Raw genomic sequence first — 72,089 nt, forward strand, 5'->3', positions numbered from 1 at the left:
TAAGATTTTGAAAATAGTATTTTTAAATTGATTAATGCAAAATATATCACTTCTTAGTTGGACCATATAGTCGAGGTAAATACTAATAAAAAATAATAATAACAATGATAAAAATGAAACTTATAAAGGCGTCAAATGAGAAATACTAACTAAACAACTGGCAAAAAAAATCATAAAATGCAAAGACTGAGTGTCAAAACGAGCTCCCTTATAACTTTATTCCCTCCCTTTTCTTAAAAAGTGAGGTAAATGATTGTTTATTTAAAAAAAATGAAACATGGCGCTCTCAGTACCTATCACTCTAGATGTTAAAACTTTGAAAATAATCTTGTAAATGGTCCTGCAGCAGTAGGCTTCATACCCATCCAACCCATGGGATTTCAAATCACCAATACCTTTTAGAGCTAAGACAATCTCATGTTCAGTGACTGGAGCAATCAACATCTCTCTATGATTATTTTTCAGCTGGGGGCCACCTCTCATGGCATTTATGTCAATACCATCCGACATATTACATATTATCACTTTTGCCCATCAGATCAGTGTAGAAATACATCACTTCCTTATGAATATCATCCTTTGCAGTCAAAAGAGTGTCATCGTCCTTCTGCGGAGTGTTTATACTTTTCATCTCGTGTTTATACTTCCCATCCCCAAGCTTCATCCAGTCCAACTTAGCCTTTTGATTGAGCACCTTTTCCTCCATCTCCTGCCAATTAGTAAAATCTTCAGTGTGTTTCTTTACCAGGTCAATTTTGTCAATATTCATCCTGTCATTCAAAGCTCTAGTTGGGCAGTTTGCAGGTTAGCTCTAGCTTTGACAATGTTCTACTTAACATCAGTAAAAGGCTTACTCATATTCCTTAGAATAGGTTGAAGCCTTTGTAATTTCTTCCAAAGAATATACATTGGCCTACCATGAATAGGGATCTTCCAGTTACTCTCAACAACATTTAAAAAACCCTCTAGGTCAGCAGTACTATTAATAAACTTGATCAGATACACTATGATGCATAACAGTGAGATTATAGTCACTATGGTCCTGCAGCCACTCCATGTTCCCAAAACTCTGTCAATTCTGGAATAGATGGCACAATCACTTTGTTTGTTTGACCAAGTATAATAGTCTCCACTGCTGTCCATGTCATACAAACCAAAATTTTCCATCATTCTTCTCAGATCAATATATTCCTTGTTAGTAACCAAATTCCCCCCAATTATGTCTTGAGATTTCAAGACATTGTTGAAATCTCCCATTAAGAACCAAGGTCCAGTTTGATGGCAGCGGAGCTCCTCAATGTCTTTCCCTAGTTTCTTTCGCTGATCTAACCGATTCAAGGGATAAATTGTAGCCATCAAATACCTCAAATCCCCACTTAACTCAAAGATCCCACAATATATCATTTGGCCAGTGCTCTTAATCATCTTGATTCTTATGTTGTTGTCCTTCCAAAGCACATATATCCTACCATTGTCATGCTTCATGTAGTTATCAATGTAGTTACCTCTCAAGTTTAGCTTGCCTCTAATAACTTCAACCTTGATCTTTTTTTCACTCTAGTCTCAATGAGTATAGCAATTTCAAGATTAAGATCTAGGAGACGGTAGCTAATCTCCCTAATCTTACCTGATTTATTGAGCCCCCTCACATTCCAAGCTATGATCATGGAACATGTTCCGGAAACACCATGGACTTTCCCAACCCTAGAGCTTCAAAACCATTCCCAAAGTTGATTTGGTCATTTGAAATATGTTTTCCCCATATCTCTTCCGCTTTTGCCAACTTTGGTCCACTCTACCTGTTCCGCTTAAGTGTCTGTCGGAGTCCCAATGATCTGAGTTGTGCTAGAAGTAACTAAATCTGCAGTTTCTTTTGGAGTCTCCTTAGCCATCGTTGTTGAGTGTTCTTTGGGACCCATTGTCTAGTTGTTGGTTTTTGTTTTTGAACTCCACAATTGTGTCCAACTTTTTGACATTGCTCATAATATGGGGGTTTCCATTCGTATTCAATCAGTTGCTTCATCTTCGACCTTCTGCATCTTTGATTGTGATTTCATTTCCAGTTTTTGGGTGATGTCTACCTTCACTAAAATTCTAGCATACGAGATTCTAAATTTGTTTGTCGTGCATTCATCAATTAGCAAAGGATTCCCCAAAGCACTCCCTATCTTGCTAAGACTTTGTGCGTCCCATAGATGGAGAGGGAGTTGTGGCAGTTTCACCTATATTGGAAGGGTTCGCAACATATCATTCTTGAGGTTGAATCTGGTTTCCATTCCCTCGACGATGTTAGCATATTCCTGATGGTATACAGTCCTTTCATCATCACTGAATCCCTATCAAGATAGGAGTGAAACCTCAAAATGAAGTAATCTTCGGAGTTACAAACTCTACTGTCATCCTTTTTTCCAGGATTTCGATTCCCACTCAACACCTCCACCCATAACTTTCGCAGTTCAGAGACTTTTTTTTTATTGTTCTAGGGTTTGTAAAATAGTCACGTCTGCTTTCTTTTCCTTCGTGGATTCCCCTTTATCTTCACTTGATGCATCAATTGTCGTCATAGTTTCTTCATTTCGATGACTAATTTCCGGAACAATGGTTGGGTTTGCCGGTGACGGCGGCACCGATTTTTTTCGCCCCCGTCCTCGCATCTTTATTATGACTAGATGTGAGATTTATTAAAAGAATTTAAAAGATACTTTAAGAGTTTGGAATTTGGATATACCTTTATTTTGATTATCGAATTTGCATTATTTTCAAGTTTTGTTAATCTTATGTTTGAGGTCTAAAATTGGTCTTGCATTCATAGTCGTCAATAGATTCAGCAGGCTCTCGGATGCACTAGTACGCAAACTCAAGCACTGAAAGATGCGGATGTTTTTTAAAAAATTCTGAGTTGTAGAATGTTTTTCACGTCCATGCATAGATCTGTAGAGTTCTGTCCAAGAAAGCGCCATTATTATTATTGTAGCGGCTCCAAAAACATTTTGTTGTTATTTATGGACCGTAAATAACCATCTATACTAAACACACTAGTCGCCTCTTTGTAAATATATGGCGGAGATTGATATACATCTAGGCCATCAATATAAATGCAGAAGAAAGCCATTAGCTAGGAGAATAAGGGAGACATCCAGATATCACTTGATTTCTTAAATAAAGAAACCAGCTCTCATGTCCAGCCATGAAAGGCCAAAAAGAAAATGACAAGAAAAGATTGCAGCTGAAAGGCATAATTGTATATGCAATCCACAAACTCTTTACAAATAAGAGACTGGCCTTTAACTTGTACAGTTTTAGAACATCACAAAATTTATACAACCAAAAACAATTGAGTAGGAATTAAAAAAGCCGCACTCATATGTGTCCGGATATCACACAATCATGATTCACAACAATATGAGAAAACACATCAGCTCGGAAAATTGAGAGAAAAATAGGAAAACACATCGGCTAGGTACAATTGTACCACCAGAGTTACACTTGTTACAAACTAATATACTAGATTTCCTTTATATCTAAATTGATTTCTTTACAAATGTAAATAAATCTTCAATTGTAAATAAATTCATTTACTTCAACAGTGCGGGAGGTGTACCAATCATAGGAAAGGGTCGCCACTTGCAGGCGCTGTAGTTGGATTTGGAATATTAGTCTCTGAAACCTCTGCTACTGGTGATGGGGCTTCAGGAGGTGCTGGATCGCTTGTAGGCTCTGCCTGAACAGTTTCCCCATTAATATTTGGATTTTTGTCACTCACTGATGCTGCGATAGGAACTCCATTATCTACAGAGGTTTCTCCAGAAATTGATTCAGGTGGAGCAGCCTCAGGAGTTGGCGTGGAGTCTGATGGAGGTGGATCACTAACTGGTGCAGGTGTAGGCGTAGGTGCAGGTGCAGGTGCAGATTCGGGCTGCTGCGCAGAACTGTCTGGCGCTGCTGTGGTTGTAGGAGGTGCTTCCAGTGCTAACGGCTTGCCTGGTTGTGGTTGGGAATTCTGAGTAGCAGAAGCTGGTTTTTTCTGAATGGAGATAGGGGCATTAAGTGACATCATCCCCGGAGGTAGGATTTCAATAGGTGGCTTCTTCCCTGCTTCTGCCAAACTCGTAAGCTTAGGCTCCTCAAGAGAAGCTAGAAATGCAGATGTAGCATCTGTTTTTTGTGACGGAGTAGGCTCAACCTCTCTCTGTAGAATTTGGTTCCAGGTCTGAACCAAATTCTTCAGAGTTGGCCGTCCATGTGCCTGAAAACAACAAGGTCAGACTTACTAATGCTAAATAGAGTGATAAACTAGTTGTATATAACTAATCATACGTGGGCATGAAGCACAGCCTCTGCCAGCATTCCAGTATCCTGCCATGCTTTCTCCATTAGAGCATTGTCACCCAAAACAGCAGCAGAAAATGCAGCTTCCCGTCCCAAGCCAAGCGTGATTAGGTTGTTTATCAGACCCTGTGGTGCATAACATAATTCTTTGTTTTAATTAAAACAAAAACTTCAAAACTGAAAAGCTAAAGAATAATTGATCTCAAAAGGACGTATATTAAAAGACACTATCAAACAGTCATTTTATTTAAAAAATTGTGTATTAAGTTAAATAAAAAATTGAACATTTTTGTCCAAAAAAAATTGTGTATTAAGTTTAATAATAAATTCTTTAATCTAAATAATCACAAACTCTTCTCTCTCACACACACTCACACAAACAGATGTTAACATGCACACACTTCTCCAAGTATATAACGATAAGAATAAACACTTCTATAATTCCAGGGTATTGTTTTTTGTTTCCTACCATCTCGATCTCAGTTCTTGGGATTGGGCTTTACTTGAATAAAATTATATTCTATTAATTATGATCCAGCTCTATTAGATTGTTATGCCAAATTGCCAACATGCACCAAACAGACAGAAAGCAGTGGGTTGGAAGAGCAAATATTAAGAAAGGTTGCCTACACTTAGCCGAGTCAACTCTCCATGATTTGCAAGGCGCAATGCTAATCCCCTCAGCTCATGACCTTGTAAAGCACCTTTCACTGATCCAGCGGCAGCTAACCTCTTCAGAGCTTCACGGGCAATTTCACCCTGTGCTGTAGCATCTGCAGCATCGATAAGTTCCAAAAACTCTTTTGCGAATTTCACTATGCCCTGAACACCTTCAACTACATCTTGTTTTTTATCTGTTAAATTAAGAATGTCATTCAAACCAAGCCCAGTACCATCATGACCTATATCCCGGCTGTTACTCATGGTAAGAAGACAATGAAGAGCTCTCTTCAAATCATTGCTCTTCATTGCCAAATCAAACTCCAACCTGCAAAACGTAAACAGTCACCATAAGGAGTAAAGAAATTTTGCCCAAATGTCAATTGCAAGCTCTTAACTGTAAGCATACAACACACCTCTTTGATAATCCAGGTAAATGAAGTGCTTCAGTAGCATAGCCCATTCCTAGCATAAATTGTGCTAAATCATCATGGTGTTCTCTCCCAAGCCTACTTGCCCTGTTTGAAAAGGTATAATGTGAGATATCCATATATAATCTGAACTAGTAAGCAGTAAATATGAAAAGAGAGCAGGAAATCAACACCATTTTACTGCACTAACAGCATCACCATAAGCAGCAAGACATCGGCAACGAATACCGGGATGACTCAGGGATAAGGCGTGAGCTCGCATGTACCTACCACAAGCCAGGAATCAGTAGATCATTCTTGAAACCAGTATCTAAAACAAATGAAAACCTCTGAAGCATGCGTACTTCTAAAATGGTGAAGTAGCAGTACCGGGTATGCACTCGTATCGGGTACGCACTCGTACCAGATACTCGTTAGTATATTTATGTGTTTTAATTTTTTTGTTATTGTATCTTAACATTATTTTTGGTTTTTTCTATTTTTTATAATGGTGTTTTTGTATCATACATTTTATAAAAAATTCTTATTTCTTATTAAAGTACCCGTACCTTGATTTTTTTTTAAATGACATATCTCGTACCGGTACCAGTACCCGCCGGATACCATACCCGTACCTATGCATCATAGATAAAAACCTTAAATATGAAATCCATCTATAAATACAACATCCATGTGTTAGCTAAGAGAAAAGTGAACACTCAAATTTTTATGAAATGACTAATGTTAGTTGTTACTTGGTTAGAGGAATTAAGCAGATGACCTCCTTATCACTCCAACCCCTATGTTCCTCTCCCAAACTACCAAGTCAGCTTATCACTCCTTAAAGTCAACGCTCAATTAAACACATTAAGTGCACCGCACATCACTTTATAAGTGCTACTCGAACTCTGTTTCGAAAACAAATGTTCCTAATCACATGCTTTCTTGAATTTCTGCTGACTGGCTCATCCAGTAGACCAGCACAACATTTGTTCCTAACGAAGTGACATCAAAATAATACATTGATTCCCCCTCCAGTGTTAGACATTTACTCTCCTTTACATGTAGATCAGTATAGAAAGGGTATAGATACACAAAAGGTGTTAAGTTTCTCTAGTAAAAATACAATAGTTTCTGAAAATTTAAGGGAATTAACCTAGAGGGAGATAATCATATAATCTAGCCTGATGTGAAAGCCATCAATTTGTTTCATGCACTAATACTATAGCAAAAGATAGAGCAGAAAATCCAGGAAAAAATAGATCGTATACAACTGAGCACGTGTACAGGTTTGGACGAATTATATGTTGTGAGCTCTCACGTTGAATATGGATGTCTTGAACATTTAGTGGGGGTTGTCTTGGAACTGTTAGGTCATCAATTTGGGGTCAACATGAGGGAGCATTTTTAGATTGGGATCTTTCTTTATGACCAACACACCTTGTGAGAGACACACCACATACTCACCAAAAAATCTTAAGGTGATAGGTGTGTGAGTTTTCTTATAAAATGCTCAATATCCCCTTGGGACTTTGCTGCACTTGTTTCTCAACACTTCCAACTCACGCTTATTTTTCTTAACAGTATTTGAAGTAATAGGACCATTAAATACTTACTGCTGGAAATAAAAATCAATAAGATTATATGTAGTATTGGAAATTTAGGATATCATAGGAAATTGTCAAAACAAATTGTCCTTATATTTATTTTCTGAACAAAAGATTTCATGCACTTAACTCAAATCTTCTGTATTATTTTCTTTAGACTATTTTCTTGTTTTAAAACATCCAATTGAAAGTAAGATGCCCACACTAAAAATTGAAAGTGAAAAGCCCAAACTACCTGTCAATTAGCCAAAGAACTCCATCTTTGACACCCACTACAACAAGAGGCCCAACTGGACGTTTCTGCTCCGTTGGAAAACGAGTAACTGCCACAGACACACCCCCTCCACCAACCGCTACTTCACTTGTCCTTCTCTCCTCTGCTTCTTTTGTCCAAGGGTCATCACTATCAACTCTAGACTGTTTTGGTAATGATAGAAAAGGTGGCACTGAAGGAGCATGCTGAAATGAAGCCAGTCGAACCACCTAGAATAGGAACAGGAAACATCTTCATATCTCTTTCTCTCATAAGTTACAAGATCAAAGTATAAGACACCCACCAAGTAAACCAGCAATATATGTTTGTTCTTATTAGATGAGATGACAAAGTAACTCGTGGTGTGTTTGTGTAATCTACAACATGAGGATCTAAAACAAAAATTTCAATATTTAAAACAAGGAGATAAAGCAGACACTGGATATAACCAATTCAAGAGCAATATTCTCTGCTCTCAAATTTCTCACAAGAAGTAACTTTTAGAAATAGTACAATACCAAACCAGAATCATAGACTTGAATTAAATTTAATTATCTCCAACAATGCAAAAATAACGCAAAAAACTCACAGACGTGAAGCTCATATTCTTTCAGCCTTTAAAACTGAAGAAAGCTAATAGTTAATCATAGATGTAGAATATATCAATGTTTTTAACACAGAGGTACTCTAGTTTTTAAAAGTAATGCGGGTTTTAAAGAAGAAGAAATCTAATTACACACAAAATTCCATATAAAATATTATTTCAGCTCATTCAAGCAACATCTATCAAACATATCTCGAAATAAAATTTTAAGTCATGTCCATATATAACAAAAATTGAAAACATTTTTTAACCTGCAGCATTGGTGGCCTCAATGGTATTCTTTCTTCTGTAGAAGATTGAGGACCTTCAACTGTAATTAGTGCTAACTCCCCGTGCTCTGATATTGCTCTTGTCTGTGCTTCTCTCATTTTCTGCTCATCTTTCATCTTCTTAGTTTCAATGTCGACTTGTGTAACCCCAGCGTCCACAAAAACAACTCTGACACCAAAGCAAATATGTTAACTAAATTATGAATATTAGCTGTTGGTGATTTTAATAAGTGAGAGAGAGAGAGAGGGAGGGAGGGAGGGAGAGGGGGAGGGGGAGGGAGAGGGAGAGGGAGAGGGGGAGAGAGAGAGAGAGAGAGGAGAGAGAGAGAGAGAGAGAGATTAAGGCCTCATAGACAGCAATCAGTGGTCAAACGTATCAATCAGAAATTAGCTACTCAATTATCAGGTTCAAGGAGAACTTCCTAAAGAACTAGAGGTTGTTGATACTGATGACATTTATCTTGACAAGGTGTTGGGTACAAGGGTGACAGTACATGCAGGTGTGATTGTTTCTCAGAGTCTTATTCAATGGAAGAATAAGTCTTTGGATGATGCTACTTGGGAAGAAGATGCTTATCTGAGGGGACAATTTCCTGAATTTAGCCTTGAGGACAAGGCTGATTTTAAGGAGGGTGGTGTTGATAGAGATATGGATGACGAGGTGGGCCTTAACTATAGACCTAAACCAAAAGTGTGGAGGGTTATACTAGAAGAAGTGGTAAAGGAATAAAAGAATAGAAGGAATAATTATAGGAGCTTGTTATTGTTATTATAGGAGTTTGTTATTATAATTAGAGGAGTTTGTTATAATAATTAAAGGGGTTTGTTGAAATAAAATAGGAATAAGCTTGTGGCTATAAAAGAGGACAGGAAAGGTAGGAATAAGGCATCTAGGGATTCTACTAGGATTCACCATCTTGGTGAGGGAAGCACTGTGTACTTAGGGATTGATAGGTATTCACCATCGGTTGTTATTTTCATCATTATTATTTTGTATCTGTTCATCCACGATAATAGAATTGCGGTATTCTTTTACTGTTTCATTCATTTATTCTCTATTCTTCCATATATTCATATAAGAACCCATCACTATCTAAATGACGGACCTCATAAAATTTCATAGTATCAAACTCTATTTTAAAAAAAAAAGCTTATATTATAATCTTTAAGCATTTTACAAACGCCTCAATGAAAGTATAGGCAATATCAGATATTTGTCGATGGACTGAAATGAGAAGGATGATATCGGACATATAAAGATTAGATGAATAATCCGACTTAAAAAATAGTTTACGATTATTCAATAAAATTGTTTTGCAAATAGCATCTCTTAGCAAATCTTGTCACTAAAACAACCACGAAAATAGGTGATTTGGTGATTTAGATTATATTGTTTGAAAGAAAATATAATCTAAACTTATCTATTAACTCTTGTAAAAGTTGAATTTCACATTTGAGAACGGACAAAGGTTTTCCAGGTCTGTCCTAAATAGGAAATCACAATCCTAAAACTAGTTTTTCTTAAAACTTCAATTCTCTAAAAACTAGTAGGGTGCATATGGGTATACACGGTAAGATATTAGGTTGATGGATCTATTGAAAGGTATAAGACAAGATTGATTGTCAAAGAATTCACTCAACTTATGGAATAGATTACTCAAAGACATTTACTCTATCGCAAAAATGAATATTGTCAAACATGAGGGGGGGTGTTGGACTTTCCGCCTTAATTGCGGTCTGCCCCTAGTCGCTGTAATTGCGGCACTTTGGCTTGCCTCATTGCAGTCCCTAACACCTTCATTGTGTTAGCTTTGAAGGGATGAATTTAGTCTCACATTGCTTAGAGATATGGTTTGTGTTATGTTTATAAGTGGGGGAATTCCTCACCTTACAAACCGGTTTCGTAGGGATGAGTTAGTCCCAACCTAAATTCTGAGATGTAGATAACATTATAGTGACAAGTGATGATGAAGAGGTGCAAGAATTTTAGGCAAACACTTAACCAAGGAATTTGAGATCAAGATTTTGGAAAAATAGAAGTACTTTCTAGAAATTGAAATCGTTCACTCTAAGAAAGGAATATTCATATCTCGAGAAATACATTATTGATTTTTTGCAAAAAACTGACAAGACAGCATGCAAGCCTGCAAGTACACCTATTAATCCAAGTGAGAATGGTTGATATAGAAATGTATCAAAGGTTAGTCAAAAAAAACTTATACATCTATCACATACTAAACTTGATGTTGCTTTTGTTGTAAGTTTAGTCAGCTAATTAATGCACCAATCAAAGGAGATTCATATACAAGTTGTGCTCTGAATTATGCAATACTTGAAAGGAACTCCGCGTAGAGGAATTTTGATTGAACGGAATGGATGTGTGGGTCTTGAAGCATATACTAATTGAAAATATTCTGAGCGGAAGAGTAAAAAACAAAATGTGGTGTCTAGATTTAGTGTTAAAGCAGAGTCCAAGGCATTGGCGCCAGAGATATGCGAACTATTATGGCTGAAAATATTCTGAGTGGAAGAGTAAAAAACAAAGTGCGGTGTCTAGATTTAGTATTAAAGCAGAGTTTAGGGCATTGGCACCAGAGATATGTGAACTATTATGGTTGAAAATGATCTTAGATAACTTAGAGATAAACATTGATTAACCAATGAGACATTATTGTAATAATAAGTCTGCTATTAGCATAGCCCATAATCCAATGCAGCATGATAGAACCAAACATATTAAAGTTGATAGACACTTCATCAAAGAAAAATTAGATAGTTGCCTTATTCGCACTTCATATGTTTCTTTCCGAGGCAACCTTGCAGACCTGCTAACTAAAGGGCTAAACAACAATAACTTTGAAAAGATTGTTTCCAATTTAGGAATGATGGATATTCATTCACCAACTTGAGGAAGAGTGTTATATAAGTCGCTTTATTCATATTTGAATTATACTCCCTCCGTTTTTTATTATAAGTCGCTTTAGGAAAAAAAATTATACCACAATATAAGTCACTTTATATTACCAATGAATCATTAATGCTACTTTTCCTATTATACCTTAGAAGTTTATTACTCTCTCTTTTTTCAATTATGTAAATTTATCTTTCTCATGTTATTAATGAAGGACAATTTTGTAAAAACATTCAGAATTTCTCATTTTTATACAACAGTCATTATTTTTCTTAATACGTGTGAAAAGTCAAAAACAACTTATAATAAAAAACAGAGGTAGTACTTTATTCAATTTTCACAATAATATCCAAACAGGGGAGATGAAACTTTTTGTAGAACTGCAGATACACCAACAATGTTCAACCCTGGCATGGTTTATCCATTACTATTTACTTCCTGAACTAGATATATGTTCGCCAGAATTTCCTAAATCATAACTCTCCATTTTTCATTGGTCATGAGGAATAAATGCTATAGTTGGTCTCTTTATAAAAAGGCCAAGGAATTAACTTTGTAAATTATAGTTTTCCATTTCAACTTTCTAAACTAAAGCAAACTTACGGAAAAAACAGTGGAGCACTAAACCAAAAATACAAAAAAGACGAGTAATATGGTAGACACTTACTCTATAGTTGTTGGTGTCGCCACAAACAGTTGCCTCCGATGCCAAACAGCACTAGTAGCATATGGAATTGAAACATCTCCCAGGTATCGATATTGTGGGCGCAAAGAAGATATGACTATGTATTGTTGGTATGCAAATGCACAATACTCGACGGTTTGGTCCCAAGCAGTCCATTCTGGCTGAGGAAGTAGACCCCCCACAGGCTGAAATGTCTCCCAACTGAACCACAAACAAAATTAAATGCAAGTTAAATCTAAATGTTATGAAACTCGTGAACTCTTACCCTCATAAAACTAACACGGATTATATACTGTATTCAAATTTATATGAATGTGATGCAAATGAGGGGGGTTAACAGGTTGTACAGAATTGGGAGGGGAGGAAAAAAAACTACCACATAATTTAGGCAATAATCCTTATTCGATATTTGAGGGTGAGGTGGCCCAGAAGCATGCGTCAAACAAGGTGATTAAAACACTTACTAATATTATAGGTGGCAAGTGTAAAAGCACATGGCCACAGCCTCTTAACATGTAAAAATCATTGGTACAGATAGTCTTGCAAAGAGTATGAGTATGTAAAAGATTCTTCTTACTAATTGTCTGATTCTACTATAAAAGAATAACACCTTTGATAGAGCTGAACCGCAACCTTTCATAAGGAAATCTTTTTTTTATTTGGTATGGATAAAAGATCTTCCTATGTTATACTCCCTCAGGTCTCATATGTAAGCAACAGCAAAAATTCAATGGACTCATATATAAAAGCACAAATCTCCTAAAATTATAACATTTAATATACTATTTAAATTTACCCCTAATGTTTTCATATTTTCTTGTTTTCAACAATTTTCAAGGCAAAAAGTAAGGGTAAAATTGGAAGGGGAAAAGAGGGAATGTATAAATAGTGGGACATAAAAACATCTTTGATATAAAAAAAAAAAAGAGATAGGGGGAAATAAAGAAAATGGGAGTTACTAGGTGACTTGGAGGAATGACATAGGAGTTGGAGTGATAAGGAGAATATGGGTTCATCTCCCACCACTAACAAAATACAACTAACATTTTGCCCATCTCTCTCCATGTCAAAAATGGAAATTCCCTCGAAACAGACATGAGGAAGTACCAGAGATAATCCTAAACCTAGACTTATTCTAAAGCAAAACTAGAATCAAAGTGGTCCCCTTATACATGTGAGCATTCTAATCTTAAAGAGACTACTCTTTTTAGAGGCCAGGTGTGGGAAAGAAAGGAAATTCTGAATTTATCAAACATGATTTTTTTTTGTTACTGTACAACAATCATAAATTTCACCTGTATAACTGGAAGTTTTGAGGTGCCGCCTCAGCTGGAGATCTATGTGAAGAAAATCCATCATCATAAGTGGAAAATGAAGAAAGACCACTGCTTCCATAACCTGATAACGGCATAGACTGGATTGTCGAAATAGCAGTAGCAGCAATAGGACTGATTCTTCTAGATGTCCGATAGGCAACACCAAGCAGTGCCCCTCCATGCAAACCAATGACCTAAAACAGATACATTGATTCAAAAGGTACCCTAACATTCAAATTGTTGCTCCTGTTTTCAATACTGTCTTTGAAGAATAAACATGCAAAAGAGGTCATACTATCTTTGCATAGAAAAACAAACAGATTTATGACTCTTGGCAATGGATAGAAGTGGATTATTTATTATAAAGAATTTTGAAATCAAAGACATGATAAATACATTTTGGAACACCACTACTGCCAATTTCAAAAAGATATTCATTACAATATTTTACAAGAAACAGTAAAACAAAACAAAAAAAACATTCACTGACGAATTATCCGATAAATTAGTTCCTATAGCACCAAATTGACATTTACATAACAATAGCAACAATACCTACCAAACGTGGACTATCTAGAGATAGTTATTCAATCAATTGATAATTATAATTTATAGTCATGATTAATCTAAGAATAGAGTACATAATTTAGTAGCTATTAATCAAGTGCCATTTATTTTAAAATTTTGCAGAAGTTTGATTTATATGAATAGAAGCACTGCCAGTAAAGCCCGAATCATCCAATCCTATATATTATGATAAACTTTTACGAGGAATATTTGAGACTGAAAGAATCTTACTGGTTCATTGCGTGCACCAACAGACCTCATTAGTATATTTGATGTTCCATCATCCAACACGATTCGCACTTGAACAGAAGCTGAGGAACCAGCAGCAGCTGCAGCTGCAGCTGCTTGTGCTGCAGCAGCTTCTTTTGCTCTTTTTGATGAACTACCCTTGGGAATTATAGGAATTCGGGGAGGTAATGATGATTCCAATATAGCAAATCTGTCACGACAAGCATCCCAAGCGAGAAGCCTTGCACTGCCAGAGTCAACAATTGACCAATCACTGACCTTGTAGACAGAGAAATAAGGAATATCTGGCCATACGATTGCTAAATACCTGCAAACATATGATACAGTAAGAAAGTGCCCAAAAGGCAATCCAACTAACAAACTAAATACTAGAAGAGGAGGTAGCATAACGGTAGAAAGGCTACAACATACAAAAACGTGGTTAAGTTAATAATCTCAAGCTGTGACTTATAAGAGGTATACCAGAAGTTATAATTCTGTGCATTGTACATCTGTATTTAAATATAAACTTCTTTGGCAAAAAAAATGTCCCTTTAATAAGTCCCTTTCCAAATTACTAGATGCATTAACTATTTTTTAAATTAAAAAAACCTAATGATTAAAATACTAGAGACAATCATTAATTTAGTGGAAAAGTATGAGTCCAAATAATTGAAGGGCAATTTTGATAAATCAATATACATTGTTGACAAATTTTAACGTGAATAACTAGATTAAAAAAATTTCCTAATTCTTGTAAATTGATCGAAGAGGGGCTTTACTCAGGGACGAGGGTAGGTTTAAGAAAAAATGTTAGCTTTTAGTTACAGATACACTTTATGGGAAGAAATTCAATAGATTGTAACAAAAGTAACTTACTTTCCTGAACTGCTTACAGAAAGAACCGAGTATGAATCATGAGGAACAGGTGTGCTAATGTGCTTCTTCCCCTGCTTGACAGTCAATGGTTCAAAAGAATCTCCCTGAGGTCTTCCTGTTTCCGACAAGGAGCTGTTATTTCCAAGGGATGGATTTACAGAGTTGTTCAGTTGAAAATTTAATAGCTTTAGCTCCCTTTCAATTACAAATACAGCCGAATGCTCTCTACTGTCTGGTGGGGTAAGTAGGGGAGCAACAGGTGGAAGAGATCTAGCATCAAACTCGCAGATAACAACACCAATATTGGTTCCAATAGCAACAAGATGTGGCTGCAGTGTATGTGCAACCATACAATACACCTGCAGCAAAAATCGGCGGCAAAAAGTTTGACCAAATCCATTACCAGGTAGAGTCAACAAAAAGAGGTGATTCAGCTGGGAGCAATATGGGCTTGAAGTCCAATTTCTTTTTTATTAAAGAGAATTTATTACCCTGGGGCATGATAACAATATTTTGAAACGTACACAAACTTATGAAGCATTGAAATATAGTTTTCCACAGATTTTATAACACTCAATCTTGATCTTATCCTAGCCTCTTGTCTTGTCATCCTTATCCTTACAGTGTTTAGAAGTTTCAAACCATATTCATATCATTATTCTAAGTTGGATAGAATTGACAAGTTAAATAAGAAACAATACATTCTAAACCAAGTCAAAATTAACAAAATGGTAGCTAGTTAGCCACATACCCTCAGTTTCTTATTAGGAGCAAGAGCATGTGGAGGAATAACTGTTGTCAATTCGCACAATGGCCTAGTGAGAGCAGAATATGTGGGATGTTCAATTGCCCTAACAAAAGTTCAAACAAAGTCTTCAAATCTATAATGGATACAGTGCATCATCTCGCAATCTTGTAAAAAATTAAGATACTAAAAGCCACCACAGGAGAAAGAAAACTGCATACCATATGTGAGAATCTTTGACACAGGTTAGAATATCAAGATTTGGAGCTCGAGGGTGGCACCAAGAAGCCACGCTGTGGCAAGCCAATTTTGGAACTGGCTTTATACGCCGCAGCTCCTGAGAATTAAAAGCATGCTAATGCTAAGTCTTTCTAATCGTGAGGGGGATTTTCACAGAATTAAAATGAACCAATAACATACCTTAAAGGAGATTGTGTCCCATATAGCTAATGTCTTATCTGCACCAATTGTAATTAGCTGAGGAGCACCTCCCATCACTCTGGATAGCTCAACTGCCACAACCCCACCATCATGTGCCTAAGATGCATCATGTGATGTCATAAACAAGAATAATAGGGTAGAAAAATGAGAAACAAAAAGAAATATAAGCTACATAAAATTGGGAAGAGATCAAAATTTTGTTTTGTTCAACTCAATCTAAGTTTTCATTTCCACCTTTCCCTGGAATTACTTGAACAGTGAAGAAATAACAACTGAAATTTAGCCACAATAAACAATGGCTTGTCCCTGTTTCATAGCCATTTCAAGGGATACATATTTCATCTTTCACCAATTATTGAACTAATCAACAAAGTGGACTAAGCATAAGGAAAAGAGTGATACTTTTAAACTCAGCTTGGGTACAAGTTCACGCGAATCGTGTCCATGATCAGCACTCCAAATTATGAGCAATCCGTCACTAGCACCTGAAACCAGGAGAGCCTGAAATCCAACCATAACCCCACCCCCAAAAGAAAAACGGAATAAAATGTCACTAGTATTCCACACAAAAAAAGAAGTATCCAAGTGTACAAAAGCAGCACATGCATTCCCCATATTAACAAACAATTGTAATTTCTCAATGAATTGTCTAGATGGACACTAAGCTGTCACAAAATGAAATTTTCTGCAAATAAAGTTTGAATTGGAACTGATACAAGCCTGAACCAATGCCTACAAATGCAGAATATATTAGAAGTTGAGGGTTAACATTATTTTTTGTTAAAGCATAGGTAAAAATATGAAATACCTAAAAACAATGCTAGTAAAATAAAATTGTGTAGCATAAATTCATCCATGGGTAATCAAGATCTACCTCGCCTGAAGCTGCCATGAAGGACTTCAAGCAAGAGATTGTTCCTTTATGACCACCAGTGTATCTTCTTGCAAGCTGCATGGAACAGGAGCATCATAACATGCTAATAGTTGAGACTAGATAATTATTTTGGTTACTAACCTTCCATGTAATCATTGAGAGAACTCTAATGACACCATCAGATGCACCAAAAGCCACAAGAGGACCATCACCAACGCCAGATCTATAAAGGAACTCCATGCTGTAGTAGTAGGAAAAATTGGAAACTTGAAACAACTTGTGACGTGTATGAAGATTGCAAAAGAAAAATACAAATAGTCACAATAAAAACATGCATTCTTGCCAACAAATTTGTGATTTTAAGACTATACTAAATCTCCATATGGAATTTGGCCACTTATCAATACAAATGCTGAAATGCCCACCCAAGCACTATTCAATTTGTATATGCATGTTCTTGGTTGTTGTGTTTGTATTCTTTTCAAAATGTGGTGATTTTTGACACCAGGGACTTTAATTTGTACAAACAATCAAAGTAACAGCTAATAAGATGGAAAGTGAATTACTGTCAAGCAAAATCTCCATATGGAATTTGGCAATTTATCAATGCAGATGCCGAAATGGCCACCCAAGCACTATTCAATTTGTTATGCATGTCTCTTGGTTACTGTGTTTATATTTGTTAGTGAAAGAGAGAAATTTGGGAGTGGGTAAGAGTTGTAACTCACAAGCGAAATCTTAAACAGAGTAAAAGACTAAAAGTAAATAACAAGACAGGGACTTTTTAAAGATCAGTAAATTGTGCCTACGTCTCCAAGTGCACTATGACTGCCTCTTTGTATTATAATATTATTTAGAGTTGAATTAGGATTACAAATCTGGTACGTGGTGTATGATAGTACAGATAACAAATCAACTCGCATATCTCGCTCCGTTACGCTCTACTCCAACATTTGACCACTTTTCAGACAATAGACATACACGGAGATAAGGTAACAAGCCCACACAGTAGAGGCCATTTAAGGAGGAATATTATAAATTATAAGTAAATTAGACCAAAAAACTAACAACATTAAAAAATGGTCAAATTTCAGAAATCCTACGGTATCTGTCCTATGACTCCACCAGAGAGCAACTACTCTTATTGTTTAATTCAAGGACATATAAACATGAAATGATTCCAGCCTGATGAACCAGGAAAATAAATAAATATCGGCACAGTTTGATATATAACATAAAAGCATTGCTGGAGTTGCTGATGTGTGAATATAGATCACATGTTCGAGTCTGATATTAATCCCTTGCAAACGCAAGTTATGATAGATTCACAATCAGTCCGACCCTTATCTGAACCTCACATGGTAGGTGCTATATAGCATCCTTTAAAAGCATTGCTTGCGTTGAAAAACCCCAAAACTATATCAACGACAGCTTCACAGTCATAATAGAAAGTCGAAAAAGGATGATTTGGGTAAGCATCAATACAAAAAAAGAAAAACAGCCATAGGATGGTTAACATGTCTTGCCTTAATAGATAGTGTGTAGCAATTTTAACAATAGCATAATAAAAACTTACCAGTGTAGGGACTTGTTATCAAGCTCTTGCTTTGGTACATCACGGCCACGCATTGTCACCAAGTCCAAAAATATTGCTTTGTTTAAACAACATATGACAAGAAAATGCCTCCCTTTTGTTGATGGGGCGGGAGAACTAAAAGATGAAGTATGGACAGCTGTTGGTGCTTCTGCTGCTGCAGAGCGATTATGCCAAAGTTGCCAAAAGCGTACATCATCATCATAAAAATTCACCTGCTTGACACTTTAAGGCAGGTAAAAAGTTAATATAAGCAAACGAACCATTGAAGTAAAACTAAAATGATATAAAAACACAAAGCAAGGTATACTACCTTCCTCCACGAATGGCTTCTGTCGGTTTTCCTTTGGACTCTACCAAACAAAACAAAAAACATATAGTTACAAAGTTCTGAAACTAGAATATCGCAGAAATATTAAAAGGTCACAAAACATGCTTAAGAAATTGCTGTTTTCTGTGTGCATAAAAAGGAACTCAATTGTTAAAGTTTACTTAATCCTAATAATGTCAGAGCATAACCAAACAGAAACAACAGTAAGCCCTAACATTATAAGTTATCATACTATTCAAAGCTCACAAAGCAAATTAACCTGATTTGAGGGTTTTCTCACCGGTAGCAATAAAACAAGTTGACAAACATTGATAACTAGTCAATTCCTCAAAATACAACAACAATCAAGCCTTATCCCACGGCTACATGGATCAACTTCCGCCATAATGTTCTATCCAAGACCATATTTCTATCCAAATTGTTAATCTCGAGATCTTTCTTTATAACTTCTCTTATAGTTTTTTTAGACCTTCCTCTCCGTCTATATGATCTACTCTCCTTTCCATAGAATCTTCAGGTCTTCTCTCTACATGCTCAAACCACCTAAGTCTATTTTCCGCATCTTATCTACTATAGGTGTTATCCCAACACTTTCATTAAAATTGTCATTTCTAACCATTGTGTCTAGTCAATTACTCAAAATAACAGTGACAAATGACAATTACAATAAGAATGCTGAAAACGAACAAATTCCTGTGGACGAATGTTAAAGAAAACTAGTATCACAGTAATATTCACAGAAAACGAGATTTATGTTTCCAAATGTATCCAATAAAAGCAAATGTACCAAGTCTGTAGTAACAACGAATGCTACTTTTTGAGAATTCATTCATTTCCATTTAAATTTTTTGAAAAAGTTACACCAATAGAGTTAAACCTGTTTCTCCCTCAGCCAGTTTCTCCAATTTGGCACCTACTAAACGTCGTTCATCGACTCCACCAGCTTTCAACTCGTATATCACCTGAAGAACGCTTCAATCAAAACAAAGCAATAATAAAAAGGAAAACGAAACTAAAAATGAAAAATCAATTTCACCTGACGGTGCTCCCAGTTCCAAACAGATACTCGATCTGAATCATCGGCAGTTACCATCCATGGATGCGTCGGATGCAATTGGATCTTAACGATTTTATCGGCAGAGGGACGAAACGCTTTTAGCCGCAGCATTTCCTTCTATTTTCGTAGCTAAGAAAAGCGATTGTGAAGAAAATTGTTTCCAGAAGTTGTTGAGATCGGAATCGCGACTTCAGATTCTGTTCAATTTCAAATCTGGTGAAAATTCAGACTCCGTGTCGATTTCAAAAATGTGCGTTCATCGAACGCGCCTTAAAGGCGGCACGGAGTTATGAATTTCTTCCGTCTTCAAGAACGATGCTCCTTAGTTGTATCTTGTTTTCTGATAAACGAAACGGAATAAACAGAAAATTTTCCGATAATGTATGAGAAGGTTTTTCTCTGGCGACTGAGTGGTTAGCTTTGGAGGCTTGAATTGAAATTTCAGTAATTGTACTTGTGTAGAGAAGCAACAAGGTGATCTCTGCTTGAAGGATCAAGCTTTTCCTCGATTTTGTTTTTATTTTTATTTTTTTCCTTCATTTTCTTCTTCTTTTCTTACATTTTCTTTTTAGTTTTGGGAATTTCTTTTAACACTCTATTAGGTTGAAAAACACTGTAAAAAAATGAAATTGTCATTTAAGTTCAGGTTATACATCTTCGGACCACCACGCATCAATATTATGGCGCACTAAATGAATGACGAATATTAAAAAAAAATTGGAGATATATCTCGGATATTTTCAACAAATATATGATAGTTGATTATTTCAGTGGACATTCCGAAGATACATCTTCGAAAGCTTAGGGCGCTGTCGTACCGCAAACTTTGTCTTTCCTTTTTCATCTTTTTACTCAACCTATGACTTGAGATTCATCTGTACACATTCATCTGCATTCATTATGCACTCACTTTGACAAACAGCGTAGATTCAAAACTTATGAATAACAATTTGATTTTGCTTTATCTTGGGGATTACACATTGACATGTTATTCATGCAACCCTATTTTGTTTGATTGGGCCTTGATAGACCATTTGGCCCCTGAAACCCTAATTGTTGATTCATAACTTCGGCCCCTTGACTTCGGTTTTGTTTGAGGAGGCTTATTGCTTATTTTGGGACCACATATCATGTGATCTGCCTGGTAACATTGTATTGTGGGGGTTTTAACTTTTGATGACCATGGGGTCTGTTTGTTGATCTTGCATTTAAGCAAAACCCTAATTCATGGCATGAGACTTGTGGCCATTATGGTTTACATCATGTTATGTTTGCTTGGAATCGATCATCTTTTGACCAAGAGTTTTAATATTCTTACCTATTTGGTTTTGTACTTCATTCTTGAATTCCTTGAACTTTTCAAAGGACTCTGATTTGTGTTTCATTAAATACACATAACCATATCTACTGAAATCATCCGTAAATGTGATGAAGTACTGAAAACCTCATATGGCTGGTATGTTCAATGGTCAACATACATCAGTATGTATGAGGGCCAAAAGATCATTAGTTGTTTCACCTTTTCCTGTGAATAGAGACTTTGTCATCTTTCCAATTAAACAAGATTTGCATGTCTCATATGATTTAGAATAAAAAGAGTCCAAAAGTTCATCTTTATGGAGTTTGGAAATGTGTTTCTCATTTATGTGGCCTAATCGACAATGCCAAAGGTAAGTTGCATTTAACTCATTAGATTTCATCCTTTTAGTATTAATGTTATAAATAGGCATTTCAAGATCAAGGACATATAGTCCATTGTTCATTTGTGTAGTAGCATAGAATATATCATTCAAATAGATGGAGCAACAATTGTTCTTTATTATAAATGAAAAATCAAACTTGTCTAAACAAGAAACGGAAATAATATTCCTGCTAATTGCAGGTACATAATATAAGTTCTCTGAATTATTAAACCACTAGGTAAAGTCAATACATAAGTTCCTACGGCTAAAGCAGCAACCTTTGCTCCATTGCCAACTCGTAGGTCAACTTCACCTTTTGCCAAATCTCTACTTCTTTTTAGCCCCTACACATTGGTACAAATGTGAGAATCGGATTCAGTATCTAATATCCATGATGCAGAAGTAGATAAATTAATTTCAATAACAAAGATACCTGAAGTTGAAGTCTCTACTCCATTCTGCTTATCTTCCAGGTACTTTGGGCAGTTTCTCTTCTAGTGTTCGGTCTTACCGCAATGGAAGTAGGTGCCTTCCTTTGCTATGCATGCATTAGGCTTCAAAGTAGGAGCAATGGGTTTGGGGTTAGCAACTTCCTTGCCTTTCCCTTTACCACCCTGCTTGGTGGGTCTTTTGTTCTATCTTTTTTCATTTTCGATCATCATAATGGACTTCCCTTTTGACTTCAGATTCTGCTCAGCAGTTCCTAACATGCCTAGCAGTTCAGGAAGAGATTTGTCCATATCATTCATGTTGAAATTAAGGACAAATTGACTAAAGTTGTTTGGAAACGATTGCAAGATCAAATCAGTCGCAAGTTCCTTTATGAGGGGAAAACCCAACCTCTCAAGGTTCTCCATATACCCAATCATCTTGAGCACATGGGGACCTACAAGGTCTCCCTCAGCTAACTTGCCTTGAAAAGGGGCTTTTGAAACTTCAAACCTTTTATGCCTTGCGTACTCTTGATAGATCATCTTTAGGTGTTCGATCATATCGAACGCTGCCATGTTCTCATGTTGCTTTTGTAACTCTGAGTTCATGGTAGCTAGCATGAGGCAAGTAGTTTCATTGGCATAATCGACATGCTTCTTATAAGCATCTCTTTCTGCCTTAGGTGCAGAACTAGGAGGTTCCTCTTCAGGAACAGGTATCTCCAAGACATACAGTTTTCTATCATGTTTAAGGACAATCCTCAGATTTCGGTGTCAATCAAGAAAATTTGTCCTAGACAATTTTTCCTTAACAAGGATTGAGCGTAAAATGTTGTTAGAGGTGTTCGTTGTCATGGTAATCTACATGAAAAATATGAAAATATAAGTATCACTAAAATAACATATTTAATTAGGCCTTTAATTAAATATGCTTTCACTCTCATCATTTGATTCGGAAAATCCCGTTGGAAGATTTTCTAGTGGGTCAAGATCCACATTTCACTTTGTTTTAAGTCTGCGTAGGCGGATTACACAAAACTAGGTTATTTAGGTACGAACTCCTTCCAATTGTATTTAATACAACTCTCGAATATTTTAGTTGGGTGAATAACTCATTATTCCATCATATGGATCATTTCCAACTCTTGCTTCTAAACATATATCATCTTATTATAATTTTTTTAGTTAAGTTTGACCCATTGTTTTAGCAATTAGATATTACAATTATCCCATCGCACCTTACTAATATAGAACATGCACCTCGCATAGGCGAAACCTACATTATTCGATACTAGTCTTGATGAGTGCTAAAACTTGGAAAGCATAAACTTAATATTTAATTTGAGGGAATTTACAATTATTCTGATCTCACCTGCTTATTTATCATATAAATCGTCTCTCACATGCATCAACATATATGCAAAATGAAACAATTATGGCCCCTAGTGCAATTGTTCTCCTAAGCTAATGAGAGAACCTAAGCTAACCTAATAACGATATAAGCTTCTCCAAGTAAGATATTCAAGGTTTTCCTCCTTCGGTATTGTATTCTTCTCTTTCTTCATAATATTACATTACATAAAATAAACTTGTTTTACATACGAGGGAGTGAGATGAGAAAAAAAGTTACATTAAGAGATTAAAAAAGAGGCACGACACGCAAGCCGTATTTTAAAATTCCAAAATAAAATAAAGGAAAACTAAGGTCATAATTGATCACCACAAGACAATAATAATAAACACATTATTATTATTATTATTTTAAATTCTGTTAATTAAATAAACCAAATTAAATTTCGGCGACCGATCACACTACGCAGAGTTAGTCGGGGGTTTCGCTGACTCTTGATACTTTAAAGCACAACACTTATGCAGTCATAACCCTAGTCGCATAACTCTTTGACAACATAACCTTTGTACCTTCATGAACCCTAATACAACAATTTCATATCGTCAAACACACCTCGATTATTAATTCAGTATGATTAATCAACATGTCATTGCTTCACCATACTTTCGTCGAATTCCGAAGCAAATGACCATTGATCGCTCAAAAGAAAACAACCATTAAGTGTTTGAATGGACGAAACAGAAACAATATATCATATATATTATATTTTGCATCAGAATTACTTATATCATATATATAACTTGATCAATCTCAATTGTGTAACCTATGGACGACCGATGTATCATTGTTTCACCATACTAACGTCGGATTCCAAAGCATAGTCAACATCAATCATCCAAATCGTACACACATGATGCCAAAATTTAATTGCTCGTTTATTATTTAATTTATTCTGTCTTTTAATCGTATTAATACAGAAAATAAACAACTATCAGATGCATGGTTTCGTAAGTGGCTTTGATACCACTAGAGGAGAATTGCGATCCAAAACGCAACGGAATTTAAATTTTCTCATTTAGTGATCCTTACGAATGAGCATGATCAGTGATAGAAGTCATTACCTCTTGTGGCGATTGAAACCTTTGATGCAGATCTAAGGAGTGATCACGAACGTTGAATGATGACAACGCCTCTACTCAATCCACACGAACGAAGGCTTTGAGTGAATGAGTGTGTGTGTGTGTGTGTGTGTGTATGTGCGTGTATGTGTGTGTGTGTGTGTGTGTGTGTGTGAGAGAGAGAGAGAGAGAGAAAATTTTCATCTAATCCAATGCTTCTGCACAAGGGTTCTATTTATAGAACCACTTGTGTGGGCTACAAGCTAAAAAGTCCACTTAAGTGTATGTGGCACATATCTTATGATATACAAAAATCACTTAAGTGTGTGGTAACTTACCATATTTCATATTCTACTTAGGTGCAACGTACCTTACGATGTTCTACAATTCACTTAAGTGCGTCATACCTTACGGTGATCCTTATTTACTATATCTCTCATCAATCCGTCCTTTTGTATGTGACCCTGTAGGTTCTCGCGACATTGGTAATTATATTAAATCACATATTTAACATAATAAACTGTGAGCGGTATCTAGCAACACATCATTGTTACCCAAAACACGAAAATGTCATGTGATCTGACAAATCCTTTTGTGATAATACTTATGTGTACAATTACCCTTTTGTCCTTATGCCTATATTGAACACAAGGCATAGACCGTGTCATCCTTGTCCAGTTCAATATTGGGCCCTTAGATATTTATCCTGTTACGCAAGGTGGGCAAATTCCATCTAGGTCACTCATGTCCCTCAGCATGCTTCGTGGAGTACCCATCAACTATCTTTATGGTCATCCAGTTACGGACAATGTTTGATCAACAATAAGACACTCGACTCTACATTTAGGGTTCATAGTGGTTTCAGGTCGAAAGATGGTATACACCACTATCACCATGAGAATAACTTATGACACTTTGCATAACATTCTATATAGTATTCTCATAGCGGGTCAATCCAGTATAAATATTACTCTTAATATTCATACCTATATTTAAGACTTGATAACTCCTTATCCATGATCCATGAGATGTGATCATCAGTCTATACACATAATAGTCTTAATGCTTTAATGTTATCACACTTCACAATAAATATCGACTACTGATTCTTTAAGAATAGTGTCCTATGTTTAATGGGATCTCATTATTAAGTCACACTTGATACATTAAACGGACTAGCTGTCATACCCCAATTTTGTCTGGGCATTTTAAATTTTCATAAATTCGATGTATTTTTCAGTTTACATCATATGTACAGCATAACATGCATTTTATCATTAATAATACCTGAAATATCAGTCAGGATAAATTTATTGAAAATACAGAAAAATCGGTTGAATCTTTCCTCAAGTACGGACAAAATCAGCAGATAAAAGTTTCAAATTTAAAATTGCAGACGCCAGTATTATTAACCTACGGTTCATGTAGTTTAAATTGGTGTGCCCGTTATATTTTTCAGCGACTGTTTCGGTTGCATTTTGACCCGCCTGAGTCTTTTAACCGGTGCAAATCTATTTTAAAATTTAACGAAACGCTGTATTTTTTCAATAAGTATATTTTGTGCTGATCATTTTAGTGTGCCCGATTTAATTTTTCGAGCAAATTTATATTCAGTCACTATTTTTTTGGTTTAGTTATTTAATTAAAGTAATTAGAATTTTTTTTAAAATCAAATATTGATTAGAAATTTTATATATTTCCTTAAATAAATAATAATTATTTGAAAATAAATAAATATCAACATTGGATTCCTATCTTTTTTTTACGTTTCCTATCTCTCTCATCACTCTCCCTCACGTTTCCTCTCCTAACATGTTACCTCACCAAAATCCTCTCATAAGATTTCTGCTTCCCACATGTCCCTCACCTCTCACATCTCTCTTACCTACCTACTTTCACTCTCTGATCTCACCTCACTTTCTCTCCTCTCACACGCCACTCTTCACACTCCCTACACGTTTTCTCTTCTCACACACTAACCATATTTCCCTCACCTCTCTCAAACTCACTTATCTCTCTCTGCTACAAGCTAATAAAAAAGAGAGAACTAGAAGAAAAAAAAGAAAAAAATTACTTCACTGTGTTCACTTCCTTCACGCTACCACAAATCCACCAAATACACAACCTTTTTCACCGTAACGCCGCTCGCCATCTTCACACCGTCTCACCCTCAATCGTCCGCCATCCACCAACAACAATCGTTTCACGACCTCCGACCGCACCCTTTCTTCTTCCCTTAATCGACACCGCTGAAACCACATTCGTCCTCCGTCATCCTCGCGAACCACCAAACGACGAATCCTTCAATCCTTCTCCGTCCAGATCCGTTCGCATCAACACCGGCATCCACCGTCGATCTTCACCAACAACCTCGCCTTCTGGACGTGCAAAAGATGAGAAGGCCATGGATTCGTCGGTACGAGAAAGGTTAACATGTTATTTTCGGTTTTGTTTCGTATTCATTCCGATACAAATAAGTTGATTTGATATTATTTTCTTTGAATTGAAACAGAGTTGTACTTTGAGTTGTTTTTATTGACATGATATTTCCAGTTTCTTTTCGGTTTCATTCCGTGTCAATAATCTAGTTTGATTTTGTTTTGGAAATACAAGTTGTTGTTATTACAAGAGCTGATGTTTGATTTGTTTCTATTTGAACGATTCATTTTAACTAATGTATTAATCGGTGAGAGTTGCATATGCACTTCGATTCGCCGCTCGATTCGCTGTTGGAAAAATGTTCCACCTGCATAAGGATTCGCTGCTAGAAAAATGTTCCACCTGCATAAGACTTACATTAGATTTGGATTGATTTTGGATACATTTGAATATTGTTTTTATGTTGAAAAGAATAAATGTATTAATAGGTTTGGTTTCTATCATGAATGATTCAAGTAGCATACAGTTTTCATGTCGTGACTGATTTTTAGAAATGCATCCTTTTGGTTTAGGTTACTAGTTATTATTAATTTACTTTTGTTTTAGTGGTAAGGTAGGACCATATTGGACATGTTTGGTCTCTAAAAGTTTCCATTTCTTTTTTTAATTGATTAATTAATGGTTGCCTTTATTAATTGGATTTGTTAATTACATTTGATTATATTATTAATAATCGATTTAGCTTGTTGATCAAATAGCCTTGATACTCATTTTAATTATCTTAATTAGTTAATTTGATTACATGCTAATTAATTCACCTTACTCATTTAAATTGTTTGTTAATCTTGCATCTTGTCTAATATCATATGTGTATCATAACTTAAGCATGGCATCTTAGATTATTTTTATGATTAGAGCAATAATGTGACTTAAAGTAAAAAAGTCTTGAAATTCAAATCTCGATCCGATGTCGAGTATTTTTATTAAATTAAAACACCTAATTACGGTTAAATACCATTTCATTTGGAAATAAAAAGGGGGATGGTTTTGAGTTTTCAACTCCTCCCCTCGATTATTTGAATACGAGTTCTCTTACTCAGTTAGTCAAATAGTCGTCATTTTTATCCATCTAAGTACAATCAAATACCATTTCATTTGGAAATGAAAAGGGGAATGGTTTTGAGTTTTCAACTCTTCTCCTCGATTATTTGAACAACGAGTTCTCTTACTCGGTTAGTCAAATAGTCGTCATTTTTATCCTCCTAAACACAATTAAAACGAATTATTCTTGTAATGACGAAATGAAAAGGGAAATGGTTTTAAGCCTTTAACTCCTCTCCTCGATTGTTTGAATACAAGTTTTTTTACTCGGTCAGTTAGACAGTCGTCATTTCTTTACGAACCTTAAACCAAGATTAAATCAAAATATTTTCACAGTAAGTCGAATGAAAAAGGAGTTGACTTTCAGTTTTCAACTTCACTCCTCAATTGGACGAATACGAGTTCTCTTACTCGGTCAGTCGAACAATTGTCATTTTTTCCGCAAACATACGATTCAATCAAACCACTTTCATAACAAATTATATGAAAAAGGAGATGGTCTTGAGTCTTCAATTCCTTTCCTCAAATGCTTGGATATGAGTTGTCTTACTCAGCCATTCGAGCACTTGTCGTTTATTCTAAAGTACATCAACCATATACGACCTTATTTTCATAAATACTTAGATGAAACAGAAAGCGGTCTAGAGTCTTCTATTCCCTTTCCCGATTATTAAGGTACAAGTTATCTTACTCGATTACCCGAGTAATCATCATCCAGTCAAAATACCTTAACTATTATCAAATCCTTTCTATAATTAAAGATGAAAAAGAAAACGGTCTAGAGTCTTCTATTCCCTTTCCCGACTGTTAGGATACGAATTGTCTTACTCGACTATCCGAGTAATCGTCATCCAACCAAAAACACCTCAACCAATAAAAACATCCAACATATTAATCCAACTTGTCACTTCTGTATGACCTAAACTCTTTTAAAAATAGAACATCATTTAATTCTTTCTAATGCGCATAACAAAATAATGCTTAAGCCTCCGTCGAGAGTAGACAAGCCAACGTTTAGCCTTTAGGATGCGATCTAAACAGTTGTTTATTAAAAAACACCAACCAACCATAGTTCCCCAAACTACAAATGCTCTGATTTCCTTATTACACCATAAGGATACGTAGGCAGGAGATTGTTGTATCTTCGCGAGCACACTAATAAAAAACCTCCCCTTTTCCCTTTCTGAGGTTCCCATCAATTTCTATTTTTAATATATTTATAATCTGAAGATAACAAACAAACATAAATTAACACTCAAAACTCACATTAGAACTAAAAGGTTCCCGTTGAGTACAACAGACGTAAGGGGTGCTAATACCTTCCCCTTACGTAATCCACTCCCGAACCCGAATATGGTTGTGACGACCATTATTCCATTTCCTAAAGGTTTTATCGATATTTTCCTATCCCTTCATTGGGATAACTGAAGTTCGGTGGCGACTCTGTTCAAACATTAATTTTTCCACGACCATCGCGAGGAATCGTATTTTTCGAGATGCGACACTAGCTATTATAGGGTCTTTATTAAACAAACATAATAAAGAAAAAAAGCTTTTATTATTAATAAATAATTCGATACAAGTACCAAAAGTATCGGCCTTTAGGGCTTACACCAACACAAATCAGATTATCCTTTGGTTCAGACCATACTGTTATCACAATTCTTTTCATCTCCCACCACTAGTTCTATGAACTGCGGAGCTCTTAATTCCTTATTGCACAGTGAGGATACGTAGGCATGAGGACCCCAATCCTCACCGAGCACTTTATCTATTTCCATTTTTCCCTTATTCTTTTACAAGTAATCTTTAGATATAACACCCATTTGAGCAAGAACAATCAAAATGATTTTCGTTGAGTACAATAGATGTTAGGGGTGCTAATACCTTCCTCTTGCATAACCAACTTTCTTACCCAGCATATCTCTTTCCCACGGGTTTTATCGATGTTTTACCTTTCCTTCAGAAATAATTAAATTTCGATGACGACTTTGTTGTATGTTCGAGCACGCGATATGTTCGGGTATATTTTCGCTAGCTCTATCTGCTTAAGAGGCTTTTTGATCCCATTCATTTTGAAATGTGTTAACATCATGACCAAGATTACAATGTGCCAAGAAAAGGTTGCATTTGGATGCTTGAGCACAAAGCTATGTCGTGTTGAAGTTTTCCTGAAAAACTGATCATATAACTTAGAAAAATTTGAGTGCTTCATGGTTGAAAATGACTTGTAATGTCTCAATGAATTCCATGGTCTTCCATGCATATTTTGACCTTGGTCCTTGAAGAAAACTTGTAGAGGGAATTATAAATGACATTATGCAAAAATAATAAGCCTCAAATGTTAAAATTTGAAGAAGTTATGATCTTTGAAAGTTGAGGAAAAATCACTTGAAAATAGGTCAAATTTCACTTAGTCCACAAATGACGACTCTGCTGGGGAGAAGCTCCAAGCAAAAGAGAGTGAAGCTTAATTTAGTTCAGTTTCTGTATTATGTGTTAATCTTGTTTGTTTGTTTATTCTTTTTATTCTGTTATTATTCTGTCATAATTATTGTATTGTGATTTGTTGACTATGGCTTATTTGGGGGCTCTCTAGTTAGTGATGCTTTGTGAGATAGGCTCTCCGCCCGAGTCTGAGAAAAACCATAAGATTAAGTTAGTGGTTGCGTAGTGGACGCCCGCAAGGAGTCTTCCTTGTTGGGAAGATACGAAGACCCCGCCTAGAGGAGATTCTCTTGAGATATTATTGCCCGACGAGTCTTCGTCACAATGATAGTATTCTCAAGTTGGATCAATGACTCTAGGGATCTTTTAACCCACTATATTCGGCGATTATGTAGTATTAACCTACGAAGTTTCAGACTTGTTGGGTTAATACGAAAGCCCCAATCAAATGAGATCCCTTGGACGTATTACTATCTTACAGTAATATTTCCAACCTCGATCTATGACTCTGAGAATCTTGTTAGAACTCTGGACTCGAGAGTCGTGTAGTAGAATCCTCATGGAGTTTTCCTTGTTTGACAATACGAAGACCTCACCTAGACGAGATCTTCTTAAGGATATTATTGTCCGACGAGTCTTCGTCACGGCAGTGACGTCCTCAAGAAATATCCATGACTCTGGGAATCTACCAACTATAGAGCCTACCCATGGGGTTCCATTAATTAGAGATACCTGACACTTACCCGTTATTCTGATCCATCTGAGAACACCTTGAACTTGTGATCCTAAACATGTCACTACATTCATACACATATCATTACATTTGCATTCATCATCATAAATTTCATATCATTTTCCACCAAAAAATAATTACCAAAACACTCATCCATCCTTCGTCCATAACCTGCAGATGATTTCCCGACACTTATATCAGACTTAAAGTAGTTCTTGAAAAACCATGGATCCATTGGAGCAAAATCACATTGCGTTAAGAGGAGATGTTTACTCGATGAAAAACCAGATAGACCAACTTGTGGAGGCTATGATAGCTTTAGAAAAGAGGGAGGACAACATTCAGCAAACTGCAATCGTAGAGAATGTTATTCCAGCTCCAGTAAATGGTCCTACCCAACCTCAGCTTGTGCGAACCCCAGTTAATAACTCTATTGTACAAGAATGTCATGTTGTTCAAAACCCCTCACGTGATGATGCTGTTGAGTATCACAGTTTTGCATTCTCCATGCCAGATTCCCATGGAATAAGCCTAGTGGTTAATGCTGAACAACCACAAGATGATGAGATTGCTAAAAGATGTTGCGTGCTAGAGAAAAGACTCAACGCCATAGAAAGGCAAGATACAGTTGAACTGAATGCCTTAGGCATGTGTTTGGTACCTGACCTGGTTATACCTCCAAAATTCAAAGTACCGGAATTTGAGAAGTACAAAGGGGATGGCTGTCCAAAGCACCATTCGGTGATGTTTTGTCGAAAAATGACCTCTCATGCCCACAATGATAAGTTGATGATTCACTGTTTCCAAGACAGTTTGACTAAGGCATCATTAAGTTGGTACATGAAGTTAGAAAGGAATCATGTCCAATCATGGTTAGACCTAGCTAACACATTCTTGAAGCAATACAAATATAATATGGACATAGCTCCCGACCCCATGCAGCTAAGAGCCTTATCTCAGGAAGACAATGAATCCTTCAGAGGATATGCCCAAAGATAGAGAGAGTTAGCGGCTTGTGTTGAGCCACCACTCTTAGACAAAGAATTGATGGAATTATTCAGGGACACCCTGCAAAGTCTATACTTCGAAAGGATGATTAGCAGCGCAGCATCAGACTTCGCTAACTTAGTGACAATTGGAGAATGCATCGAGAATGCCCTAAAAAGTGGAAGAATCCAAAGCGCCTTGAGCAACCAAGCTAGCAAGACAGAATCCCTCAGCGATTCCCAAAAGGAAGAAGATGATGAAACAAATGTAGTCATGGCAGATGTTGGGTATTCTCACGATGCACCAGCCAGATCTTATGGTTGTTCACCTTCTCAACAATCACCATTTACAACACCATGTTATGCTTATAGGCAACCGGCAAGGCCTAGAGCACTATTCAAGCAACCGTGGACTATTCCTCATACAAATCAACGATCTCGTGGTCGAGGATACCAAAATCAGCCTTTGAACCAATACAGGCCTCGAAATAATCTGGAAAGAAGGAATGCTCCTCTCAATCCAATTCCTATGTCATACAGTCAACTTCTGCCATATCTGATTCAAAGCTCACTGGTGGAGCCCAAGTCTCTCAGGCCATTTTCAGAACCATACCCACCTGGATATGATCCTGATGTGCAATGTGGATATCATGCCGGAACAATAGGGCATTCAACTGAAGAATGCAATGCTTTCAAGGATAAAGTGCAACAATTTATCGACAAAAGGTACATATCCTTTTCAGAAGGAAGCCTGTTGGTGCATGTTAACCTCTCGTCAAAAAAAGTTCAAAGATTTCATAGAGTATCTCCTAATGCCAGTAGTTCAGACAGGAAGACATCACCAACACTGGCAATCGTTGGACTGATTTATTTCTATTTTTGCATTTGTAGTTTCTTTGTTGTTAAAAGCTTCTTGTGTTTAAACATTGTTGTTTATAATGGTAATATTGATGAAGTAATGATGCATGTTTTGAATTAATTATATCGCATTCGCTCATTTTTCTTCTCTTATATCAAAAACAAAAAAATACATCAGTGTTTCTCCCATTCACTTTTATTTATCATAACTTTTGTTTTAGCAAAGGTTTGAGGGAGGATGACGAAAACAAGATACCCATAATTGTTGATTATATGCTTTCGGATAAAATCCTACTGATGATGTACATGCATTATTTTAAATCCCCAAACACTGGAGAGATAAGGAGTTAATCCCTAGTCAACCACTTCGAGCCTAGAAGTAGGAGTTTCTTTCGGATCTAAAAAACCTTACATTAAACCTGGGGCAGGGTAGTGTTCAGTTAATCTGACTACACATTCAAATTACAAGACGAAGCATCCTGTTTGTGGATCAACCACATGATGTTCTTTGCACACATCCTGAAGTGTCGAAGGAACCATGCAAAATCCAAATGTTATGTTGGATTATTCTTCAAATGACCAATGACTTGGCAGACACAATTCTAAAAAATAAAATAAAAAAGTCCGCTAAGTCGAACACCCAAAGATGCGACTTAGGCAAAAATTAGGGCAATCCCGATGGACTAAAGCTTCAAAAAGCGGTCCATGCAAAAGTTAGGGATCAAAACAAAAATCAAAGGAGGTTACGAAAACCCTTAACAAAACAAAATGAGATTCAGTGACCACCATATCCAAATCAAAAGATCACCAACATCCATAAAGAGCGAAATAAGTGACTGTCATTTCAAAAAGATCTTACACTGCTAAAATCTCGTAAGAGTAAGTGTGTGTCGAATTAATTGAACGTAGGATTGGAGATCATCATGAAGAAGGGGTGGGTTAAAATAAACTTCGAGCCTTACATCCTTTGTTTCAATAGCCATGAACCAAGCCACGTTACAACCCTTAAAAGACCTAATTGAAGTAGGGTTTATTCCGAAAGCATACTACAGCAAGGTTGCGTAAACCGACTCCTAAAGATTTGCTAATCTTTAACATCGATGTCATTACTCTCACTGTGTCTTTCACATTTTAAATTGTTAAATTAGCATTAAATTTGGACTCATGGTCCACTCGTCAGACATTATCACATCATTGAAATAAATTCTTTTCAAAACTTGCATAAGTATCGCATTAAAATTACCATTTCTGAACAAACAATTTTAACTGTAAGTCAGTACTTGACGTTAGGGAAATTCCAACAATAAGGAACAATTAGAGGAACTTGGACATTCGTTGATGCTAACTCGAATCAAGACTACCTCCGAACCTACAAATCAGGTGCATGCCACCCAAAACATCAAGTTGATCATAGGAAAATTGCTCCAAGAATTAGTCAGTCTTAAACAGTCTCCAACATCTATTAATAAATGTGCAAATCATTTCAAGAATCAGTTGATCCAGATCAAATCATCTCGGGACTCTATTAACTTGGGGCAGATCACCTAGAGGTTCTGTTGGCTAGGGGCAGACCCCTTCAATATTCAGTTAGGGTGAGTTAAGTCGCTTCAACGCTCATACCGGGGCAAGCTACCTTAAGAGCAAAGAAAAGTCAACCACTCCAAGAGTCGGTTAACCAAGGATAAATCCTTTCATGGATCAAAATTTTGGGGTAAGCCATCTCCAAATCACGGTACAATTGCTTTTGAAATCCTTTCGAGGTAAACGTCCGCAAAGACCCAACAAACTGGGGCAAGATGAGCCACATAGGAGCAAGTCCTCTCCATGTTTTCAAGTTGGTCAATCAAAAAGTTTGGTCGCACGTCAGCAACCATAGAGTTCGAGACAAGTGTCGGGGAATCATGATATCATCCCATAAAATAACCATCTGGCAGACAAAAGTCTTTTTGCAAAGAACCTTCTCTTCCAATACCCACGCAGGGGCATTTTGAAAACCTGCAAATCATTACATAAATCATCATCACGCATTAGTCATGTCGCTTTGCTCTAACATAAAACCATGCATATCATAAAATTCATCGGGTCTAACCCCATAACATGAACCTGGCATCAAAAGGCCTTGAAACACAAAATCTGACACCAAAGCCCAACGTCGCTTGGCCGTTTCAAAGTCCAGTTCTCATCTGGCAATTTATTTCAAAGTCCAGTTCCCGTCTGGCAACTTATTTCAAAAGCCCAGTTCCCGTCTGGCAACTTATTTCAAGAGCCCAGTTCCCGTCTGGCAAACCTTTTTCAAAAAACTAGTTCCTGTCTGGCAATTTATTTCAAAGCCCAGTTCTCGTCTGACAATTTATTTCAAAGCCCAGTTCTCGTTTGGCAATTTATTTCAAAGTCGGTTCTCGTCTGGCAACTTATTCCAAAGTCCAGTTCCCGTCTGGCAAATTATATCAAAAATCAGTTCTTGTACGACAAATCATTTGCCAAATACCAGCTCTCGTCTGGTAAATTATCTCTTAATACCAGTTCTCGTCTGGTAGGTCACCTATTTCAATACCAGTTCTCGTCTGGTAGTCAATTATTTTCACCAGTTCTCGACTGGTAGCCTACTTTAAAAATCAGTTCCTGTCTGACAAACAAAAACAAATTCAGTCCCGTTTGACATTTAAATTATTTTCACCAGTTCGCGTCTGCTAACATATCCTTCAAGTGTTGTCCTCATCTGGCAGTTCAATCTCCTTCACCATTTCTCATCTGGCAGTTCCCATTTAAAGTCCAAACCTCATTGGCAATCAAGAATTAAACCCTACAAAAATATCCAATTACCCAGTTGCATTCCCACATGCATCACACGAATCATCCATACATGGTTTTCCTACCAAATAGAAAATTAAAAAAAAACACAGTCATATCAATCATCAACATACTTATGCATAACCTTATACAAAATAGAAATCATTCGCATTCCTACATGCACAGCCAAATATCCCCAGCAATTGCATACTTGCATGCATCATCCCATGCATGGAATTCCCACCTAAAGAGGAACATCATACAAAAATAAAATATAAAATATCAGGATCCAAGGTCATTCATGTATATCTTGGTCATTCCTCATTCCCAAATGAAGTTATTACCCTGCATATGCTCGTGGGATTATATCTCAGTAAATCATTTTTTCGACTTTACGATTAATAATGATATTCCCAGCAATTTTCTTTACAATCATCGCTCCCTAAGCAGAGGTTACCCTAAAAAGTCTCTTATGAGCTTTTTCCCCTGCAGAGCATTTCCAGTATGTCTCCCTCAAAAGGAGTCTTTTCCTAAAGTTCCCCCAACAGACGAATATTCGAGATACTGCTTCATTTATCTGAAGAATCTCATTTCTCTGTTTGAGATACTGCTTCATCAATTTGAAGAATCTCATTTGTTTTTTAGAGGTACTGCTCTAAGTATCCTCGGAGAGTCTTAGATTCAATTAAGGTATATTTCCCTTGTTGGAATATCTTAATTCTATCGTATAAGATGCTGCTTCGACTCGATATAGAGAATCTCATTTTTACTGTTTGAGATACTGCTTCATCAATATGAAGAGTCTCATTTCAGATTTTTTAGAGATACTGCTATAGTATCCTCGGAGAGTCTTAGATTCAATTAAGGTATCATTCCCTTGTTCGGAATATCTTAATTCTATCATATAAGATGTTGCTTCGACTCGATACAGAAAGTCTCATTTTTACTGTTTGAGATACTGCTTCATCAATATGAAGAGTCTCATTTCAGATTTTTTAGAGATACTACTCTAAGTATCCTCAGAGAGTCTTAGATTCAATTAAGGTATATTTCCCTTGCTGGAATATCTTAATTCTATCATATAAGATGCTATTTCGACTCGATACAGAGAATCTCACTTTTACTGTTTGAGATGTTGCTTCATCAATATGAAGAGTCTCATTTCAGATTTTTTAGAGATACTACTCTAAGTATCCTCAGAGAGTCTTAGATTCAATTAAGGTATATTTCCCTTGCTGGAATATCTTAATTCTATCATATAAGATGCTATTTCGACTCGATACAGAGAATCTCACTTTTACTGTTTGAGATGTTGCTTCATCAATATGAAGAGTCTCATTTCAGATTTTTTAGAGATACTGCTCTAGTATACTTGAAGAGTCTTAGATTCAATTAAGGTATCATTCCCTTGTTCGAAATATCTTAATTCTATCATATAAGATGCTGCTTCGATTCGATACAGAGAATCTCATTTTGCTGTTCGAGATGTTGCTTCATCAATATGAAGAGTCTCATTCATTTTTAGAGATACTGCTTTAGTATCCTTGAAGAGTCTTGGATACGATTGAGGTATCATTCCCTTGTCGAAATATCTTGATTATATCATATGGGATACTGCTTCATTGATACCCAAAGAATCTCATGTGTTCAAATCAAGACGCTGTTCTGCTAATGCTCGGAAAGTCTTAGGTACAGTTGAGGTGTCATTCCATTGTTGAAAAATCTCAGCCGTGATATCCAAGATACTATTCTGACGATTCCCAGAGAGTCTTAACTATTTCATTTTACCTTCCGATAACCTTTTCTTACTGTATTTCTCACTGTATTTTGTGTCTGCATTTCTTCCTTGCATTTCAAAGGACAAAATTTGGGTCTTTTCGTATTTAATTACCTTCCACTACGATTGTATGAAGACCGTTGTCATTCTTACCTTCTAGTTCAAGATAATGAAATAGGGGCAGCCGTCATACCCCAATTTTGTCTGGGCATTTTAAATTTTCATAAATTCGATTTATTTTTTAGTTTACATCATACGTACAGCATAACATGCATTTTATCATTAATAATACCTAAAATATCAGTCAGGATAAATTTATTGAAAATACAGAAAAATCGGTTGAATCTTTCCTCAAGTACGGACAAAATCAGCAGATAAAAAGTTTCAAATTTAAAATTGCAGACGCCAGTATTATTAACCTACGGTTCATGTAGTTTAAATTGGTGTGCCCGTTATATTTTTAAGCGACTTTTTCAGTTGCATTTTGACCCGCCTGAGTCTTTTAACCGATGCAAATCTATTTTAAAATTTAACGAAACACTGTATTTTTTCAATAAGTATATTTTGTGCTGATCATTTTAGTGTGCCCGATTTAATTTTTCGAGCAAATTTATATCCAGTCACTATTTTTTTGGTTTAGTTATTTAATTAAAGTAATTAGAATTTTTTTAAAATCAAATATTGATTAGAAATTTTATATATTTCCTTAAATAAATAATAATTGTTTGAAAATAAATAAATATCAACATTGGATTCCTATCTTTTTTTTACGTTTCCTATCTCTCTCATCACTCTCCCTCACGTTTCTTATCTCCCTAACGTTTCCTCTCCTAACATGTTACCTCACCAAAATCCTCTCATAAGATTTCCGCTTCCTACATGTCCCTCACCTCTCATATCTCTCTTACCTACCTACTTTCACTCTCTGATCTCACCTCACTTTCTCTCCTCTCACACGCCACTCTTCACACTCCCTACACGTTTTCTCTTCTCACACACTAACCATATTTCCCTCACCTCTCTCAAACTCACTCATCTCTCTCTGCTACAAGCTAATAAAAAAGAGAGAACTAAAAGAAAAAAAAGAAAAAAATTACTTCACTGTGTTCACTTCCTTCACGCTACCACAAATCCACCAAATACACAACCTTTTTCACCGTAACGCCACTCGCCATCTTCACACCGTCTCACCCTCAATCGTCCGTCATCCACCAACAACAACCGTTTCATGACCTCCGACCGCACCCTTTCTTCTTCCCTTAATCGACACCGCCGAAACCACATTCATCCTCCGTCATCCTCGCGAACCACCAAACGACGAATCCTCTAATCCTTCTCCGTCCAGATCCGTTCGCATCAACACCGACATCCACCGTCGATCTTCACCAACAACCTCGCCTTCTGGACGTGCAAAAGATGAGAAGGCCATGGATTCGTCGGTACGAGAAAGGTTAACATGTTATTTTCGGTTTTGTTTCGTATTCATTCCGATACAAATAAGTTGATTTGATATTATTTTCTTTGAATTGAAACAGAGTTGTACTTTGAGTTGTTTTTATTGACATGATATTTCCGGTTTCTTTTCGGTTTCATTCCGTGTCAATAATCTAGTTTGATTTTGTTTTGGAAATACAAGTTGTTGTTATTACAAGAGCTGGTGTTTGATTTGTTTCTATTTGAACGAGTCATTTTAACTAATGTATTAATCGGTGAGAGTTGCATATGCACTTCGATTCGCCGCTCGATTCGCTGTTGGAAAAATGTTCCACCTGCATAAGGATTCGCTGCTGGAAAAATGTTCCACCTGCATAAGACTTACATTAGATTTGGATTGATTTTGGATACATTTGAATATTGTTTTTATGTTGAAAAGAATAAATGTATTAATAGGTTTGGTTTCTATCATGAATGATTCAAGTAGCATACAGTTTTCATGTCGTGACTGATTTTTAGAAATGCATCCTTTTGGTTTAGGTTACTAGTTATTATTAATTTACTTTTGTTTTAGTGGTAAGGTAGGACCATATTGGACATGTTTGGTCTCTAAAAGTTTCCATTTCTTTTTTTAATTGATTAATTAATGGTTGCCTTTATTAATTGGATTTGTTAATTACATTTGATTATATTATTAATAATCGATTTAGCTTGTTGATCAAATAGCCTTGATACTCATTTTAATTATCTTAATTAGTTAATTTGATTACATGCTAATTAATTCACCTTACTCATTTAAATTGTTTGTTAATCTTGCATCTTGTCTAATATCATATGTGTATCATAACTTAAGCATGGCATCTTAGATTATTTTTATGATTAGAGCAATAATGTGACTTAAAGTAAAAAGTCTTGAAATTCAAACCTCGATCCGATGTCGAGTATTTTTATTAAATTAAAACACCTAATTACGGTTAAATACCATTTCATTTGGAAATAAAAAGGGGGATGGTTTTGAGTTTTCAACTCCTCCCCTCGATTATTTGAATACGAGTTCTCTTACTCAGTTAGTCAAATAGTCGTCATTTTTATCCATCTAAGTACAATCAAATACCATTTCATTTGGAAATGAAAAGGGGAATGGTTTTGAGTTTTCAACTCTTCTCCTCGATTATTTGAACAATGAGTTCTCTTACTCGGTTAGTCAAATAGTCGTCATTTTTATCCTCCTAAACACAATTAAAACAAATTATTCTTGTAATGACGAAATGAAAAGGGAAATGGTTTTAAGCCTTTAACTCCTCTCCTCGATTGTTTGAATACAAGTTTTTTTACTCGGTCAGTTAGACATTCGTCATTTCTTTACGAACCTTAAACCAAGATTAAATCAAAATATTTTCACAGTAAGTCGAATGAAAAAGGAGTTGACTTTCAGTTTTCAACTTCACTCCTCAATTGGACGAATACGAGTTCTCTTACTCGGTCAGTCGAACAATTGTCATTTTTTCCGCAAACATACGATTCAATCAAACCACTTTCATAACAAATTATATGAAAAAGGAGATAGTCTTGAGTCTTCAATTCCTTTCCTCAAATGCTTGGATATGAGTTGTCTTACTCAACCATTCGAGCACTTGTCGTTTATTCTAAAGTATATCAACCATATACGACCTTATTTTCATAAATACTTAGATGAAACAGAAAGCGGTCTAGAGTCTTCTATTCCCTTTCCCGATTATTAAGGTACAAGTTATCTTACTCGATTACCCGAGTAATCATCATCCAGTCAAAATACCTTAACTATTATCAAATCCTTTCTATAATTAAAGATGAAAAAGAAAGCGGTCTAGAGTCTTCTATTCCCTTTCCCGACTGTTAGGATACGAATTGTCTTACTCGACTATCCGAGTAATCGTCATCCAACCAAAAACACCTCAACCAATAAAAACATCCAACATATTAATCCAACTTGTCACTTCTGTATGACCTAAACTCTTTTAAAAATAGAACACCATTTAATTCTTTCTAATGCGCATAACAAAATAATGCTTAAGCCTCCGTCGAGAGTAGACAAGCCAACGTTTATCCTTTAGGATGCGATCTAAACAGTTGTTTATTAAAAAACACCAACCAACCATAGTTCCCCAAACTACAAATGCTCTGATTTCCTTATTACACCATAAGGATACGTAGGCAGGAGATTGTTGTATCTTCGCGAGCACACTAATAAAAAACCTCCCCTTTTCCCTTTCTGAGGTTCCCATCAATTTCTATTTTTAATATATTTATAATCTGAAGATAACAAACAAACATAAATTAACACTCAAAACTCACATTAGAACTAAAAGGTTCCCATTGAGTACAACAGACGTAAGGGGTGCTAATACCTTCCCCTTACGTAATCCACTCCCGAACCCGAATATGGTTGCGACGACCATTATTCCATTTCCTAAAGGTTTTATCGATATTTTCCTATCCCTTCATTGGGATAACTGAAGTTCGGTGGCGACTCTGTTCAAACATTAATTTTTCCGCGACCATCGCGAGGAATCGTATTTTTCGAGATGCGACACTAGCTATAATAGGGTCTTTATTAAACAAACATAATAAAGAAAAAAAGCTTTTATTATTAATAAATAATTCGATACAAGTACCAAAAGTATTGACCTTTAGGGCTTACACCAACACAAATCAGATTATCCTTTGGTTCAGACCATACTGTTATCACAATTCTTTTCATCTCCCACCACTAGTTCTATGAACTGCGGAGCTCTTAATTCCTTATTGCACAGTGAGGATACGTAGGCATGAGGACCCCAATCCTCACCGAGCACTTTATCTATTTCCATTTTTCCCGTTATTCTTTTACGAGTAATCTTTAGATATAACACCCATTTGAGCAAGAACAATCAAAATGATTTTCGTTGAGTACAATAGATGTTAGGGGTGTTAATACCTTCCTCTTGCATAACCAACTTTCTTACCCAGCATATCTCTTTCCCACGGGTTTTATCGATGTTTTACCTTTCCTTCAGAAATAATTAAATTTCGATGACGACTTTGTTGTATGTTCGAGCGCGCGATATGTTCGGGTATATTTTCGCTAGCTTTATCTGCTTAAGAGGCTTTTTGATCCCATTCATTTTGAAATGTGTTAACATCATGACCAAGATTACAATGTGCCAAGAAAAGGTTGCATTTGGATGCTTGAGCACAAAGCTATGTCGTGTTGAAGTTTTCCTGAAAAACTGATCATATAACTTAGAAAAATTTGAGTGCTTCATGGTTGAAAATGACTTGTAATGTCTCAATGAATTCCATGGTCTTCCATGCATATTTTGACCTTGGTCCTTGAAGAAAACTTGTAGAGGGAATTATAAATGACATTATGCAAAAATAATAAGCCTCAAATGTTAAAATTTGAAGAAGTTATGATCTTTGAAAGTTGAGGAAAAATCACTTGAAAATAGGTCAAATTTCACTTAGTCCACAAATGACGACTCTGCTGGGGAGAAGCTCCAAGCAAAAGAGAGTGAAGCTTAATTTAGTTCAGTTTCTGTATTATGTGTTAATCTTGTTTGTTTGTTTATTCTTTTTATTCTGTTATTATTCTGTCATAATTATTGTATTGTGATTTGTTGACTATGGCTTATCTGGGGGCTCTCTAGTTAGTGATGCTTTGTGAGATAGGCTCTCCGCCCGAGTTTAATCTAGGAATGAACCAGAGAGAAGCGGTCAAAGAGAACTTCATCCATTGAAGAAACAAACTCAATTGGGGATTAATCCCATCCAGATAATGAACTAGAGAGGGAAACTGAAGCAAAACTATTCCACGAGGATCAGACTCAGTGGGGAATTAGAAAGGATAAACTCTTTTTGCTTAAGGTCGATACTCTATTAGAAAGGGAATGCACACACTCTGTGGGGAGAAAAGCACCAGAGAGCGGGGAAGTATCGAGAAAAATGCAACATGTGCAAATAAACATGATAACATGCACATGCGTATGCTCATGCTGACAAAACAAGTGCAAAGAGTGTGAGAGTGATAACACAATACAAACAGATACTCGGCTAATCTCAACAAGATGGAGGTGCTGGCAGAGATTCGTTAGGGATTCTACCAATCTTGCAATCTGATGTTGGGGAAACTACCATACAAGTAGCAAAAAGAAAAATCCGGCTTGGGGAAGTCACTAAATTCCATTCTTCAGGATCTTACCATCCTTTAAATTGTTATTAGCATTCCTCCTTTGTATTCACAAGTCGAGGAAAATACATATATTTTTTTGTAAATTTTCAAAAATATGATTGTTTAGATATATTTTTTGTTTAAAAAATGATCATAAAAAATAAATGAAATTTCGTAAACTGAAACAAAATAAGAATAGCGAACAAATGGGCAAAAGGCTCAAATTTTATTGATGGAATGGTAGTCCGCAAATGGCGTGGCTCCATGGATCATTACAAAGTCGGAAAAAGGATAAATACATGGAGGAACATTAACAACAATCTAGTTTTGGCACATCGATCCACATGTCACAAAGTTCAACGCTCCTTCATTTTCCTCGTCTTCTAAAATTGTGGCAGCTGAATGATCTCTGAAATGAATAAAGCCAACACTATGAAACACTTCCTGAATTCGCTTCAAATCTCTTTGGGTTGCACCAGGTGAAAAACCCAAACCAGCTATGTTCTTGTTCTCAACAAGCTCAATGATTTGTCCCCACTTAGCCGATTCACCATTCTTCAACCATGTTGGGCATCCTTCAAGTATGACATGGATTCATCATTCTTCTTAACAATAATATTATCAATAGAAAGAGCTTGAAACGATGTTCCCTCATATTCGTCGACATCAATGTATGAAAATGAAGAGAGATGACTCACCAAGATGACTTGCTCGCCACCCACGATCACTAACTTCCCATTCTTCACAAACTCCAGCTTCTGGTGTAGAGTTGATGTAACTGCCCCAGCCTCATAAATCCACAGACGTCATAAGAGACAACTCTAGGCGGGATAAATATCCATAACTTGAAAAGTGATCATAAACAAACATGAACCTATCTTTAACGGGTGTAAGACCCTAATTTTGACCCTAAGATCCCTCATGGCATCATAACATTGCATTTGCATAATGCCTCAAGAATCCTAGCATCTTGGCCCCTTTACCTTTGGGTGGGATCTTTTGTGACTTGGTTTGAGATCACCAAGCATGCTTGAATTTTATATTATTGCTTTTCTCATTTTATTTCACTAACCAAAAGCACAAAAATATGTCACTAACATCTCTTGTTTGCAGCTTGAGCAGTCACAAGGTCCAAAGCTTCTAGGAGATCCTATGTGCATTAATAGGGCCAATTGAAAATGAAAGAAAGCATGGCAATGGTTCCCAAATCTCTCATCCTTCAAATATGCCTCCCAAGTATCTCAATTCATCATTTTGATCAAAGCAAACCAAAGGGTTTGAGGCTTGTTTCCCAAGGAAACCCTAATTCAACTGTGCTTCAATTGTGCCTTGCTCATGAAGCAACCTCAACCCATGATCAAATAAAATCAAGGTAAGTTATTTAATTCATCATTTCATGCATATTTGAACTTATTTGAGTGTCCTCAATCATCAATTCATCAAGATATGAGGTGTAGACTTGAGATGTCTACTTCCCAAGGACATAACTCATTCATTTTTCATGATTTTGAGGTGGGATCAAATGCATTAGAAAGCTTAAGATGTATACTTCAAATGTTATGTTGAGCAAAATTTCAAAATCCTAAAATAAATACATGTGATAATGCAAAACATTATAGGTCACTTTGGACCAAAGGCATTGAAATGTGAAAAAGTACAATTTCAAGTGCCCATAACTTCTTCATTAAAAATCCAAATGATGCAAACTTTAAGTCCAAATTGATTGTCTTGAAAAAGTATACAACTTTTATGTTGAAGATTTTTCCATTTGGAGCTTACATCATTGAAACAGAAGGGCTTGTACTTTGGCCATTTTTGAAATTCTCACATGTACATGTTTTGCACCCTACACTTCATGACCAATTTTCACCAATTTCCAAGTTTCAAATGGAGTTTTGATCAACATAACAAATGATCCTCATGCAAAAAGATTTCCAACCATTACTCATAAGGTTGTGTTTCAATTATGGAAGAGCCATTTTCGAAGACATGAACATTATGGTACAATTTTGGAAATTCATAAAATTTGCATTGCATGAGATGATTATGCACAATTTACACGTCCAGTTTGCACATGCTAATGTTCAGTTGCCAAATCCAAGTGGAATTGGGCCCTCCATGCGCCTGTACAGGCCCATGCATGGAGGCCCTTTCCATTCATGCAAGTATTTTGATCATGCATTTCAGCTTGCTTCTCCTTTAAATACAATGCCAAGGCCTCTCATTTTAGAAACCTAAAGGCGCCCCAAATGTTGTACAATTGAATCCTCACCCTTACTACCAAAGAAACTCACCAATTTTCTTTCAATTTTTCAGATCTAGAATTCAATTTCATTGATTGTTTTCTGGATCTAAAGTTCCTTAGCCTTCTTCCCTTTGATCAGAGGAACAAACTGCAAGCATCCATACCAAGGAATTATGCTCTCACACTTTGCAAATCAGAGGTTCACTTCACATTTTAATTTCTTCGAATCAGCTAATATACTGCTTGTTTCTTGCTGTTGTTGTATGATCTGAAGTCCTTTGCATAGAGGAAATTGTTTTGAGCACAAGGTCACCTTCTCTGAATACACGAGGTTGAACCTTCTCGTCAAACACTTTCTTCATTCTCTTTTGATATAATTGGCCATGACACAAGGTCGCCATTCTTTTCTCTTCAATCAAATTTAACTAGTCATACCTGCTATGACACCATTCAACATAAAATAAGTTTGCTTCCATCAAGACTCGCATTGATGAGATCTCAACCTCTACAGGGAGCACTGCTTCCATGCTATACACAATAGAGAAAGGGGTTGCCCCTATTGAAGTGCGGATAGGTGTACGGTATCCATGACAAGCAAACATGAGCATCTCATGCCAATCTTTACACGTCACAACTATCTTATGGATAATCTTCTTAATATTCTTAATTGCAGCTTCAACAGGCTCATTCATATTGAGTCTGTATGAAGAAGAGTTATGATGTTCAATCTTGAAGTCGTCACAAAGCTCTTTCATTATCTTATTATTCAAGTTTGACCCATTATCAATAATGATCTTACTTGGAACACCATATCGACAAATAATCTGATTCTTGATAAATCGAACCACCACCTTCTTGGTCACATTGGCAAAAGATACTGCTTTGACCCATTTGGTGAAGTAATCAATAGCTACCAGGATGAAACGATGTTCATTTGAAGCTTTGGGTTCAATCATACCAATCACATTGTTTCCCCACATAGAGAAATGCCATGGAGATGAAATAACTTTGAGAGGTGTTGGAGGCGCGTGAATTTTATCCATATAAATCTAACATTTATGGAACTTCTTCACATATTTATAACAATCAGATTCCATTGTCAGCCAATAGTAACCCGCCCTTAACATCTTTTTAGCAATTGCATGTCCATTGACATGAGTACCAAATGATCTTTCATGAACTTCTTACATTAACATGTTTGTTTCGTGTCTATCCACGCATCTGAGCAGAACCATGTCAAAGTGTCTCTTATATAACATATCTTTATCCAGAAAGAAATTGCCACAAAGTCTTCTTAAAGTCTGCTTATCTTTGTTGGATGCCCCAAGCGGGTATTACTGACCCTGGAGGAAATACTTCATGTCATAATACTAACGCTTATCATCTGTGACTTCTTTTTCTACAAACACATGAACAGGTCTATCAAGGCGCATAATCGTGATATTTGGTGCGTCATTCCAACGATTTACTTTCTACATAGAAGACAAAGTAGCCAGAGCGTCCGCCATTTGATTCTCTTCACGAGGTATATGGTGAAACTATATTTTTATTAAATAAAGTTAACAATATCCTTGCATAATCCTTATAAGGAATTAAGCCAAGATGACAAGTTTCCCATTCTCCTTTAATCTGATTAACCACCAGGTTTGAATCTCCATGTACATCAAGGATTTTAATTCTCAAATCAATGGCCTCTTCAAGACCCCTGATACAAGCTTCATATTCTTCCATATAATTCGTGTAATTAAACATTAATCTTATAGTAAAAGGGATACGATAACCCTTAGGAGTAATAATGATTTCCCCAATTCCATTTCCATAAGCATTAACAGCTTTATTAAACACTAAACCCCACCGAGATTCAGGCTCAGGCCCTTCTTCAGGCAATGGCTCATCACAATCCTTAGCTTTTAAGTACATGATGTCTCCATCAGGGAAGTCATACTTGATGGATTGATAATCATCAATCAGATGGTAAGCCAAATGATCTGCAAGAATACTCCCTTTAATCGCTTTTTGAGTATGATACTCAATATCATATTCATACAATAACACTTACCAACGAGCTATCCTTCAAGTCAAAGCAGACTTTTCAAAAATATACTTGATTGGATCCATTTTGGATATCAACCAAGTGGTATGATTGATCATATATTAGCGTAAACGTTTGGCAGCCCAAGTTAGAGCACAACAAATCTTCTTAAACATGGAATACCGAGATTCATAGTCTGTAAACTTCTTACTCATCTAGTAGATGGCATGCTCCTTCCTACCATTTCCATCCTGTTGTCCAAGCACACAACCCATGAACTCTTCTAACACAACCAAATATATAATCAAAGGTCTACATTCCACTGGAGGAGACAAGATAGGAGGTTCAAGAAAATACTCCTTAATGTTTTCAAAAGCTTTATGGCATCCCTCTATCCAAACACAACCTTGATCTTTATGGAGAAGCTTGAATATTGGCCCACACGTGGCAGTCATGTGAGATATGAATCTAGGTATTTAATTCAGACGCCTGAGGAACCCTCTAACTTGCTTTTCTGTCTTTGGTGCAGGCATCTCTTGAATAAATCAAACTTTGTCAGGATCTACTTCAATACCTTTCTGGTTGACAATGAAACCCAATAACTTTCCTGAACGGACACCGAAAGTACATTTATTAGGATTCAACTGGAGTTTAAACTTTCTCAACAGCTGAAACAACTTCAATAAATACTCAATATGATCTTCTTCAGTCCTCGACTTAGCAATCATATCATCAACATATACTTTTATCTCTTTGTGCATCATGTCATGAAAAAGAGTAGTCATGGATCTTTGGTATGTTGCACCAATATTCTTTAAACCAAAAGGCATCATTCTATAGCAGAATGTTCCCTAGGGTGTAATAAATGTTGTCTTTTAAATGTCATTGAGCCCATCTTGATCTGATTATAACTAGAGAACCCATCCATAAAGGAGAAAACATTGAACTTAGTTGTATTATCTACCAACATGTCAATGTGTGGTAGAGGAAAATCATCTTTCGAACTAGCTTTGTTCAAGTCTCTGTAACTAACACATATCCAAACTTTACCATCTTTCTTTGTAACAGGCACAATGTTAGCCACCCATTGAGGATATTCAACAGGAATAAGGAATCCAACATCAATATGCTTTTGCACCTCCTATTTAATCTTGATGGCCATATCAGAGTGAGTTCTTCTCAACTTCTGCTTAACCAACGAACATTCTGGCTTAATGGTAATCGATGCTCCATAATATCAGTATCAGGACCTGGCATGTCTTGATAAGACCAAGCAAACACATCCACATATTCTCTAAGAAGCTCTACTATCATCTTCTTAACATCTGGACAAAGTAGTGCCCCAATCTTGACTTCTTTCTTGTTATCTTCGGAACCCAAATTAATAACTTCCAACGACTCTTTATGAGGCTGAATGGTCTTCTCTTTATGCTTAAGCAACCGATAAATCTCATAAGGAATCTCTTTATCATCCTCTTCTTCCATTTCGAACACAGGAAATTCAAAGTTGGGAGACGACATAAGGTCATTGTTTTCAATGGGTTTAATAGTTAATTTGCACAAAGATTTTTGCTTGATTTTAGAATATGAACAAATAAACGCACATTATGATACAAATATAAAAATGATTATTATCTTGTTTTTTATGTTACAATTTTTTCCAGAAAAAGCAAAAAGAAAAAATATAATATGGATAAACGAAATAACATTTTATTAATGATAATGAAATTTGAAACAAAGCCCACATAGATTCACTTTCACCTTGAGCATCATAGTGAAATGATTGTGAAAATAAAGACAAAAAACATATTAATTCGATAAGTGAATAACAGAAGGAACATTAACAACAATCTAGTTTTGGCACATCGATCCACATGTCACAAAGTTCAACGCTCCTTCATTTTCCTCATCTTCTAAAATTGCGGCAGTTGAATGATCTCTGAAATGAATAAAGCCAACACTATGAAACACTTCTTGAATTCGCTTCAAATCTCTTTGGGTTGCACCAGGTGAAAAACCCAAACCAGTTATGTTCTTGTTCTCAACAAGCTCAATGATTTGTCCCCACTTAGCCGATTAACCATTCTTCAACCATGTTGAGCATCCTTCAAGTATGACATGGATTCATCATTCTTCTTAACAACAATACTATCAATAGAAAGAGCTTGAAATGATGTTCCCTCATCTTCGTCGACATCAATGTATGAAAATGAAGAGAGATGACTCACCAAGATGACTTGCTCGCCACCCACGATCACTAACTTCCCATTCTTCACAAACTCCAGCTTCTGGTGTAGAGTTGATGTAACTGCCCCAGCCTCATGAATCCACAGACGTCCTAAGAGACAACTCTAGGCGGGATAAATATCCATAACTTGAAAAGTGATCATAAACAAACACGAACCTATCTTTAACGGGTGTAAGACCCTAATTTTGACCCTAAGATCCCTCATGGCATCATAACATTGCATTTGCATCATGCCTCAAGGATCCTAGCATCTTGGCCCCTTTACCTTTGGGTGGGATCTTTTGTGAGTTGGTTTGAGATCACCAAGCATGCTTGAATTATATATTATTGCTTTTCTCATTTTATTTCACTAACCAAAAGCACAAAAATATGTCACTAACATCTCTTGTTTGCAGCTTGAGCAGTCACAAGGTCCAAAGCTTCTAGGAGATCTTATGTGCATTAATAGGGCCAATTGAAAATGAAAGAAAGCATGACAATGGTTCCCAAATCTCTCATCCTTCAAATATGCCTCCCAAGTATCTCAATTCATCATTTTGATCAAAGCAAACCAAAGAGTTTGAGGCTTGTTTCCCAAGGAAACCCTAATTCAACTGTGCTTCAATTGTGCCTTGCTCATGAAGCAACCTCAACCCATGATCAAATAAAATCAAGGGAAGTTCTTTGATTCATCATTTCATGCATATTTGAACTTATTTGAGTGTCCTCAATCATCAATTCATCAAGATATGAGGTGTAGACTTGAGATGTCTACTTCCCAAGGACATAACTCATTCATTTTTCATGATTTTGAGGTGGGATCAAATGCATTGGAAAGCTTAAGATGTCTACTTCAAATGTTATGTTGAGCAAAATTTCAAAATCCTAAAATAAATACATGTGATAATGCAAAACATTATAGGTCACTTTGGACCAAAGGCATTGAAATGTGAAAAAGTCCAACTTCAAGTGCCCAGAACTTCTTCATCAAAAATCCAAATGATGCAAACTTTAAGTCCAAATTGATTGTCTTGAAAATATCTACAACTTTTATGTTGAAGATTTTTCTATTTGGAGATTACATCATTGAAACAGAAGGGCTTGTACTTTGGCCATTCTTGAAATTCTCACATGTACATGTTTTGCACCCTACACTTCATGACCACTTTTCACCAATTTCCAAGTTTCAAATGGAGTTTTGATCAACATAACAAATGATCCTCATGCAAAAAGCTTTCCAACCATTACTCATAAGGTTGTGTTTCAATTATGGAAGAGCCATTTTCGAAGACATGAACATTATGGTACAATTTTGGAAATTCATAAAATTTGCATTGCATGAGATGATTATGCACAATTTACACGTCCAGTTTGCACATGCTAATGTTCAGTTGCCAAATCCAAGTGGAATTGGGCCCTCCATGCGCCTGTACAGGCCCATGCATGGAGGCCCTTTCCATTCATGCAAGTATTTTGATCATGCATTTCAGCTTGCTTCTCCTTTAAATACAATGCCAAGGCCTCTCATTTTAGAAACCTAAAGGCGCCCCAAATGCTGTGCAATTGAGTCCTCACCCTTACTACCAAAGGAACTCACCAATTTTCTTTCAATTTTTCAGATCTAGAATTCAATTTCATTGATTGTTTTCTGGATCTAAAGTTCCTTAGCCTTCTTCCCTTTGATCAAAGGAACAAACTGCAAGCATCCATACCAAGGAATTGTGCTCTCACACTTTGCAAATCAGAGGTTCACTTCACATTTTAATTTCTTCGAATCAGCTAATATACTGCTTGTTTCTTGCTGTTGTTGTGTGATCTGAAGTCCTCTGCATAGAGGCAATTGTTTTGAGCTTCGAATTTTCAAAATCTAGCAAGTTCAATTGAACACCATAGAATTTTCATCTCTGATTTCTCTCAATGTAGAAACCTAGAGTGGATTTGGATGGTACAGGGTGATGTACATCACCCCAGCTCTCGATTGGTACCAAGATCGTGGCATTTGGTTAACATTTTTTTCTTTGCAATTTCTGAGCCTCGCCGGAGCTGGCCGGAGAAGACGGTGGCGCTGGTCACCGTCTGGTCTCCAGATTAAATCTGAGCCTTCCATTTCATTTTCCAGATTTAATCTCGTACGCTCATTGTTATGACTTATTTTAAAGCCCTGTGCGTTTCGGTTGACTAGAGTGCATGGTGAGTGTGCGCTTCCCAGCCACGTGATGATCCAGCTCAATTAATGAGATCACATCAGACGGTCCACGCTTTTCTCCTTTTTTTAAATTCTGATTTTATTTTCTTTATTTTCTTTTAATTCCATTTCATTTTAAAAATTCATATCTCCTTCATTATTGGTCCAAAAAATATGAGACCAATTGCATTTTTCTTCTTTTAATTTCTAGTTTCTAAAAGTGATTTTTTAATATTTTTTATTTTATCATTTGATATTTTTTAGGAATTTTCTCTTTTCTGGTTATTTTTAATTCATTTAAAATAGTTTTTGATATCCAAAAAATACAAAAATATTTTTCCAACCTCTTTGAATGATGATAGATCTATGAAAAATATTCTCATCAATTTATTAATTTATTTGAGATTTTAATTCAATTAGCTTATTTTTATGCATTTTTAATTGATTAAAAATAATTTCTGACTTCTAAAAATGCTGAAAGTTTTTTTGTCAAACTTTGTTTGACCTTGTTGAACTTGGGATAATTCACTTGGACTTTTTAAAGTTGATTTGAAGTGAATTTGAAGTTTGACCTTTCTTTATTATTTTAATTCAAGTTTTATTTTAATATTGAAAAATACCAAAAATATTTTATTTGTTTCTTGACTTCTAATCTTCATCTTACTTCTGTTTACCATTGTTTGACCTTGATCTTCTCTATCTTTGGTCAATGCTTGTTGATTATTTCATTTCATTTCCATTAATGTGCTTTAATATTCATATTCATCATCTTCTTCTTGTTCTTCTTTTTCTTTTTTTGATCAATGAGTTAAAGATTGGTGGTTAGCCTTGATACATGGGAGGTTTAACCTTCCTTGATTCAAATCTAATTCATCTTGATCATGGATCAAGTGAATGGCTTTGCATTAAGGATAGGTTGCTTCCTAATCAAGCAAAGAACCTAAATCAATACAAGATCATTTCTCATCTTCTTTTTGGCATGGCAAGTTGTAGGAGTTTGATTCTCTAATCAAAATCTCTAACTTGTGTTGTTGCCTACATTATTATTGACCGGCCTCAGATAGTTGTGACTTCTACATAAGTCCAATTACGATTGCTTAACATAGCGCTAAATTGCCTTATGACACACTAACTCTAACACTAACCATTAACCATTAACATTTAATTCTTGCTCTTTACATTTATGCAATTTACTATTCTTGTACATATTATTCATTTGTTTTTTCCTTTGCTCATTTGAGCACATGTTTATGTTAATGCAATTTACCTTTTGCTCACTTGAGCACATAATTGTCTATATATTATTGTGCTTTTGTTTTGTTTTGATTGTTGTGGACCAAATGCAAAAAATGGACAAATGGACTTAGATTCTAGGACATTCCCTATGCAAAATGGAGTGAAAAGGCCTTAATGTTGAAGATGGATTAGAAGGACCAAGTCTCTAAACTCACTTTTGTCCATTCTTGATTTACTTCATGGAACCTTTTGATGTGTGTGCTTTTGTGCTAGGGAATCCTATTTGAGCCAAATTGAAGAACCATTGCCATGTTCATCCAAAGTGAAAGATACAAGAGCCGTTGGGGATCTTCTAAGAGCTTTCTTGATTAATTTGATTGCTTGAGCTTACACTTATTTTACTTGCTTATTCCAAAGGATGGGAGCTACTTGGATCATCAATATGATCTCAAGAGAGGAACTCCATTTGTGGTCTTGTTTCTTATCCTTCATCTCTTGTATGATTAGGACTTTAGCCATTCTTCTTCTTCCCTCCACTCTAACCCAAGCCAAAACTTTTGTGCAAACATTAACACTTGTTTTCAAACATTAGAAACCTAAGCATTATGCTTTTGATTTTCAAACTTCCTTTTCGTAACACTTATTTTGAATTGAACCTTTAAGTCAACTTTGACCATATTTTGTAAATACTTTTCATTGGTAAATATAACTCATTCAAATACCTTTTTATGGTTTCAATGGCCACCTCTTATCAAAAACTTTTCATAACCTTTAGCTATTAGGTTTGAGTTATCCTTGAGGTAGATGTAATACTCACCTATATCCTTAGTGATGGACAATGAGTCTTCTATGCTTATTATAGGGTTAACCCCTCACTAGCACGTTGAAGCTATCCTCACATGATGTATTTGTGGTTTTAGGTTGAGTTTTCTCCCTTGGATAACAAAAGACCTTAAGGCTTTTGGACCAATCAATTCACCAACTTGTTTTGAGATTTTTACCCCGAACTACGAGGTTTTGATCCTAATCTTTTTTAAGATGGTACGTAGGCAATGGATTTATCCATTCAAACACAAATTGCAAATAACTTGTATATTCTTTTCTCATCTCTTCAGTCATGTTTTCACAAACAATTTTTTCACAAAATACCAACCTTACAACAAGTGTGAAAAGGGCTCCCTAGGAGTACCTAGGATGTTTTGGGTGCTTAAAACCTCCCCATTGCATAACCAACCCCCTTACCCCGATCTTTGACATTTTTACTAGTTTTTGATTAGATAAAACTTTTAGGTTTTTGTTCGCTTTCTAACCACTCCTTTGGATAAATAAAAGTGCGGTGGCGACTCGACTTGTATGGTTTACCTTGGATTTAGTCAATATCTCTAATGGTAACGAATACCCCGCTACAACGGGAGATCAACTTCCTTAATTACAATATTCCTTAAGCCATCAAAGGCCTTCAGAACAACTCCATTGAATTTGATCGGAGCACCTTGGTAAGAAAGCTTAAATAGCATGGACTTAGGCAGAACATTCAGAGAGGACCGAGTATCCACCAGCATATTGGACAAGGAGTCTTCCTGAAAGCTCATAGAGATATGCAGGGCCAAATTGTGATTCCTCCTCTACTTAGGAAGCTCCTCATCACTGAAGCTCATATTGTTATATGCGGTAATATTGGCTACAATGCCATCAAATTGACTGATTGTCACGTCGTGGTCCACATAGGCCTGCTCTAGAACCTTTTGCGAAGCTTCTCAATGAGTTTCTAAACTCATCAGTAGGGATAATACTGATATCTTGGACGAAGTATGCAACAACTGGTCTACCATATTAAAATCACTCTTCTTGATTAATTTCAGCACTTAGTCTTTATCAGCATTCTGATTCACACTATTGGATTAACCGGTCTACATAACAGGAGTTTTCCCTTGAGTTGATTTCTCTATCACCACATTTTCAGTTCTCTTAGGAGTTGTAACAGTAAATACCCGACCACTTCGGATCACATCACTTACATCGGCGATGTTCACAACAAACTGGAAAGCGGGAAATATATATCTCTTTGTCGTCTTCCATCATAGTAGCATTATACTTGTAAGGCATAACTTTATCAGACTCGTAAGGCGTAGGACCCGCCAAACAAATAACCAATAGAGAAACAATAGTCTTTTGACCCTCATATGCAATTACAACCGGTTATGGAAGATTAAAACGGGGAACTATAACATTCACCTCATGCCCATCTTCATTTCTATCCCTTGTTACCTGAATAAGGTTTTGATCCAACATTTCTTGTAAGTCTCTTTTCACAACAACACATCCTCGGGGATCTCTGGAACAAACATGGCAAGAAGCATGGTCATGTTCATAATAGCTCAACTCATACAAAGTTGTGTGTATTTCAACCAAGGATATTTTAATTAGATTGACGTCAAAAACATTGTACTTTCCTGGACAACCTTTGACCATGTTCATAGCTGCTATGTGTAGCGGTGTATTCGTCACTTTATGATTTATTGATTAAACCATAAGCAAAGCATACAAAGAAATCGAGTCGCCACCGCACTTTTATTTATCCTAAGGAATGGCTAAAAAGCGAACAAAAGCCTAAGAAGTTTTACACATAGAAAACTAATGAAAAGATCAGAGAATTTGGGTAAGGGGTAAATTACGCAATGGGAAGGTGTTAGGCACCCAAAACGTCCTAGGTACTCCTAGGGAGCCCTTTTTACACTTGTTGAATGAAAATGTTATTTGTTATGAAGATATTATTGTGCAAACATGAATGGGATGATGAGAAAAGAATGTACAAGTTTTATTATTTTTGTGTTTGAACGGATGAACCCGTTGCCTACGTACCTTTCCATGAAAAGGTAAAGGATCAAAATGCCGTAGTTCGGCTAAAAGATTTCCAAAATGTAAGTGGATTGATTTTAAACACAAGAGCACTAAGGCTTTTCATTATCAACAGGAGAAACTCAACCAAGACCAACAATCCACCATGCGAGGATAACTTCAACATACTAGTGAGGGGTTACCCTATAATAAGTATGGAAGGCTTACAATCAACTCACTAAGGATATGGTAAGATTTACATCAACCACTATGATAATTGAAACCTATGGCTAATGTATGAAAAATTATCAACAATGGACAAGCCACAAAACAATTGAATGGGTGAAATTAATTGATTATGAGTATTCACAAAAAGATGGTCAAAGTATGATTAGAATTCAATTCAGAAAGAAGTATTATCAAAAGTGAAGTTTGGAAAATCAAGGACTTAAGGTCCAGGTTTCTAATTTGAAAAGGCATGAAGATGTTTGCACAACAATTATTTCAAGTTCTGAAAGCAACATGTGAAAAGGTTTAGGACAAAGAGGGTGAATGGATAATGGAGTGTAAAACTTCTCAGAAAGGTTCACCTCTTGAAATCATATAGAAGATGATTCAAGTGTGTCCTTAGGAATAAGCAACAATGAGCAATAACAAATAAGCAAAACAAATGATACCGGATGCCAATAGCTGGACTTACACCAATCTCACAAACAAAGGTGGATACCGGATACCAATAAATGGATTTACACCAGTCTCCTAAAACAAACAAGGATATCAGATGCCAATAAATGGTCTTATTCCAATCTCCTAAAGCAAAACAAAACCTGGATATCAGATGCCAATAAATGGACTTATTCCAATCTCCTAAAACAAAACATGGATGTCAAATGCCAATCTATCTGGGCTTACTCTAAACTCCACAGGATGATCATAGGAATACAAATGCCAACAACATGGACTTACAATTGAATCCTCACATATAACAAACAAACACAAGCAATAAGCAGAAAGGACATAAGTGGCCAATGAAGTGGTCTTACACTCAATCCCTTCCAAATCATAGGAACAATGGCCAACAAGTGGACTTACAGTTGATTCCTCAATGGACAAAACAAAGATGTGTCACAAAGGTATGAAATGATGATCATGCAATAATGAGCAATTAATGATGATAAATGCACAAAGGCAAACAAGCAAACATGTACAGATGAACCAATAAGCAATCAATGATTCAGTTAGCACACACTATATACAAGCAATTAGGCTCAAGCAAGGGTTAGACTTTAAAGTCAACTGGAATGGGGTAAGTATGCTCTTAACCTTAACATTGAGAGTTAAGGTGAAGCAGATGAAAGGATATGAGGGGTGTGCCTCATGCTCTTATCCCTGGTCAGGGAGAGCTTCAAATGATAGAAGGTGTGGGAGTTCAGAAAGTTGGAACTCTCTCCACAAGTTAATGACTCGATAGATCTTGGGTTAAGATCCACAATGCTACAACATGTAATGTGAGCAAAGGGAAGACACACAGAATAGTAGGAGATGGGCTACACACCTCTTATATCTACCAATTGCCTTATCAAAGGACTTTTCCTGCTTGGGGACAAAGATAAACAATCACAAGCATTGCCTCTTAAGGAGGACTTCAGACAGGTGCCTGGCCACATAACAAGCCAGGTCTTCCAGACTACATGAAGAAGAGAAAGTATACCTAATTGGTTAAGCAACCAAGCAAAAGCAAGTTCAATATGAACTTAAGCAACTAATGTACCTGAAAACATCAAACAGCTCAGTATGCTATACAGACAATCAAACCAACAGTTAATATCAACAGTCAACCAATAAGCAAAGGCATAAGCCACAAGTCAATCCCAATTGAATCAACTTCAACCTACAAAACACACATTAGTAAGCAAAAGCAAATATCAAAGGCTCTCAAGATGAGGCATCATCAATTATGTAACTTGAATGTGTAACCTGAAACAAAGCTTCAAACATGAGAGGCAAACCCTTAGGCCAAAGCCTAGGGTCAAAGAGGGGGAAAAAATTTAAAACAGAACATGAAAATTCACAAGAATCAAGTTTAATCAATCAAGAACAATATCCAAGTGGTCTCATATCAAAATCATGAACCAATTTCATTTCATAAACAAATCATGCCAAAGTATGCAAGTTGAAAGCTCAATGAGGCAAACAGAATGAACCAATTCAAATCAAATCAACAATGGCTCAATAAATCTTCAAGAAAAATCAAGGCTAAACAGAACATATCAAATGAGCAACACACCAAAATTCATGGCATTTGGACAAGTATAAGCATGTCAAAGAAAATCATGAAGTCAAGGTAAGCATAAACAAGCTCAAACAAGACCACAAATGGTACATCAAGTTCACACAAGCATAAGACAGTGATGACAAATGATAAATGATCCAAACCAAAACCACAATGAACTTCAATGTGTCTAGAAAACATGTGTAAAATTTCAAGTCCATATGATAAGGCATAAGAATTTCACAAATCATCTAAATTCAACACTCAACAAAAGTCCAATTATGACAAGCCAGAAGAGAAAATCTCAAACAAATTTGAAATGGATCTAAAAAATTCTATAAACATTCATGATCAAACTTAACATCCAGAAGAAGCATCATGCAAAAATTCAGATCATTTGGCATTTATTTAGTATGGTAAATAAAATCAGCAACATGAACAAGAAATGGTGTGACACACATTGTCACACCTCCAATAATCACATCATAACTCAACATCCAGACATGCAAAAATAGCAAACTCTATACCAAAAGATCAATCAAAGTGTCTAGATTATGCATGTAAAATTTCAGCTCCATTGGATCAAGCATCATGATTTCATAAAAGAAATGGCAAGCAATGTGTAATGAATGACATGTAAACATAAACCCTAGGCAATTTTTAAATCCAACCGAGCACAAATTCTGGAAAAATCATCAAAAAAATGTAGACATTACAAGGAACATGGCAAAAAAAATATCATGTGAAATGGATCATTATTTTTAGAGTTATGATTTTTTTTATGTGGAGAAAAATTAAAAATGATGAATGAAATAGACATGAACATGGATAAAGAATGAAATAAAATGCTAAAAGGCCAAAGTGGAAATGTCCTAATCCGGAATCGAACTGGTGAAGAATTCAAATTGTGGCGCTCACTTAATGAAACGCACCGTTTCATTAAGTGAGGTGGCAAGACGCGACTGGTGCATGGGAGAGAAACAACGAAAAGCATGCAAAACACGGCCAGGCAAGATCAAAGTGCATCTGGAAACGCAAAACCTAGTGTTCATCATACGTTCATCATGTTCATCAGCATCAAGATCCAAACATCACAGAAATTCATCATACATATACCATTCGATCCGTCTTGCATCACACATCAACAATACAACATTGATTTAACCTAATTCTAATCATATCAAACAAATCGAGCAAAGAAAGTTTCATCAACCAACATTCAAATCAACATAACTTTTTCAATATTGCATGAAATCAGGAGATCCAAAGCTCAGCATAACCTACGTTCCACGATCTACAAGATGCACATAATTATTGCAAGAATTGTAGCAATCGAAAACTGACCTTGATGATGATGCAGAGTTGAAATCGTGCTTCTCGGATCCTGGCAATGTGAAACAGAAGTTCTACAATGACGAGGAAGATGAATGGATGCAAAAAAGTAGCTCAGCAATGCTTGATTCTTCTTAAAACTCCAACTGCCATGGGAGAATATGAGCTTCGACACTCCACGATTTAGCTGAATTCTCCAAGATCTTTCTTCAATCCGCTTCAATAATGCTTGTATGTGATGAACAGAACAAGATCAAGGCAAAAGCTATGAAGAAAATCGATGAAAAGTTGAGATGAAAAATTTTGGATCTGAAAAAATGAAGTTGTTCCCCTGATTTTCTGTTATGATTAGGGTTTTATATCACCTGCTAATGAAGCTTCTTAATCATGATTAGCAAAAATGCAAATGGATTAAGTGAAATGAAGATTTATGCAAAATGGCAAAATCACCCCTATTGCATGTGCATGGCATGAACAGTCACGAATTTCACTTGGAATGAGCTGCAAAACCTTTTTGGAGGCAAATGGAATTGGTTGGAATTGAAAATAATGCACATTTTTCAAATTGACATTTTCCCACCAAAATTCAAAATGAAATCAAGTGAAAAATGCACTTTTTTTATGATGAGTTTTAATGAAATGTGATGCATGATTATGATAATAGAGATCAAGAGAAAATTGCTCCAAAAAGAACCACATGAATTGGCCTTTTGGTTCAAAAGTTATGCTAGCTTGAAGTTCAAAATTTCTTGACAATGATTTGATCATAACTTGCCAACCACAAATGAGAAATGGATGTTCTTAGACTTTTTGGAAAGGTGAGAGAAAGATCTTCAACTTTCATGTTGGACAAAATTTAATTTGAAGCTTCCTTGGTGATGTAAAGTTGAGGAGAAGACCTTTCCATTTTTGGCAGTTTGAAATTACAGGTCACTTACTATTTTTGGAAACTTTTCATCTGACCTCAAATTCTTCAATGATGATGTTTGAAATGTCAAATGAGACTTGTATGGACATGAATGAGGTCTCTCTAACCATCTCCCACCTTCAAATCCATGATTGAATGCACAGTTGACTTGTGTTGACCATTCTAGGGTTTCAGTTGACCTAGCTATGCCTTGATGAGATTCAAGCCTCTACCACTTGAGATCTTGATTCAAAATGATACCATGGCTCATATGAACCCTTGATGAATGATCATGGTGCCCAAATTCTTCAGAATGGCCACCATCTATGGCTCAATGGATGCCTTTGACTGTCTTGACCTAGTGTTGCTTCAGTTGCAAGTAACAAGGTTAGATGACAATATTTTTGTACTTTTGGTTAGTAAACAAATGAAAAGCAATGATATACAAATGCAAAACATGCTTGGTGATCAAGAAACACACTCACAAGATAACCCACCCACAGGAAAGAAGGCAAAGGTGCACAATGATCCTTGAGGCAATGATATGATATGATATGATATGATGCCATGAGGGATCTTAGGGACAAAATTGGGGTCTTACACTATGGTACCCCAAAATTTGCCCTCCCCTTTTAATTTTTATCCGACCTACGACTTGAGATTCATCTGTATTCATTCGTGCTTCATTCATATGCATCATGCATTCATATTAACACTTTCTCATAAACAACATAGATTAAAAGCTTTTAAACAACAAAACTTGGTTATGCTTGAAGTTTGTGAAACTTGCTCATTATTGGGGCAAAACCCTATTTCCTTGATCCTCGATCTTTGGTTCAAGGAGACATCCTGACATAACATGACATCAAAACCCTAAATACTGGTGCTTAAGACTTTGGAGATTGCATCAGGGTATTCACTCATGCCTAAACCCTGGCTCTTGTTGGGGGATACTATTTATTCTTGACTTTTTTCCCAAGTCCTAATTCTAGGTGGCATATGATGAGAGATTTCTTGTAGAGCCTTGGTGGTTGTCCTTGTTCCGCTGGTTTGCGTTGATATGGTGAAGCTCTAGTGGGCTATGTGGTTTGAGTTGGCTATTGAGCCGTGAGGCCTGATGCTTGTTGGTTGTTCACTTGATCCGTTGCTTAACGGGAAACCTTAATCCAAAAGGTTAAACCATTTGGTCATTGGTGGAATGCATCATGCTTTTGGGGTTATTGATCCAGTTGATTTAAGGCCTTAGGTTATTCGTGATATTTGATGCATTTGTATTGCATCTATTCGAGTTACATGATTTGTTGTCATATCATTCATGGTTCCATTCTAAATCATTGATTCACCAACTTTTAGTTCATCAATGCATTTATAAGTCCATTTGTCCATAATGCATGATTCAAACAATATAATTTAAATTTGACTTTTGATGGGAAGATCCTTGTTTGGAAAATAAGGCATTGGTCCAATAAATAAAATTGTCATTTGCATTACATTTCAATTTACATTGTCCATACAAATATTTACAAAAAAATAAAACTTATAGTAATGTTAAATTAGTTGCAATACGAATGCATTCAAAGAATACGCTCAGAGATGGCGTGAGATGGCTTCTAGAGTTAGACATGCACTGGCAGATGCTGAATTAGTTGATATCTTCATGAGAACACTCCAAGGTTTGTACTATGAGAAGATGGTTGGTAGCTCGTCGTCCTATTTTGTCGACATAGTAACCATTAGAGAACGCACTGAGAATGGGCTAAAAATCGGAAAGATTGCTAGTGTTGATAGCCAGACATTGGCCAAGAAATCTCAGGGTTTTTCTAAGAAGAAAGAGGTTGAGGCAAGCACTGTGATATCAAATGTTTACCCTCAAGTTCAAGCACTTATGGCTCATGTGCCATACTACATGTATCTGTACATTGTTAATGCTCAATATCAGCAACCTGCCTACCAGCCTCAGTATCAACAACCTCCACATGCTCCAGTTTTATAAAATCAGCGACCTCCACAAGATAATAGAAACCAAAGTCAAGGTCAAGGCAAACGTTATGATAAGAAGCATCCTCAGTGTGACCAGATCCCTGTATCGTATACTCAATTGCTACCATATCTTATTCAACAGGGGGAAATTATGCCAAAAGAAATACCATTGGTTGTATATCCCTATGGTCCAAAATATAATCCTAACACTTCTTGTGTGTTTCATGCTTGCTATATAGCGCACTCGACCGGATATTGTGGGTTATTCAAGACCAGAGTGCAAGAGCTAATCGATCATAAAGTTTTATTTTATCAGTATCAAACTGTTTGTCAAATAAAATCAAAAGAGAATGATGCAGTTAAAAATGCGCAAGATCGTTGTCTGTATTCTTTTGAATAAGACTGTGTTGATGATGTAAGACATTGCTCAAATCCCTAAACACCAGAGATATAAGGAGGTTAATCCCTAGTCAACCCCTTTAGGCCTTGAAGTAGGAGTTTCTTTCTTCAACATATAAAACCCTCATGTTTAATAAGGGGAAGGGTAGTCTTCTGTTAGTTTAAACTTGCAGTCAAATTCCAGAAGGAGAATATCCCATCAAGTGATCAATCATACCATATCCCTCCCAAGAGGATGGAGTCACAAATTCAAAATGGTTATCTCTTACCCATAAAAGGAGTGAGATAGTCATGACCCACGCAACAAATCGAGAAGGCGGTGTCACAGGATTTGCTCCAAAAAGAAAATGCAAAAAATCAAAAGCAAACGAAAAGCCCGCTAAGTCAAAATCTTGAAAACAAGATTGTCTTATGCAAAAGTTATGGCATCCTGGTGGGCTACAGACCCAAAGGATTGGCCTAGGAAAAAATAAGGGTAAACAAAACAAAAGAATCATAGGATCAATATCAAAATCCTCATTAAAAACAAATCTCTGGGACTGCAAATAAAAGCAGAAGCTAAGTGACTATTGCTCCAAATTCTCATGGGTTCGTTAACCATAATTGATATTATCCTAAATCCTTTTCTGAAAGATGGGCGCTTGTTTCAAGCTAACTGAACGTAGGACTATAGAACATCAAGGAGAATGAGTGGGTTAGAATAAGTTTTGATCCTTATATCCTTTATTTCTGAAACCGTGAACCAGGCCACATTACAACCTTCAAAAGACCTAATTGAAGCATGGTTTATTTCGAAAGCATACTATGGAAAGACCACATTAAGTTGACTCCTAAAAATTTGCTTGTCATTTGTATTGATACTGATATGGCATTCTAATAAGTGATTCGTTCACTATATGTCATAATCTTAGTGAACACATTTGAGTTTCAAAACTTGCATGAGCATGACATTACAATTATCATTTTCAAAATGAGCATGTTTACTTGCGAGGAGTTATTTGACATCAAGGAAATTTAATGGGAAGGTTGAGCAAATTCCTGATATCCCATAGCTCAAATCTCTTTAAGAGTCAGTCAATATGGGGAAACCACATCGAGATTCTACAAATCTCTCTGAATCAACCAGATAGGGGCAAAGTTACTTCAAGGATCATATTGAGCAAGGCCATCTTAAGAGCACGAGAAGTCATTCATTCCCAAGATGGTTGATCAAGAGAATACAGTTTCAAGATGCTGGGGCAAGCTAATTTGAGATCTTCATATGATAAGACTACTCCATAACTAGTAACTAGGACAGTTGATGCAAATATTCAGTATATTGGGGCAGAGGCATGCTATGTAGGTACAAGCTCTCTCCATGTTTCAGGCATAGTCCAGAGGTATGACAACAACTGTTTAGCTTAAAGTAGATGTAGGAGAATCATGTCAGTATGACCTTATCCTAGCCTAAAATTCCCACCTCCCTTTATATGAGCATCTGGTTTAACCATTGCATAAATCATCGTCATGTATAAATCATGTCGCTTCACTCATGCATATCATTCATCCAGCATAACGTGAAGCCATATGTGTAAACTTGGAGAATCAAAGCCCAATATTTACTGGCATATTCCAATTCCAAACTTTCCCGGTACCTTTTAAAACCAGTTGGTTTGACACTCCCTCCAAAATCCAATTTGCTTGGCGTCTTTTAAAGCCCAATATGCTTGGTATCTTTTTCCAACCGTTAAGGTTGAAAACCTTTTGTTTCCAGCCTTCGTGGTTGTTGAATCTTGTTCCAACCTTTAGGGTTGATGATCTTGTGTTTCCAACCTCTGGGGTTGATGATCTTTTGTTTCAAACCTTCATGGTTGGTGAGCACTTTTCAACCTTCATGGTTTATAACCTTGTTTCCGACCTTTAGGGTTGATGTCCCTTTGTTTCCATCCTTTGTGGTTGTCGAACCTTTTTCTGACCTTCATGATTAATGAACATTTTTTCAATCTTTATGACTAATAGGCTTTTTCCAAACCTTTAGGGTTGATGACATTTTCTTCTTTTTAAAACATTTGTGGTTGGGTTTGTTTCCAGTTTTTTGGGGCTAATGATGAAATTTTATAGCACCTTGTTTGCAAAGGTATTCCGAGAACTATCATGGGCCACCTGGTTAGCATAAATGGCTTCATGTTTCATAAAACTATAAAAGATACAATACAACATGCATATCATGATCTTCATTTTCCATTAAATATATCAACAATACATCAAAAAATAATTCCCAGCAGATGAACCTGTAAAAGTCAGACTGCCATCCCTATATCCCATATAACTGTCTTTAATGGGCAAATTTTCAGATACTTCGATATTTAATCCCCTTATACCTCGCATATCCGAAAAGCACTCGCAATTCGACCATTCAGGTTTAAGTTGATTAAATAGGGGCAGCTGTCGTACCCCAAAATGTGCCCTTCCATTTTCATTTTTATCCGACCTACGACTTATAATTCATCTGTATTTATTCGTGCTTCATTCATATGCATCATGCATTCATATTAACACTTTCTCATAAACAATATAGATTCAGAGCTTGTGAACAACAAAGCTTGGTTCTACTTAAGGTTTGTGGCATTTGCTCATAATTGGGGCAAAACTCTATTTCCTTGATCCTCGATCTTTGGTTCAAGGAGACATCCTGACATAACATGACATCAAAACCCTAAATACTGGTGCTTGAGACCTTGGAGATTGCATTAGGGTATTCACTCATGCCTAAACCCCGACTCTTGTTGGGGGATGCTCTTTGTTATTGACTTTTTTCCTAAGCCATAATTCTAGGTAGCATATGATGAAAGCTTTCTTATAGAGCCTTGGTGGTTGTCCTTGATCCCCTGGTTTACGTTGATTTGGTGAAGCTCTACTGGGCTATGTGGTTTGAGTTGGCTATTGAGCCACGAGGCCCGATGCTTGTTGCTTGTTCGCTTGATTTGTTGCTTGACGGGAAACCTTAATCCAAAAGGTTAAACCATTTGGTCATTGGTGGAAGGCATCATGCTTTTGGGGTTGTTGATCCAGTTTATTTAGGGCCCTAGGTTATTTGTGATACTTGATGCATTCATATTGCACCTATTTAAGTTACATGGTTTGCTATCATATCATTCATGGTTCCATTCTAATTCATTGATTCACCAACTTTTAGTTCATCAATGCATTTACAAGTCCATTTGTCTATAATGCATGATTCAAACAATATAATTCGAATTTGACTTTTGTTGGGAAGATCCTTGTTTGGAAAATAAGGCATTGGTCGAATAAATAAAATTGTCATTTGCATTACATTTCAATTTACATTGTCCATACAAATATTTACAAAAAAATAAATATTATAATAATGTTGAATTTTTAGTCAACTATTGACTTTTTGGTCAATAGTTGACCAATGTCAATGCTATCTAATTCAATAACCTTAGCGGTTCATCCTCATCCCATCTTCATGCATCCCATGCTTCATGTCGTTTCTCTTCATGACCAAGTTATTCTTTCATTCAGATTACCTACAAAAAGATAAGACAAAGGCCATGAATAGTTCATTAAGTTCACCAAGGCTTCCTCATTCAATGATCGTCTCATTTCAAGGTCTAAGCATGACATTCCAAATATAACAATGGAATATAACAATGACCATTCAAGTTCCATTAGCAATGCAACATCAACATCAAAACTGACATTAGATTATACCTTTGATGCAAAATTGAAAGGAAAGTCCCTTGCTTCAAATTATATTAACTTGCAACATCAAACTCCAATTAACTTCATCTATGTTTCTAACTATAAAATCCAGTTTGATTATAACTTAAAATCAAGATGAGCTAGCAAGCACACACCAAATTCAAACTTCAGAATTCATTTAATTCTATCACCCATTTAATTAACACATTCCATAGTTCACCACAGTCCAATTCACTAATCCAAGAATCACATAACAGAAAAAAAGCTCAAAACAGTTCCATATGCCGCTCTTTTGGTTCTAACAACTCAAGCATACTGTAACACCTCAAAATTTGCCCTCCTCTCTTGGGACTAGCTTAGCATATTGCATTTCATCTTTTAGGTCATTAGTCATTGCATCTTTGCATATCATGTGGAAACAATAAGCAAGCCATCCTCCTAAGTCTTGTTCAGAAGATAAAGAGGTTAGAAGATGCAAGCCTGAGGGTCTCATGAATTGATCACTAATCATCTGAGGATTGTGATTCCATTAGGGTTTCTTGGCTCTTCAAGGAGGTTGGATATTATCTTGGTTAAATGGTACATCATCATCATCATAGTCTTATCATCACCAAGAGGTGCATTGTGCCTGATCATGTTCCTTGGGATTAGGGTTTTGACCTCTGGTCAACCCTAATCAATTGTATTGTACCAGTCAGGGTTTGTTAAGGAGATGAGGTTTCATGGAGATGGGGATCATCATATGTGTTTTAATGAGCTTGTGAAAGCTAGGGGGTTCATTTTGGAGCCATTTCATCAGGAGATTGAGGCTCAAATTCATCTGTGCATGACCAAGTCATCTATCAGTCAACAAAAGTCAACCAAAAGTCAACTGTTGGATTTGAAGGTGGGAGATGGTTAGAGGGGCCTCATTCATGTCCATACAAGTCTCATTGGACATTTCAAACATCAACATTGAAGAAAATAAAGTCAGGACAAAACTTTCCAAAAATAGAAAGTGACTTGTAATTCAAAATTGCCAAAAATGAAAAGGTTTTCTCCTCAAGATTACATCATCAAATATGATTCAAATGAAATTTTGTCCAACATGAAAGTTGAATATCTTGCTCTCACCTTTCCAAAAAGTCCAAAAACATGAATTTCTCATGTATGGTTGAGAAGATATGGATCAATCATTGCCAAGTGAATTTGAACTTCAAGAAGGCATAACTTTCAAACCATAAGGCCAAATGAGATGGCTCTTTTTGCAACATTTCTCTCTTGACATGCACTATCCAATTCATGCATCATAAGCCATGCATTTTGATCACAAAAATTTTGGACTTTTCATTTGAATTTTGGAGGGAAAGTGGTAATTCAAAAATTATGCATTGCCTTCACATTTTACCAATTGCATTTGCTTCCTAACAACATTTGAAGTGGATTTCCAAAGGATTTCGTGCAATGTAGCATTGCTTTACATACATGAGGGTGTATTTGAAAATTTGCATAAACACTTGGTTTTCCTTAATCCTTTGGCATTTGGCTAATTGTGATTAACAAATTTGATTAGCAGCCCATATAAAAGCATAAGCATAACAGAAATTGGATTAACACTTCAGAATTCTCAGATCTAAATCTATTTCACAATTTTCTTCACTTTGTGCTCTCACTTTTTCATCAAATTTCTTCATAAACCTTGCTTTGTTCTTGGTTACTCCTTCATCCACAAGCATAATTGGACATTTTGGAAGCAAGATCCATCAATTTTCGAGCTGATTTGAAGACTGTTGAAGGTTGCATCCATTAATGGCAGTTGGATTTTCTGGCCAAATCGTGCAAGCTTAACCTCTAAACCTTCATCCATTCCATTGTACAAGAGCATAGGATCACCTGTTTGGACTTCTGAAGGCCTGAAAGCTACAATTTCATTTCTGCACTTGCTTGAAGGTTAGAATTCGAGTTCCTCAATTCTTGAAATGTTTATGTGCATGTTGTAGATCTTTCATCCCTGAGTATGCTGAGCTTTGTCTCATTGATTTTCATGGAGAAACGAGTGAGATATGTTAGATCTAAGGTTGATGCATGAAACTTCTTTGGCTTGAATCTCTGGATACATGTGGAATTAGGTTAAATTGAGCTTAGATTAGTGTTGTATGTTGAAAGACGAATCCAATGGTGTGATTGTTTTGAATTTCTGGACGATTTTGTTCTTGAGCTCAAGAACACGTATGAACATGATGAAGAACTTAGGGTTTCTGTTCCAGAATGTTGTTTGATCTTTGATAGCGTGTTTTGCATGTGTTTCGTTGTTATAAGCCATGCATTGGTCCACGCTGGCAGTTAATGATTGGTCCTCGCTGTTTTGCCTTGCCACGCAACTTTAATGAAACAGCGCGTTTCATTGTTAAGCGCCACAATTCAAATTCCTCTTCAGTTCGAATCTGGCTGAGGACGGTTTCAATTATTGCTTTGCATATTATTTCATCTTATGCCATGCCATTCATACTAGCCTTGTTCATGTTTTTTTTTATTTTTCCATTCACTTAGAAAATTCATAACTTCATGATTAATGATCCAAATGACCTGGGAATTTTTGCGTGTTGTTCCTCATGATTTATAGTATTTTATGACTATTTTTCCAGAAATTGTGCACGCATGAAAATTGTTTTGGCTTAGGGATTGTGTATGTGTGTGTTTTCTTGACCTACCTTGCCATATGCTTTGTGAAATGATGAATTTTAATCCAATGCTCTTGAAACTTTGCATGCTCAAACTAGACATCTTTAGGGACCTTTTGGTGTTGAGTTTGCATTTTTAGCATTTATGGTTGTTGAGATATGATCTGGTTAATGTAGGTGTGACAATGTGTGTCACACCATTGCTTGTTCAAATTGATGATTTTCTTTGCCATGCCAAAAAAATGCCAATTGATGTGATTTTTTGCATGATGCTTCTTCTGGATGTTAGGATTGATCGTGAATTTTTGTGGAATTTTTGGATTCATTTCTGATTTGTTTGGTATTTTTCTTGCTGGATGACCATTTGTGGACTTTTGAATAGTCATGAACTTCAATGATTTGTGAAATGCTGTTTGTGTATCGTATGGATTTGAAATTTTGCACTTTGTTTCTAGACACTTTGAAGTTTATTGTGGCTTTGGTTTGATGTCTTTATCATGTTTGGATTCTGTTTTAGGCTTGTGCTAAGTTGATGCATCTAATTGTGCCCTATTTGAGCTTGTTTGTGCTTTCCTTGCCTTATGGAATTTATTTGCCATGCTTAAACTTGTCCAAATGCCTTGAACTTTGGTGTGATGATCATGCGATGTGTGCTGTTTAGCCATGATTTTTCTTGAGATTTATTGAATCATTTTTGAATTGATGTGGATTTGTTCATTCTGTTGCCTCAATGTGGTTCCAACTTGCATGCCTTGCCATGATTGCTTTGTGAAATGAATTTGGTTGATGCTATTGACATGAGACCTTTTGGATTGTGTTCTTAATTGATTGAGCTTGATTCATGTCAATTTTCATGTTCTGTTTTGAATTATTTCTCCCTCTTTGACCCTAGGCCTTGTCCTAGTGGTTTGTGCTTATGTTTGAGCTTTGTTTTCAGGATAAGAAGCATATGGCCATGAGGAGATTGATTCATTTGCTTAAAGATTGGTTGATTGTTGAATGTTGACTAATCTTGACTTGTTTTGTAGGTGGCTTTTAGCTCATTTGAGTTGAGCTTGTGCCTTGCACATTGTTGCATTGTTTGCTTGTGTACAGTTGACTGTTGACTATTAACTGTCTGTTTGACTTTGTGAATTGTATACTGATTGAGTTAGATTGTTTTCAGGTACATTAGTTGCTTAAGCTCTTTTGAACTTGCTTTTGCTGTTGCTTGGTTGCTTAACCACATTGAGGTATAATATTTCTGACTTCATGTAGTCTGGAAGACCTGTCCTGTTACTTGGGCAGGCACCTGTCTGAAGCCCTCCTTAAGAGGCAATGTTTGTGTTTGTTTATCTTTGTGCCAAGCAGGAAAAGACCTTTGATAAGGCAATTGGCAGATAAAAGAGATGTGCAATCCATCTCCTGCTAATCAGTGTGTCATCCCTTTGCTCACATTACATGTTGATGCATTGTGGATATTAACCCAAGATCTTTGTTGAGTCAGTCATATGTGGATAGAAGAGTTCCTGCTTTCTGAACTCCCACACCTTCTATTTGAGTCAAGCTCTCCCAGGCCAGGGATAAGAGCTGTGAGGCACACCCCTCAGTTCCCATTTCATCTGCTTCACCCTAACTCTCAATGTTAGGGTTAAAAGCTAACTACACCCGATTCCAGTTGGCTTGTGTTTCACAGCCTAACCTTGTGTGAGCCCACTTTATTTGTATATAGTGTGTGCTAATTGTGGGTATGTTTGCTTTGCTTTGACTGTGCTATTTAGGATAGCTTGCTGCCTGTGCAAGTTAGATAGAAACCTCAACCTAGGACCATTGCGGATTGCATGATAACTATTAGGCTCGAGTCAGGCTCCCTTCTAGTTTGTCATTTCCCAGTCTCTGGTTAGGTTAGAAGTTCTTTCCCTGTTAAGGGGAACTACGTCGCCCTGATCCTCATACCAGATGAGGTACGTAGGCAGGAGATCGTGCGAGATCTCTCTGGGCACCCTTTTCCTTTTTTGTGTGTGTTTGCTTGACAGCTAGCAGGCTCAAGTACCAGACTCCCTGTTAGCTTGTTTGTTCAACTTTTTTGTTGCTTTTTGACGACTCAGCGTCCGGGTAACCCCTTTTGTGTTTGCTTGGAGTCCGACATAAGTCCAGCGATTGGCAGTTGGTTTCCTGTGTGTGTTTGGTTGGTTCGGAGTCTGATGTAAGTCCAACGATTGGCATTCGGTTTCCATGTTTGCCTGTTTGTGGGGAGTCTGACATAAGTCCAGCGATTGGCAGTCGGTTTCCTGTTTGTGTTTTGTTTGGCGTGCGTGAGCCGAACTACGGTAGCTCTGATTCTCATTCCAGATGAGATACGTAGGCATATGATGCGATATCCTAGCGAGCCCGTTCCTCTCTTCCCCCACCTGTGTTGTTTCCGGTGTGTGTGTGCATTCTTTTGAGCAGTGTTTAGCAACCTTCCTTCTATCTTTTGAGCGTGGATCCCGTCGAGTACGACAGATGCGTAGGGGTGCTAATACCTTCCCTTCGCATAACCGACTCCCGATCCCATCTCTCTTTGGTCGCGAGACCATGTCTTTTCCCAGGTTTACTTCGAGCGTTTCCTTTCCCTCTTTGGGATAAATAACGCACGGTGGCGGCTCTGTTTGTTTTGTTTTAGCCCGCCGGTTGTTTTTCGCGGATGCGACACATACCAATTTGAAAAATTCACAACATAAAAAACCCAAAACTTTGAGCCTGCAATATTTTTCTAACAGAGGGAAATAAAGGCTCCACTACTATCATTAGGACTTGGGGAAAATCATTCCATAACACAATTCCAAACTCGGGCCATATTTTCAACAACATAATTAACGCACATATCCCAAGCAGCGGCAAATAAGTATAATAGAGAAAAACTTACAGCACACCCACCCTACAATTTTTTCACATTACAATTAACAGAACAAATCAGAGAGCATCTAACATAAAAACACATCACACACACAACTTGAAGTGGAAACTAAATTCACTATAAAGAACTGAATTAAGACTGTATTTCATTAAGTGG

The 72,089-nt window shown here is 36.4% G+C and overlaps 1 protein-coding gene across 1 annotated transcript; it reads right to left on the reverse strand.

Moving 5' to 3' along the window:
* Positions 1–3,339: 3,339 nt before the first annotated feature.
* On the reverse strand, positions 3,340–20,348 carry LOC127132516 (uncharacterized). Its single transcript, XM_051061477.1, has 21 exons — positions 19,740–20,348; positions 19,581–19,665; positions 18,686–18,725; positions 18,355–18,597; positions 16,920–17,019; positions 16,779–16,853; positions 16,307–16,405; positions 15,884–16,000; positions 15,685–15,800; positions 15,470–15,569; positions 14,719–15,077; positions 13,843–14,167; positions 13,024–13,238; positions 11,711–11,929; positions 8,115–8,301; positions 7,242–7,489; positions 5,594–5,686; positions 5,406–5,507; positions 4,960–5,317; positions 4,318–4,455; positions 3,340–4,246 (listed from the first exon to the last, which is right to left on the reverse strand). Exons 1-21 carry the CDS (start codon positions 19,869–19,871, stop codon positions 3,605–3,607), a joined length of 3,993 nt encoding a protein of 1,330 aa, XP_050917434.1. The 5' UTR covers positions 19,872–20,348; the 3' UTR covers positions 3,340–3,604.
* Positions 20,349–72,089: the final 51,741 nt, after the last annotated feature.

This window comes from Lathyrus oleraceus, chromosome 3 (genome assembly GCF_024323335.1).
Source record: "Lathyrus oleraceus cultivar Zhongwan6 chromosome 3, CAAS_Psat_ZW6_1.0, whole genome shotgun sequence".
NCBI classification, from domain to species: domain Eukaryota; kingdom Viridiplantae; phylum Streptophyta; class Magnoliopsida; order Fabales; family Fabaceae; genus Lathyrus; species Lathyrus oleraceus.

Coding starts and splice junctions, on each gene's coding strand:
- LOC127132516 (XM_051061477.1), bottom strand. CDS start 19,871: ATGCTGCGGCTAAAAGCGTTTCGTCCCTCTGCCGATAAAATCGTTAAG. Junction 15,078..15,469: donor CTCCTAATAAGAAACTGAGG/GTATGTGGCTAA, acceptor TTTTTGCTGCAG/GTGTATTGTATGGTTGCACA. Junction 5,687..7,241: donor GTTCTTTGGCTAATTGACAG/GTAGTTTGGGCT, acceptor GGCTTGTGGTAG/GTACATGCGAGCTCACGCCT.